Source organism: Pristiophorus japonicus, chromosome 5 (genome assembly GCF_044704955.1).
Source record: "Pristiophorus japonicus isolate sPriJap1 chromosome 5, sPriJap1.hap1, whole genome shotgun sequence".
NCBI lineage: Eukaryota > Metazoa > Chordata > Chondrichthyes > Pristiophoridae > Pristiophorus > Pristiophorus japonicus.
This window is the reverse complement of record NC_091981.1, coordinates 163,117,263-163,189,351: the sequence shown is the minus strand read 5'-3', so window position 1 is coordinate 163,189,351 and position 72,089 is coordinate 163,117,263.

Sequence of the window (72,089 nt, the reverse complement as noted above, 5' to 3'; positions counted from 1 at the left end):
CGCTGTACTGCAGCACTTTGCAATCTTTGTCCATTTAAATAATAACTTGCTCTTTGATTTTTTTCTGCCAAAATGCATGACCTCGCACTTTTCAACATTATACTCCATCTGACAAATTTTTGCTCACTCACTTAGCTTGCCTATGTCCTTTTGCAGATTTTTTGTGTCCTTCTCACACATTGCTTTTCCTCCCATTTTTGTATCGTCAGCAAACTTGGCTACATTACACTCAGTCCCTTCTTCCAAGTCGTTAATATAGATTATAATAATTGGGCTCCCAGCACTGATCCCTGCGGCATCCCTGCTGCCAACCAGAGAATGAACCATTTATCCCGACTCTGTTTTCTGTTAGCCAATCCTCTATCCATGCTAATATATTACTCCCAACCCCATGAACTTTTATCTTGTGCAGTAACCTTTTATGTGGCACCTTGTCATGACATGGACTGCTCCATTATCTGAGGAGTTGCGAATGGAATTGAACACTGTGCAATCATCAGCAAACATCCCCACTTCTGACCTTATGATGGAGGGAAGGTCATTGATGAAGCACCTGAAGATGGTTGGGCCTAGGGCACTGTGCTGAGGAACTCCTGCAGCAATATCCTGGGGCTGTGATGATTAACCTCCAAGCACCACAACCATCCTTTGTGTTAGGTATGACTCCAGCCAGTGGAGAGTTTTCCCTCTGGTTCCCATTGACTTCAATTTTACTAGGACTCCTTGATGCCATTGCTGAATAATTACTGCTTGATAGCACTCTTGACTTTGCTGATGCTTGAGAATAGAGTGACGGGGCGGTACTTGACCAGATTGGATTTATCCTGCTTTTTGTGAACAGGACATACCTGGGTAGCTTTCCACATATGCCGGGTAGATGCCAGTGTTGTAGCTGTACTGGAACAGCTTGGTGAGATCTATGATCTTAAAAATCAACAACTGACTTACTTGCAGTATAAATCAGATTTATTTCATTACATTAAGAAAAACATAGTACAATAATTGCTTTTAAACATTATAATAAAATATGGATTTATGAAGGTGTACCTGTTGTGTATCTGTAAAGCATGCACTCCCATGTTCCGCCACCAGGGAGCGCATTCCCTGAAGTCCCAAGGGATCCCAGCATTCCTTGGGAGCACTGTATTTAAGCCGGCCCCTAAGGCCTGTTACTCACTCTGGAATGCCTTATTAAAGACTGAAGTCATTGTTACTTTAACCTCCCTGTGTGCAGTCTCATCTGTGTTAGGAACACATTAACTGGCGACAAGTTTACGAATCCAACGCAAAGATGCAGCAAACTGTGGGCATCTTGGAGCAGTTCTCGGCGGGTGAGGACTGGGAAGCCTATGTCGAACGGTTAGACCAGTACTTTGTAGCCAACGAGCTGGATGGAGAAGGAAGCGCTGCAAAAAGGAGAGCGGTCCTCTTCACAGTCTGCGGGGTACCGACCTACAGCCTCATGAAGAATCTTCTGGCTCTGGTAAAACCCACAGATAAGTCATATGAGGAGCTGTGTACACTGGTTCGGGAGCATCTTAACCCGAGGGAGAGCGTGCTGATGGCGAGGTATCGGTTCTACACGTGCCAGCGATCTGAAGGTCAGGAAGTGCCTGATGTCGGTGAGCTCAGGCGACTTGCAGGACAATGTGAGTTTGATGGCTACCTGGAGCAAATGCTCAGAGACTTTATTATACTGGGCATTGGCCACGAGACCATCCTACGAAAACTTTTGATTGTAGAGACAACGACCCTCAGTAAGGCCATTGTGATAGCACAGGCGTTTATGTCCACCAGTGATAACACCAAACAAATCTCTTAGCACACAAGTGCTAGCAATGTTCATAAATTAACTGGAACTGTGTTTGCGAGCAGAAATGTACAAGGCAGAAACCACGAGTCTGCAACTGCCAGCAAGTCTCAGGTGACCCAGATGACTCAGAGTCCGCAACAAAGGATGAATGCAAGGCAATTCACACCTTGTTGGCGTTGTTGAGGCTTCCATTCAGCCTATTCATGCCGCTTCAAAGGGTATGTTTGCAAGAGCTGTGAAACAATGGGGCACCTCCAACGAGCTTGCAGACGAGCTGCAAGCTCTGCAAAACCTGCTAACCACCACGTGGCAGAGGAAGTTTGATCCATAATGGATCAAAGCAATTTCGAGCTTCATAGAGAGGAGGCAGATGCTTAAGTACACGGGGTGCACATATTTTCGACGAAATGTCAACCCATAATGCCAAACGTAAAATTGAATGGCTTACCCGTAGCCATGGAACTGGACAGTGGCGCTAGCCAATCCATCATGAGTAAAAAGATGTTTGAGAGACTGTGGTGCAACAAGGCACTCAGACCAGCCCTGAGCCCCATCCACACAAAACTAAGAACGTATACCAAAGAGCTTATCACTGTCCAGGGCAGCGCCATGGTCAAGGTCACCTACGAGGGCATGGTGCATGAACTGACACTCTGGATTGTCCCGGGCGATGGCTCCACACTGCTTGGAAGGAGCTGGCTGGGCAAAATCTGCTGGAACTGGGATGACATCCAAGAGCTATCACATGTCGATGAGGCCTCATGTACCCAATCCTTAAGAAATTTCCTTGCCTTTTTGAGCCAGACATTGGAAACTTTTCTGAGGTGAAGGTGCAGATCCACTTGGTCCCAGAGGCACGACCCATTTACCACAAGGCGCGAGCGATACCTCACATGAAGAGGGAGAGAGTGGAAATCGAGTTGGACAGGCTGCATTGCGAGGGCATCATCTCCCCAGTGAAGTTCAGCGAGGGGGCCAGCCCAATTGTTCCAGTACTCAAAAGTGATGGCATGGTCAGGATTTACGGCGATTTTAAAGTAACGATTAATCGGTTCTCACTACAGGACCAATACCCGCTACCTAAGGCAGACGACCTATTTGCGACGCTGGTAGAAGGCAAGACATTCGTCAAGCTCGACCTGAATTCGGCCTACATGACGCAGGAGCTGGAGGTGTCTTCGAAGGCCCTCACCTGCATCAACACACACAAGGGACTGTTCATCTACAACAGATGCCCGTTTAGAATTCGGTCGGCTGCAGCGATCTTCCAGAGAACCATGGAGAGCCTACTCAAGTCCGTACCACACGTGGTGGTTTTTTAGGACGACATATTGGTCACGGGTCGGGACACCGTCGAGCACCTACAAAACCTGGAGCTGAAGAGGTCGAAATGCGTCTTCATGGCAACAGAAATGGAGTTTTTGGGGAGAAAGATCGCGGCGGACTGCAGTCAGCCCACAGACGCCAAGACAGAGGCTATCAGGAACGCGCCCAGGCCACAGAACGTCACGGAACTGCGGTCGTTCCTGGGACTCCTCAACTATTTTGGTAACTTCCTACCGGGGTTAAGCACCCTATTAGAGCCCCTACAAGTGTTATTGCGTAAAGATGAGAATCGGGTATGGGGGAAAAAAACAAGTAATTGCTTTTGAGAAAGCCAGAAACATTTTATGCTCCAACAAGCTGCATGTGTTGTATAACCCGTGTAAAAGACTTGTGGTAGCATGTGATGTGATGTCGTACGGAGTCGGGTGTGTATTACAACAAGCTAACGTTGCGGGGAAGTTGCAACCTGTTGCCTATGCTTCCAGGAGCTTGTTTAAGGCCGCGAGGGCCTACAGCATGATTGAGAAAGGGGCATTAGCATGTGTGTTTGGGGTAAAGAAAATGCATCAGTACCCGTTTGGCATCAAATTTGAGCTAGAAACCGATCACAAGCCCTTCATATCCTTGTTCGCTGAAAAGGGGATAAATACTAATGCCTCAGCCCGCATACAAAGGTGGGCACTCACGCTATCAGCGTATAACTAACTATACCATCCGCCACAGGCCAGGCACCGAGAACTGTGCGGATGCTCTCAGTCGGCTACCATTTGCCCACCACGGGGGGTGGAAATGACGCAGCCTGCAAACTTGTTGATGGTGGTGCAGCCCACAGACTTGTTGATGGTCATGGAAGCGTTTGAAAATGATAAATCACATGTCCCAGCCCGCCAGATTAGGACTTGGACCAGCCAAGATCCTCTGCTATCTCTAGTAAAAAACTGTGTACTGCATGGGAGCTGGGCCAGCATCCCCGTTGAAATGCAAGAGCTAATCAAGCCGTTTCAGCGGCAAAAGGATGAGCTGTCCATTCAGGCAAACTGCCTGTTATGGGGTAACCGCGTAGTGCTATCCAAAAAGGGCAGAGAGACGTTCATCTCGGATCTCCACAGCACACACCCGGGTATAGTAATGATGAAAGCGATAGCCAGATCCGACGCGTGGTGGCCCGGTTTCGACTCTGACTTAGAGTCCTGTGTACGGCAATGAAGCTCAGTTGAGCAATGCGCCCAGAGAGGCACCACTAAGTTTGTGGTCCTGGTCCTCCAGACCATGGTCGAGGATCCATGTCGACTATGCGGGCCCGTTTCTCGGTAAAATGTTCCTGGTGGTGGTGGATGCTTTTTCAAAATGGATTGAATGTGAAATAATGTCAGAAAGCACCGCCACCATCACCATTGAAAGCCTGAGGGCCATGTTTGCCACCCACGGCCTGCCTGACATACTGGTCAGTGACAACAGGCCATGTTTCACCAGTGCCGAATTTAAAGAATTCATGACCAGCAATGGGATCAAACATGTCACCTCGGCCCCGTTTAAACCAATGGGCAGGCAGAGCGGGCAGTACAAACAATCAAACAGAGCCTTAAACGAGTCACAGAAAGCTCACTCCAAACCCGCCTGTCTCGAGTACTGCTCAGCTACCGTATGAGACCCCACTTGCTCACAGGGGTGCCCCTGGCTGAGCTACTCATGAAAAGGACACTTAAAACCAGACTCTTGCTGGTGCACCCCAACCTGCATGATCAGGTAGAGAGCAGGCAGCAGCAACAAAATGTAAACGATGGTCGCGCCACTGTGTCACAGGAAATTGATCTGAATGACCCTGTGTATGTGCTAAACTATGGACATGGTCCCAAGTGGATCGCGGGCACGGTGATAGCTAAAGAAGGGAGTAGGGTGTTTGTCGTCAAACTAGACAATGGACAAATTTGCAGAAAGCATCTGGACCAAACAAAGCTGCGGTTCACAGATTGCCCTGAACAACCCACAGCAGACACCACCTTTTTCGAGCCCACAACACACACCCAAAGGATCAATGACACCACGCCGGACCAGGAAATTGAACCCATCACGCCCAACAGCCCAGCAAGGCCAGGCTCAACCAGCAGCCCTGCAGGACCAACAACACGCCAGCCCAGCGAGGGCAGAGCCAACACACCAGAACAGACATTTGTACCGAGGCGGTCCACCAGGGAAAGAAAGGCTCCCGACCGCCTCACCTTGTAAAAAGTTTTCACTTTGACTTTGGGGGGGGGGGAAGTGATGTTGTGTATCTGTAAAGCATGCACTCCCATGTTCCGCCACCAGGGAGCGCATCCCCTGACGTCCCAAGGGATCCCAGCATCCCTTGGGAGCACTGTATATAAGCCAGCCCGTAAGGCCTGTTCCTCACTCTGGAGTGTCTTATTAAAGACTAAGGTCACTGTTACTTTAACCTCCCTGTGTGCAGTCTCATCTGTGTTAGGAACACAATATTAACCTAACATCAAATTACTACTGGACAGGTTACAACAGATCTCTTTTTCAATTTTCAGCCAGTTATTTAGTTTGCTCTAGCGAATCAGTGCATAATGTCATCCATCTTCTGTTGCAGTACTATTAGCAAACAGTTCTCTTTGGTCTTGCAGACATGTGCATGTCCTCTCGGATGAAAGGAAAATACTGTTAAAACATTGGAAGCAGGGTGGAAGAAATGAAAACTGCCCTGCTACTTGCTACTGTTACAGCTTGTATCAGTTTGTACAGTTCCCTCTAGCACAAGGCCAATAAACCGAGGTCCATGTGCTATTAACAGCTCATTCACATTAAGTTCCTTTAGGATTTACATGTGTGTAACATCAGTGAAATATTCCCATTATATTACTTGGATCAAAATTTAACAAAGCGCTATTTAGTCCAGTAAAATTTGATTAAATATTGGTTCATGCATCAGAGCTAATAACCTTCAACTGTATGGAAAGATTATAACTTTATGCTCCGGGAGAGACTTGGGCGGAAATGCTGTCAATTTTCTGTCATGGTTAACATGTGTGTCAGGGAAAATGGAAAAACAAGCCTCATGGCTGTGAATGTAATCAAATTTTACTTTGTTAAATTTTTGATCCAAGTAATATAATTAGAATATTTCACTGATGTTAAATTTGAACATTTTAATTAGGATTGATAATAATACAGAATGATACCAGTGCTTAGAGCATTAAATTATGAGGACAGGTTGCATAAACTTGGCTTGTAGTTCCTTGAGTTTAGAAGATTGAGGGTGACCTGATTGAAGTGTTTAAAATGTTAAAAGGATTCAATAGGGTAGATACAGAGAAATTATTTCCTCTGATGATTGAACTAAGAACGTGGGGACATAATCTTAAAATTAGAGCTCGGCCATTTAGGAGCAAAATCAGGAAGCACTTTTTCACACAACGGGTAGTAGAAATCCAGAATTCTCTGCCCCAAGAGGCTGCCAATGCTCGGACGATTGGAGCTTTCAAGACTGAGATCGATAGATTTTTGTTAGGTAAGGGGATCAAGTATTATGGAGCTAAGCAGGGGAAATGAATTTGATGTACAGATCAACCATGGTCTAATTGAGTAACAAGCTCGAGGGGCTGAATTAGCTACGACTATTCCTATGTTCCTAAAATGTAAATATTTCAAATGTATATTTTGGGGTTTACCTGTATGGAGTTAAAAATGAAAAATACATCGTTCTGGATATCAGATGGCTGAGAATATTTTATAACTCTCTTGAGGAGTTTGGATGACATCACACACTAAAAGGGAATAAGAAAAGTTCTGGCCATCTACAAAGATCATTGGGATGTTGAGGCCATGTGTTACCCATTCTGACCATTTTCTCACTATTTTTGTTTGTTAACATACCTGAAATCTTCATTTTTATTGCATTCATTAACTTTTCCATTCAAATTTATAGTTTTGATTATTGGGAAGAATGTTTTAGTTATGAGTACTAACCATCACCATTACAAGCAGCTAGTTTTGTTCGTTCTCTTCACATTAGATTACTGAAAAATAATATTTTTGTACTACAAAAACATGTAACATGAAATGAATGTTTGAAAAATAATACACTAATTTTACTGGGTTTTAATGGGCATATTGTAAATTGATTATTTTTGTGAGATTTTGCATTCTTTGTTTCTTGTTCTCTTTGACCTCGCAAACTTATTCATACCCATATGAAAAGAAATTAAAGTAAATAACATACATCATGTAAAGCCCATTTTTTGTAGTATTCAAGAGACATAGCTGCCCTGTAATGGGAACTGCTTGTAACTAAATGAACCAAAATTGCTTTGCTTAACAGAATGCTCTGGAAATTGCTGCCATAGCTTTATTCCAAAACTAGAACAGGATAAACCAAGTCTGAAAGCCTGTGAACAAATAATGGAAAAGTGCCAGCATAAATAAAATGTGGCTTATGAGTTGTGGTCAGAAATGTCTGTCTTAGTATGCAACATCAATTCTGCCAAACTACTACCAGAAGGGGTTGTAACCAGTTTCTCTTTTTCATTAGTCCCACTGATTGAAATGCTGCACTGCTGAATAGTGTATTGTCTGCAATGCACATTTCTGTTAAGGTACAAAACTTGTTTGAAGCCTCATTTTTTTTTTACTTGAAATTTTTAATATGCTTGTTCGGCTTCTGTGCATTTTGAATTCTTATAACTAAAATAAATTCCAGGCTATACAAAGTAACTTCAGTGTACCTTTTCCAAACGTCATTGTTAGAGCCAGCTTTAAACGAAGAGTGTGGGATGGGGTAGGGTAACAGCTAAATAGAAAACAGCAACTTAAGTTCTGGCATTTGGAACCGGAAGCATCTTGAATATTTTCTTAACTCTCCAAAAAATAAATAATATTTTTGACAAACTCGCTAAAGGACACTGAGAAGTTGAGAGATTAAAATAAAATTATGTTTGTGTTCAACTTTCTCTTTTTTTAGATTAAATTAAATAATTCATCATGCTCAGCATAAGATCCATGCTTTATAGACTATTACAAAATTATTACAAATGACTATGTCTATTTCAGAGGTGGTTACCATCTGTATCTATTTAAAAAGAAAATATCTGAAAATAGAAAAAGTGCAACACAGGGGTGGTGTAAAACTGATTTATATAACCAGTTACAGGGCATCTGGACATTGTCAGTCAATTGTAAAGCATGTTCAACAGTGACTGTGATATTTATAGTCACCATGAGTCTTTTAAACAAGAACAAAATTGTCTGGCATAGCCTTCACAACACTTCAACTAGCTTACACCTTCAGTAAAATCTAGAGTGCTGTTATACATTAGCACAATCAAGGCTTCTTAAACAAAGAGCATAGAAAACAAAAACATATTCCTAAATCTTATAATCCCATTAACAGTGTTTCATTTTTCAGTGCCACTCCTCTGACAGGCTTGGCAGACTTTCAGAGTGTGAGAACAGAAAGCCAATTGAAGCAGTGGTCAACAGCTGGAGAGGCAAACCATGCTCTGCCAGTGGCTACAATTGGCAGCTGCTAATGTCTATTGCAATGTTCCCTAAACATCAACGGCCTACCTATAGGATAATGTGTTTCACATGTCTGCTGAAATTCAGCAAAAGCTAAAACACAGAAAGAAGAAATTGTGTTTTCAATTCTAATAATCTAGCAATTAGATAATATATGTCCACACACATTACACTTTTTCTTAAATTAGTTCTTTTTCCAGCATAATGCTTCAGCAATCTTGTTGACATATTTATAGTTGCTAACTATTTTATTTTGAGAACCAGCATAATTTTACTTCCTACAAAATCTTTAAAGTAAATCCCTATCTTAAATTGCTACATTTTTGACCGCTGATACTTTGCATATTAATATTAAAATCTTCCAAAATTTTAATTCATAAATGTTGTGTGTTTACTACTACATACACAGGAGATAAAGGGATATGGAAACAGGGTGGCCACATGGGATTAGGAAGGAAAAATTAAACTCATGGCCTCCCATTTTTCCGGCATTAAATCGCCATTAAACATCCGAATTTCAGGTAGTGATCTGCCTCACCCGAACTGCACTGTGCACTATATTAACTCAGGCGACTATTAGTCATCCAGAACGTTGGCCTGAAACAAACATTAGTCTGCATAAATATGAAATTTGGGGTCCTATGCCAGTTGTAGGACCCCGAATGAGAAATTCAGGTAAAATGGGCGCATCTGCCTGGCAAGTGGATCTGTATGAAAAGTTGTTGTTGGTCACTGACCATCTGCACATAGGTGAAGTAGAACCTATTTCTGTTCAGCTGTACAATTTCATTGTACCTAGGGACTTCGACAGTCATATGGGTACCCTCAATAATCCCCTGTGCTTTGGGAAATCCAATAATGCAGTGAAATTAGACAGTCTTGTCATGCTGCTGTTGCTGTTTAAGGGGAAAGGAGACGAAAGTGTTGGCCCTTCTTGATAAAGCATCATTTGCCATTTTGATATTCCTAATGTTCCCTGTGCTAGCCTGAAAAGAATTGCAGACATAAATATTCAAGGCCACAGTCACAGTGACTGGCAGTGCAACATAAGAAGTAGGCCATACAGCCCCTCGAGCCTGCTCCGCCATTTAATACGAATATGGCTGATCCGATCATAGACTCAGGTCCACTTCCCTGCCCGCTCCCCATAACCCCTTATTCCCTTATTGGTTAATAAACTATCTATTAGTGCCTTAAATGTATTCAATGTCCCGGCTTCCACAGCTCTCTGAGGCAGCGAACTACACAGATTTACAACCCTCTGAGAGAAGAAATTCCTCCACATCTCAGTTTTAAATGGGCAGCCCCATATTCTAAGATTATGCCCCCTAGTTCTTGTCTCGTCTATCAGTGGAAACATCCTCTCTGCATCCACCTTGTCAAGCCCCCTCATAATGTTATATGTTTCGATAAGATCACTTCTCATTCTTCTGAATTCCAATGAGTAGAGGCCTAACCTCCTCAACCTTTCCTCATAGGTCAACTCCCTCAGCTCCAGAATCAACCTAGTGAATCTTCTCTGAACTGCCTCCAAAGCAAGTCTATCCCTTCGTAAATATGGAAACCAAAACTGTACACAGTATTCCAGGTGTGGCCTCACCAATACCCTGTATAACTGTAACAAGACTTCTCTGCTTTTATACTCCATGCCCTTTGCAATAAAGGCCAAGATTTCATTGGCCTTCCTGATCACTTTCTGTACCTGCAAACTAACCTTTCGTGTTTCATGCACAAGTACCCCCAGGTCCCGCTGTATTGCAGCACTTTGCAATCTTTCTCCATTTAAATAATAACTTGCTTTTTGATTTTTTTCTGCCAAAGTACATGACCTCACACTTTCCAACATTATACTCCATCTGCCAAATTTTTGCCCACTCACGTAGCTTGTCTACGTCCTTTTGCAGATTTTTTGTGTGCTCCTCACACATTGCTTTTCCTCCCATCTTTGTATCATCAGCAAACTTGGCTACTATACACTTGGTCCTTTCTTCCACGTCGTTAATATAGATTGTAAATAGTTGGGGTCCCATCACTGATCCCCGCGGCACCCTACTAGTTACTGATTGCCAACCCAAGAATGAACCATTTATCCCGACTCTCTGTTTTCTGTTAGTTAGCCAATCCTTGATCCATGCTAATCTATTACCCCCTAACCCCATGAACTTTTATCTCGTGCAGTAACCTTTTATGTGGCTCTGTGTCATATGCCTTCTAGAAGTCCAAATACACCACATCCACTGGTTCCCCTTTATCCACCCTGTTCGGTACATCCTCAAAGAATTCCAGCAAATTTGTCAAACATGACTTCCCCTTCATAAATGCATGCTGACTCTGCCTGGCTGAATTATGCTTTTCCAAATGTCCTGCTACTGCTTCTTTAATAATGGATTCCAACATTTTCCCAACCACAGATGTTAGGCTACATGGTCTATAGTTTCCTGCTTTTTTCTGCCTCCTTTTTTAAATAGGGGCATTACATTTGCAGTTTTCCAATCTGCTGGGACCTCCCCAGAATCCAGGGAATTTTAGTAAATTACAACCAATGCATCCACAATCCCTGCCGTTACTTCTCTTAAGACCCTAGGATACAAGCCATCAGGTCCAGGGGATTTATCTGCCTTTAGTCCCATTATCTTACTGAGTACCACCCTCTTAGTGATTGTGATTGTGTTAAGTTCCTCCCCCCCATAGCCCCTTGACTATCCACTGTTGGGATATTGTTTGTGTCCTCTACCGTAAAGACTGATACAAAATATTTGTTCAGAGTTTCTGCCATCTCCATGTTACCCATTACTAATTCCACGGTCTCGTCCTCTAAGGGACCAACATTTACTTTAGCCACTCTTTTCCTTTTTATATACGCATAGAAACTCTTGCTATTTGTTTTTATATTTTGTGCTAGTTTACTTTCATATCTTCCCTTTCTTAATCATTTTTTTAGTCATTCTTTGCTGGCTTTTAAAAGGTTCCCAATCTTCTGTCCTCCCACTAGTTTTGGCCACTTTCTATGCCCTTACTTTTAATTGAATACCATCCTTTATTTCTTTAGTTAGTCACGGATGACTGCCTTTTCTTTTATACCCTTTTCCCCTCACTGGAATATATTTTTCTTGAGAGTTGTGAAATATCTCCTTAAATATACGCCACTGTTCATCAACCGTCCAACACTTTAATCTATTTTCCCAGTCCACTTTAGACAACTCTGCCCTCATACTTTCATAGTCTCCTTTATTTAAGCTTAGTACGCTGGTTTGAGATCCAACTTTCTCACCCTCCATCTGAATTTGAAATTCAACCATGTTTTGATCACTCATTCCAAGGGGATCCTTTACTACAAGATTGTTTATTAATCCTGTCTCATTACACAGAACCAGATCTAAGATAGCCTGCCCCCTGGTTGGTTCCGTTACATACTGCTCAAGGCACCCACCCCTTTGCACTCTATGAACTCTTCCTCAAGTAGGGAAGTGCCTTCCCTACATTGGAGATTGGTTGCATATCCTTGAAACAGATGAGACAGCTCTGTAACACTCTTGCTGAATCATAACCTTTAGAGGCAAAGCTTCTCATTCATTGCTCGATAGCCGTGCCCAGGCCTGCTCGATGATATGTTACTGGATGGAAATAGACTGGGATGGATTTTCGTTACCGTCTCTTTTGCAGCATTATTCATGGCGGGGCGGTAAGTATTGCACCTGAGTCAGCAAAATTCATCAGCTGGGCCCTGAGTGTGGGGCGGAGCGCTAAGGGAGGCGTTACACACCTCTTTTAGGGTGCAAGGCCGGCTGAGCAACTGAAAATACGTTACTAAAGAGCTGGCCTCGAGTGCCCTAAGAGAGGCTTCCGTGGCAAAAAAAAATCACAACTAAAAACACAACAAACATTCCCAATACCTTAAACACCCCACAATAAACTACATCGCAAAAATAAAACTAAACAATACAATCAAACTTACCTCATTCATCAATTCCATCACTCACTGCCGCCGGGATAGCTCTGACCCACCACGGCGCGCTTCGGGGCGCTATAGGGTCAGAGCACAACAAATTTCAACGCACAGTCGAAACCGATGGTGTTGCACGCCGGCTTGACGCGTCCGGGTGGTGCTACTCTGCAAAACTGGCAACAAATTTGCCGGCGAGTCACTGGAAGCTGGCGGCCCGCCCAGAAAGCTTTTCCTCCGTCATTACTGCCCCTCCAGGGTGCGAACAGAGGCAGCAACATAACGAAAATCCAACCCCTTGTCTCTGAGCCATCTGACATTCATGCCATCCCTTTTTTCCTGTTTGTCCTCCTTCATTACATCAAGTTATAGGGGATCACAGAAAACAATCACCATATCCATCAAAAACAGCTGAACACTGCTACTATACAGGTTCAGTTTATGACATGCAAGAACTTGGTTAGCTTCTAATGCCCATTTTAAATAGACAAGAATAGTTCACATCTGAAGACAGCCTGATTATACACTCCCTCTTAAGTAATATTAATAAATGGATATGCTCAATGCATTTTCTGGGTGAGCAAAGGGTTCTGAAATCCTCCACCAGAGGAAATTGTTTCTCTGTATCTACTCTATCAAATCCCCTTATCATTTTAAAAGCCTCAATTAGATCACCCCTCAACCTTCTAAATTCAAGAGAATACAAAGCAATTTTATGGAACCTGGTGAATCTGCGCACCAAGGCCAATATATCTTACCTGAGGTTTAATGCCCTAAGCTGAATGTAATACTCAAGATGAGGTCTGAACAAGGCTCTGCACAACTAAAGCATTACTTGCTCACTTTTGAATTCTAGCCCTCTAGAGATAAAGGCCAACATTCCATTCGACTTTTGGGTTACTTTTGTACCAGTGTACAAGCTTTTAGTGATTTGTGCACATGGACACCCAAATCCCTTTGCACCTCCAGGTCTCTCACCGTTAAGAAAATATTTTGATTTGTCTTTCCAGATCCATAGTGACTGATCTCACATTCCCCCACATTGAATTACCCAGGCCATGGTTTTGCCCACTCACTCAGTTTATGCCTCTTTGTAAGTTCCCACTCCCATCTACACAATTTACTGTACCACCTAACTTCGTCATCTGCAAACTTGGATATACAACTCTCTATTCCTTCATGCAAGTCATTAATATATAAACAACAACAACAACTTGCAGAGTTATAGTGCCTTTAATGCAGTAAAACATCTCAAGGCACTTCACGGAAGTGTTGTCAAACAAAATTTAACACCAAGCCATATAAGGAGATATTAGGACAGGTAACCAAAAGCTTGGTCAAAGAGGTAGGTTTTAAGGAGCATCTTAAAGGAGGAGAGAGAGTTAGAGAGACAGAGAGGTTTAGGGAGGGAATTCGAGAGCTTTGAGCCTGGGCAGCTGAAGGCACGGCCATCAATGGTGGAGCGATTAAAATCGGGGATGCACAAGAAGCCAGAATTGGAAGTGAAAAACCCTGGCCCCAGTTCAGATTGCTGGGGAATACCACTTGTCATATCCCATCAATCAGAAAACATGCCTTACTCTGACTCCAATCCCAACCAATTATTGACACATGTCCCAAGTTTACCTTCAATTCTGTGCACTTTCATTTTTGCTAATAATTTTTTGTGCGGAACCTTATCAAATGCTTTCTGCAAATCAATATAGACAACGGGCCCAAAATTTAGTACTGCTGGAAAGCTGGTGCTCCCCCCAGCTTTTTATGGCCATTAGCACCAAAATGGTTTTGTGGTTGAGTCACCCTATATTTAGCTTCAAAAGTGAACAAATGGGTTCCAGCACTAATGAACCCTTCCAAAATTGATTCTTCAGAAGTGTGGTTGTCTTAATTGTGAGCGTTATCACCACTGAGAAATTCAGTATGCAGGTAAGGGTTGCTGACGAGCTAGCTGCTTCTGGCTTTTTAAAGGCCAGAGTTTGCAGCAAGGCCCTGAGGGGGGAAGGAGGTTGGAAGGATGGCTGGTGTAAGAGGTGCAAGGAGAGCCAACAGGTTCTCTGATATGGAGCTGAAGACACTGATGGATGGTGTGGAGGACAGAAGAAGAATACTGTTTCCTGACATGGAGAGACCTGGCAGACCGGCAATACATAATGCATGGAGTAGGATAGCAAGGGAGGTGTTAGGCACCTCCACATATGTGAGGATGCACCCTCCCAGAAGGGTGCTGGCCAGTCTGCACCCAGCCCTTCCAGGGTGGCGATGGGTCGACGCCTCCTAGCTCTGGGGCGACGGGGATCCTCCTCCTCCTGCACCTCTTCCTGCTCCTCCTGCGCCACTTCCTCCTCCTGCACCTCCTCCTCCTCAGGTGGTACTGCTGATGACCTCCAGCGGCTGTCCCCTCATGATGGCCAGGCTGTGCAGCATGCAGCAGACCACGACGATTATGGAGGCCTGTTGAGGAGAGTACTGCAAGGTACCATCAGAGTGGTCCAGGCACCAGAACCTCTGCTTGAGGATACCTATGCACTGCTCGACGATGCACCTGGTGGCACAATGAGCAGCATTGTATGCATGCTCTGGCACTGTCCTGGGGTTCCGCAGTGGAGTGAGCAGCCAAGTGGACAGAGGATATCCCTTGTCCCCAAGCAGCCAACCACAATCCTGATTCGGGCCGGTGAAGATGGTGGGCATACTGGTCTGGTGCAGAATGAACGAATCATGGCTGCTGCCTCCCTTACCCGCTGCCTGTCTGCACGGTGCTGACGGTGACACCTTCTCCTACGAGCCGCCCTGCTTCTGACCAGGTGTCGCCCTCCCAACACTCCTCCCATCCTCAGGGTGAACCCTGCCAAGCAAGTCACTCATAGGCGGTCCCTCGAACAAGGATGACTTGCTTCTACGAGAGTTCACAGATATTTCAATGAAGGACCCGATGTTCCAGTCCTGAACTCCAGTTGAGGGGTGAAAGATGCCTGTGCATGAATTTTTTTTAACGTGTGGTGACCGCTGCACATCAGCCACCACACGGACTTGACAGAGCTCAGCCTTTATCCAGTGACTAGGATTAACCAGGATGACTGGAGACCTGTTCTGCTGCACGGACCTAGTGCGCACACATATCGCAGTGTGGGCAGGTCTATTCTGCCCCTGGGCCTTCGGCTCTTCTGGGTCCTGTATCCTCATTCGCCGTACCTCTGCCACGATGTTCCAGGGCCCGGCGCTCCAGCTCTATTTATAGCCCCGACCTGTGGTGGTGTTCTCACACAGGTCGGGGTGGCCCACAATGTCACTGCAACTCACAGGACTCCACTAAAGAGTCAGACCTGAAAGTTGTACAAAAGTACAGTGGTATGTGCAAACCTCTGAGCAGCACTCAGCATGTTTAATGGAGCCAAAACAATTAATAAAATTATATGAAAAGGTAAATACTATGCATGCTGGAAAATGAAATAAAAACAATAATAATTAATAATACTATATGAAAAGATAAATACTGCGCATGCTGGAAAATGAAATAAAAACAATAATAATTAATAAAACTATATCAAAAGATAAATACTGCGCATGCATGCTGGAAAATGAAATAAAAACACTAAAGTAATAAAACTTTTTACCGACCAAAAGGCCCCAGCGGTGTCGCGTTCGAGCACCGCATTGAAAACCTCGCAGGAGCACTGCAGGGAAAAGTCTTACCTTTTCCTCGGTGAATTTCGCTGTGGTAGTCCCTTTCCAGCGATCCACACGCTGCTTCCCTTTCCACTGGGAACCTTCCTTTACAGCGGCTTCACCACGCCATTTCCAGGGGATGTTAACACCGCTGAATTCAGCAAACACTGCGGTACGGTGAATTTCGGGCCCAACATCTATAGACACTTCCGTAACTACCATGCTTGTGATCTACTCAAAATATTCAATTAGACTAATCAGATATGACACAAATTCATGCTGATTCTCTTTGATCAGCTGATACTTGTTCAAGTGCTCAGTCACTCTATTTCTGATGATAGATTCCAGTACCTTCCCCACAATTGATGTTACACTGACAGGCCTGTAGTTACCTGGTTTCTCCTTCCCTCCCTTCTTAAATAATAGTGATAGTTGCAATTTCCCAATCCAAAGGCACAATTTCTAAATCTAGAGTTTTAGAAAATGATGCCTAATGCATCTGCATCTTGCTGCTATTCTAAAAACAGCAGCACATTACAATGCGGGACGATCAATGACTTTTCATCAGCAATGAAGAAAACATCAGATCTTATGGCATGATCCTGCTCCCTATTCTGACCCCTCTCTATCTTTTGGTCTTGGCAAAAGATGGCACCCAAAGAAATTACAACTTGTATTAGAAAGTACAACTTGATATTTTCTATTCCCACTGCTCTAAAAGAAGGCAATCGTGTCAAACTAGCACATTCATGTTCGAACATGAATCCACACAAACACCAAGTGAGCAGAGGTCAAGTGCACCTGGTCAAATCCCAGGGACAAGATCACTTGCTTGGTCAGCGTGAGCCAGTGACACCTGCCCTGATCTACCCTGGTAAGGGAGAGCGGCCCACAAGGCAGTCTTCCCATGACCCACCTCCCAGAATTAAAAGGGCCGGTATAAATGGGACAGAATGCCCGTAACCAGAACGTAACCAACTTTGAGACTCCCCCAGGTGCAAATCAAGCTTTCTGTCCCAGAAATTTGGGGGCCACAATAATTGTTGTCAGGAATTGTTGTCACTAATGAAAACAACAGTAATCAGTAAGAGAAGAAAAAGAAAAATATAAAATACTACCCTGTACTAGAAAAAACATTTTTCATTTATATCCAGCGTTCTATAGAGGGCGAATGAAATGTTTTTAATGTTGGCATTGAATTGTGCCCTACAATTTCTAACTATCCAAGTGCTGTAAGTTTCAAAGAACTCCTTAACCCACGTTACAATTTTAGTATTTACATATATAATTTCCCCACAAGTCCTGCTTCCTCCCTCAAACTGGAAGTGAAGCTGTCCAGATAAAAGGCCCATGAACTGTGGTCAAGTCCACTCAGTTACTATCTACAGCAGACACGTATACAGAGGCTGAGATGAACGGGGGAGAAATTGGTCTTTGTCGTGCCTATTTTCTGGATGAACGATTAGCATGAGGGAGGGAAAATTTCAGGTCCTGATCTCTTGAGCCTGATATCCCCCAAAAGTCTGTCAGCTGCCAATTTGGAAGCCCAAATGTCCAGGCACCTGCCTGAAACAGGGAATATGGAAATCAAGATCCTAACGGCTGTTTTAGGGCACTGCTCAAAATTCATCATCAATGGGACAAAGCTTATGTCACACATGTTCCACCTCATTGTTCCAGGTATTCAATGGCTTAACCAGTGGTCCTTAAAGGGACCTCTGGAGACTGCCCACAAAAGTATATCTAACTTTTTTGCAGTTTTATTTCTGTGGAGTTGGCTGAATTTCCTCAGGCCTTGACCAGCAAGCTACATTGGGATGCCCGATTAGCATCAGCAGTTCATGGGTTTTATACAGATGAGGCCCAATTTCCAGCAAGTCTTCGGTGATGTCTTCAGGTGTGCATTCCAGGCACGATCTCTATTTTGTGCTTGTTTCAGGCACTATATGAATTTCTCCCTTGCAATGTCAGAATTTCTTTCCCTAGAAATCATTAACTCTGGTACTGCAATTACTTGAAGTGTTGATGAACAACTGGTCATATGTATTTGCAACACCAGAGATCTGAATGGTCCTCTTGGATGACAAGACCAGATTTCTGATTGGTCCCCTTGGAGAACAAGACACACCCAACAGTTTGTCTGGAATGTGTAATTAGACCCTGCCTGGCTGAGTAATCCAATATGTTATGTTTAGAATAACTCCACAAGACTGAGTAGTGTGAGCTTGAACTGATGTGACCTTAGTCTCTTTAATAAAACTCAAGAGTGCCAAAGCAGCATGACAGACAACCTTTTATACTCGCTTGCATGAGGTGTGCAGGTGACCCTTGGGTCTCCAACAGGTGCGCCCTCTGGTGGAAAGTCTTATACAGTTATAATATTTACATACATAACATCACTCCCCCCCCCCCCAAGGCCTTTGATACAAGTTGAGGCGGTCCGGGGCCCTTCGCTCCCTGGTTGAATGCCTGAGTTTGAACCCTGGTATGGGTGAGTTGGTCGGGCCAATGCTGTACTGCAGCACAGCTGGTCTGACTGGACTTTTGGGCATGGTGGGTTCATCCTCTTGATTGACGACAGGGTCGATTGCTGGTTGGGTGTGTGTTGGTGGATCGATGATGGTGATGTCCTCTTCAAGTTGTTCCTGGTTGTCAGTGAATCGCAGTTTGGTCTGATCCAAATGCTTTTTGCACGTTTGTCCATTACATAGTTTGACAACAAACACTCTATTCCCCTTCTTGGCCAAGACAGTGCCAGCAACCCATTTGGGACCATGACTGTAATTAAGGACAAACACAGGGTCGTTTACATCAATGCCACGCGATACAACCGCGCGATCGTGGTACATGTTTTGCCGGTGACACCGGGTTTCCACATGATCATTAAGATCCGGGTGGACTAAGGAGAGCCTGGTTTTGAGTGCTCTCTTCATTAACAATTCTGACGGGAAAACCCCAGTAAACAAGTGGGGTCGCATCTGGTAGCTGAGCAGAACCCGAGAAAAAGGGGTCTGCAGGGAGCCGTCCGTCACGCGGTTCAAGCTCTGCTTGATAGTTTGGACTGACCGTTCCACTTGATTGTTGAATGCGGGCTTAAACAGGACAGACCTGACAAGCTTAATGCCATTGTGGGTCATAAACTTGTTGAATTCCGAGCTGGTGAAACACGGTCCATTGTCACTGAAAAGGATGTCGGGCAAGCCGTGGGTGGCGAACATGGCCCGGAGGCTTTCAATGGTAGCTGTGGACGTGCAGGATGACTTGATTACACATTCAATCCATTTAGAGTAAACGTCCACTACTACTAAGAACATCTTTCCTAGAAAGGGGCCAGCAAAATCTACGTGGATCCTGGACCACGGTTTGGAGGGCCATGACCATCGACTCAGGGGAGCCATCCTTGGTGCATTGATCAACTGTGAGCAAGTATTACATTACTGTACGCATGACTCCAAATCCGAGTCAATGCCGGGCCACCAAACATGCGACATGGCGATAGCCTTCATCATGACTATGCCTGTATGGGTAGTGTGTAGGTCGCATATAAACGTTTCCCTGACTTTTTTTGGCAAAACCATGCGATTACCCCATAAGAGACAATCCAACTGGATGGAAATTCCATCTTTACGTCGGTGAAATGGTTTAATTTCATCTTGTATTTCCCCGGTAACAGCCGACCAACTCCCATTGAGGATGCAACTTTTTACTAGTGATAACACAGGGTCCTGTCTAGTCCAGGTCCTGATCTGGCGAGCTGTGACGGGTGACCCCTCGCTCTCAAAAGTCCATGACAAGAAGCAAGCCAGTGGTGGGCAATGTAGCAGACTGAGGGCGTCAGAGCAGTTCTCAGTGCCTGGTCTGTGATGGATTACATAGTCCGTACGCAGACAATGTTAGTGCCCATCTTTGGATGCGGGACGAAGCATTGGTGTTTATACCTTTGCTTTCTGAAAACAGCGAAATGAGCGGTTTGTGGTTGGTTTCAAGTTCGAACCGGAGCCCAAATAGGTATTGGTGCATTTCCTTAACCCCATATACGCATGCTAATGCCTCTTTCTCGACCATACTCTAGGCTCTTTCAGCCTTAGATAGACTTACATAGCAGGTTTCTGGCCTTCCCAAAGACTGTCTCTTGAGATTTACCCCAAACCCAGTTGTCACCCGTGTGCAATGTGCAATATCCCAGCAGATTGCTCAACCCGTGTAGAAAGTTACCAAAATAGATGAGGAGTCCCAGGAACGAACGCAGCTCCATCACATTCTGTGGTCTGGGAGCGTTCTTGATGGCCTCTGACTTTGAGTCCGTGGGTCTGATGCCGTCTGCCGCAATTTTTCTCCCCAAAAATTCGACCTCTGGTGCCAGGAAAACACACTTGGAGTGTTTCAGCCTGAGTCTAGTCGACTTAGAATTTCTTCCAGGTTGTGCAGATGTTCGATGGTGTCATGACCGGTGATCAGGATGTCGTCTTGAAACAAACGGTGCGCGGAACCGATTTCCGCAGACTCTCCATGTTCCTCTGGAAAATGGCAGCAGCCGAGTGAATCCCAAAAGGGCATCTGTGGTATATAAACAGTCCTTTGTACGTGTTGATGCACGTCAATCTTTTCGAAGATTCAGCCAGCTCCTGTGTCATGTAAGCGGAGGTTCGATCCAATTTGGTGAATGACTTCCCGCCTGCTAACGTTGTGAACAGGTAGTGGATACTGGTCTTGTAACGAAACTCGGTTGAACATTACCTTGTAGTCTCCGCAGATTCTGACAGTGCCATCCCTTTTCAGCACTGCAACACTCGTTAAACTCAACTGGTGATATGATTCCCTCTCGTTGAAGTCTGTCCAGTTCGATTTCAACTTTCTCCTTCATCATATATGGAACCGCTCGAGCCTTGTGATGAACAGGCCTTGCGTCAGGGACTAGATGGATCTGCACCTTGGCGCCTGTGAAGTTGCCGATGCCTGGTTCAAATAGCGACGGAAATTTGCTCAACACTTGAGCACATGAGGCGTCATCCACCGAAGATAGTGCTTTGATGTTATCCCAGTTCCATCGAATCTTTCCTAGCCAGCTTCTGCCGAACAGCGTTGGGCCATCGCCTAGTATAATCCACAGTGAAAAGTCATGCACAGCTCCATTGTACGATACCTTCACTGCCGCACTGCCAATGACTGGTATGAGCTCTTTGGTGTAAGTGTGCAGCTTTGTATAAATCGGGCTCAGTTTGGGCCTTTGTGCCTTGTTGCCCCAGTTTCTCAAAAGTCTTCTGGCTCATAATTGACTGACTCGCCCCGTGTCCAATTCCATGGAAACTGGAATGCCATTTAATTTGACATTCAGCATTATAGGAGGGCTCTTGGTGGTGAAGATGTGTACCCCATACACTTCTTCCTCGGCCTCGGGTTGAGTTGCCTCTCTTACTTGTTCTGCGTGATCCACTTCGGATCGACCATCTTCTGCCGACTCTGCATGTGGTGAGTCACAGCACCTTTGCACATGCGCTGGAGGTGCTCCATTGTTTCGCAGCCTTTGCACACGTAGTGCTTGAATCGACATTAATGGGCTCTATCAGTAAGTAACCTTTTAACATTGTTGTTGCCAATTTAAGTGTATCTAAGGGTTAAGTCATGGCAGGGGAGCTCGGGAACGTGTTATGATCCTCCTGTACTATGTGGGAAGTCAGGGACGCCTCCGGTGTCCCTGACGACTACGTGTGCGGGAAGTGTATCCACCTCCAGCTCCTGACGGACCGCGTTGCGGAACTGCAGCTGTGGGTGGATTCACTCTGGAGCATGCACGATGCTGAGAATGATGTGAGTAGCACATTTAGTGAGTTGGTCTTACCGCAGGTAAAGGGTCCACAGCCAGATAGGGAATGGAAGACCAACAGGAAGAGTAGTGCAAGGAAGCTAGTGCAGGGATCCCCTGCCGTCATCCCCCTGTAAAACAGATACACCACTTTGAGTACTGTTAAGGGGGATGAGGGCAGCGGCAGCCAAGTTCATGGCACCGTGGGTGGCTCTGCTGCACAGGAGGGCAAGAAAAAGAGTGGGAGAGCGATAGTGATAGGGGATTCAATTGTAAGGAGAATAGATAGGCATTTCTGCGGCCGCAACCGAGACTCCAGGATGGTATGTTGCCTCCCTGGTGCAAGAGACAAGGATGTCTCGGAGCGGGTGCAGGACATTCTGAAAAGGGAGGGTGAACAGCCAGTTGTCGTGGGGCATATAGGTACCAACGATATAGGTAAAAAACGGGATGAGGTCCTGCGACACGAACTTAGGGAGCTAGGAGATAAATTAAAAAGTAGGACCTCAAAAGTAGTAATCTCGGGATTGCTACCAGTGCCATGTGCTAGTCAGAGTAGGAATCGCAGGATAGCTCAGATGTATACGTGGCTTGAGCAGTGGTGCAGCAGGGAGGGATTCAAATTCCTGGGACATTGGAACCGGTTCTGGGGGAGGTGGGACCAATACAAACTGGACGGTCTGCACCTGGGCAGGACCAGAACCAATGTCCTGGGGGGAGTGTTTGCTAGTGCTGTTGGGGAAGAGTTAAACTAATGTGGCAGGGGGATGTGAACCTATGCAGGGAGACAGAGGGAAATGAAATGGAGTCAGAAGCAAAAGATAGAAAGGAGAATAGTAAAAGTGGAGGGCAGAGAAACCCAAGACAAAAACCAAAAAGGGCCACATTACAGCAAAATTCTAAAGGGGCAAAGTGTGTTAAAAAGACAAGCCTGAAGGCTCTGTGCCTCAATGCGAGGACTATTCGGAATAAGGTGGACGAATTAACTGCGCAGATAGCAGTTAACGGGTATGATGTAATTGGCATCACGGAGACATGGCTCCAGGGTGACCAAGACTGGGAACTCAACATCCAAGGGTATTCAGCATTTAGGAAGGATAGACAGAAAGGGAAAGGAGGTGGGGTGGCGTTGCTGGTTAAAGAGGAAATTAATGCAATAGTAAAGAGGGACATTAGCCTGGATGATGTGGAATCGGTATGGGTGGAGCTGCGGAATTCCAAAGGGCAGAAAACGCTAGTGGGAGTTGTGTACAGACCACCAAACAGTAGTAGTGAGGTTGGGGACAGCATCAAACAAGAAATAAGGGATGTGTGCAATAAAGGTACAGCAGTTATCATGGGCGACTTTAATCTACATATTGATTGGGCTAACCAAACTGGTAGCAATGCAGTGGAGGAGGATTTCCTGGAGTGTATTAGGGATGGTTTTCTCGACCAATATGTCGAAGAACGAACTAGAGAGCTGGCTATCCTAGAGTGGGTGATGTGTAATGAGAAGGGACTAATTAGCAATCTAGTTGTGCGAGGCCCCTTGGGCAAGAGTGACCATAATATGGTAGAATTCTTTATTAAGATGGAGAGTGACACAGTTAATTCGGAAACTAGGGTCCTGAACTTAAGGAAAGGTAACTTTGACAGTATGAGGCGTGAATTGGCTAGAATAGACTGGCAAAAGATATTTAAAGGGTTGACGGTGGATAAGCAATGGCAAACATTTGAAGATCACATGGATGAACTTCAGCAATTGTACATCCCTGTCTGGAGTAAAAATAAAACGGGGAAGGTGACTCAACCATGGATAACAAGGGAAATTAAGGATAGTGTTAAAGCCAAGGAAGAGGCATATAATTTGGCTAGAAAAAGCAACAAACCTGAGGACTGGGAGAAATTTAGAATTCAACAAAGGAAGACTAAGGGTTTAATTAAGAGGGGGAAAATAGAGTACGAGAAGAAGCTTGCCGGGAACATAAAAACTGACTGCAAAAGCTTCAATAAATATGTGAAGAGAAAAAGATTAGTGAAGACAAATGTAGGTCCCTTGCAGTTGGATTCAGGTGAATTTATAATGGGGAACAAATAAATGGCAGACCAATTGAATAAATACTTTGGTTCTGTCTTCACGAAGGAAGACACAAATAACCTTCCGAATGTACTAGGGGACAGTAGTTCTAGTGAGAAGGAGGAACTGAAGGATATTCTTATCAGGCAGGAAATTGTGTTAGGGAAATTGATGGGATTGAAGGCCGATAAATCCCCAGGGCCTGATAGTCTGCATCCAAGAGTACTTAAGGAAGTGGCCCTAGAAATAGTGGATGCATTGGAGATCATTTTCCAACAGTCTATTGACTCCGGATCAGTTCCTATGGACTGGAGGCTGGCTAATGTAACATCACTTTTTTAAAAATGAGGGAGAGAGAAAAGGGCCAATTATAGACCAGTTAGCCTGACATCAGTAGTGGGGAAAATGTTGGAATCAATCATTAAGGATGAAATAGCAGCGCATTTGGAAAGCAGTGACAGGATTGGACCAAGTCAGCATGGATTTATGAAAGGGAAATCATGCTTTACGAATCTTCTGGAATTTTTTGAGGATGTAACTGGTAGAGTGGACAAGGGAGAACCAGTGGGTGTGGTGTATTTGGACTTTCAAAAGGCTTTTGACAAGGTCCCGCACAAGAGATTGCCGTGCAAAATTAAAGCACATGGTATTGGGGGTAATGTACTGACATGGATAGAGAACTGGTTGGCAGACAGGAAGCAGAGAGTCGGGATAAACGGGTCCTTTTCAGAATGGCAGGCAGTGACTAGTGGAGTGCTGCAGGGCTCAGTGCTGGGACCCCAGCTCTTTACAATATACATTAACAATTTAGATGAAGGAATTGAGTGTAATATCTCCAAGTTTGCAGGTGACACTAATCTAGGTGGCGATGTGAACTGTGAGGAGGATGCTAAGAGGCTGCAGGGTGACTTGGATAGGTTAGGTGAGAGGGCAAATGCATGGCAGATGCAGTATAATGTGGATAAATGTGAGGTTCTCCATTTTTGGGGCAAAAACACGAAGGCAGAATATTATCTGAATGACGGCAGATTAGGAAAAGGGGAGGTGCAACGAGACCTGGGTGTCATGGTTCATCAGTCATTGAAAGTTGGCATGCAGGTACAGCAGGCGGTGAAGAAGGCCTTCCTAGCAAGGGGATTTGAGTATAGGAGCAGAGAGGTCTTACTGCAGTTGTACAGGGCCTTAGTGAGGCCTCACCTGGAATATTGTGCACAGTTTTGGTCTCCTAATCTGAGGAAGGACATTCTTGCTATTGAAGGAGTGCAGTGAAGATTCACCAGACTGATTCCAGGGATGGCTGGGCTGTCATATGAGGAGAGACTGGATCAACTGGGCTTTTATTCACTGGAGTTTAGAAGGATGAGAGAGGATCTCATAGAAACGTATAAGATTCTGACGGAACTGGACAGGTTAGATGTGGGAAGAATGTTCCCGATGTTGGGGCAGTCCAGAACCAGGGGACATGGTCTTAGGATAAGGGGTAGGCCTTTTAGGACTGAGATAGGGAGAAACTTCTTCACTCAGAGAGTTGTTAACCTATGGAATTCCCTGCTGCAGAGAGTTGTTGATGCCAGTTCATTGGATATATTCAAGAGGGAGTTAAATATGGCCCTTACGGCTAAGGGGGTCAAGGGGTATGGAGAGAAAGCAGGAAAGGGGTACTGAGGGAATGATCAGCCATGATCTTATTGAATGGCGGTGCAGGCTCGAAGTGCCGAATGGCCTACTCCTGCACCTATTTTCTATGTTTCTATGTTTCTATGATTACCCCCGCAGCGCCAACATGATGTTAATGGATTCGCATTCACGCCCCACGGCGGACTCTGAGTCATCCTAGGTCTTGCAGCTGCAGACGCGTAATTGCCCTGCCATGTGCAGTTAGTTCTGCCTGCTCATGGCATTATGTTATGCACAGTACTTGCCGGTGAGCTTCGATGCTGGGAAGATATCAGTTTAGTATTATCGTTCGTGGACATGAAAGCCTGGGCTATCGTAATGGCCTTGTTCAGGTCTGGGGATTCAGCAGACAGCAGCTTGCAAAGAATGACCTCGTGGCTGATTCCAAGCATGAAAAAGTCCCTCAGCATTTCCCCCAAATACCTAGCAAAATCACAAGGTCCCACAAGGCGTCTTAGGTCGGCGACGTAACTCGTCACGTCCTGGCCCTCGGAGCGATGGTGCGTATAGAAGCGATACCTGGCCATTAAGATGCTCTCCTTCAGCTTGAGATGTTCTCGAGTCAGCATACACAACTCTGCATATGTCTTTTCCATTGGTTTCGTCAGTGCTAGCGCATGTTTGATGAGGCCGTATGTTGTAGACCCACAAACAGTGAGGAAAATCACCCTGCGCTTGATCGCTTTATCGTCCGCATCCAGCTTGTTGGCCATGACGTACTAGTCAAAATGTTCAACGAAGGCTTCCCAATCATCACCCTCTACAAATCGCTCAAGAATACCAACGGCAGCCATAACCATGTGAAAGTTCGTGATCTGTTGCTCGTCGCCAATTGTTATGTTTAGAATAACTCAACAAGACTGAGTACTGTGAGCTTAAACTGATGTGACCTTAGTCTCTTTAATAAAACTCCAGAGTGCCAAAGCAACATGGCAGACAACCTTTTATACTCGCTTGCATGAGGTGTGCAGGTGACCCTTGGGTCTCCACAGGTGTGCCCTCTGGTGGCAAGTCTTACATAGTTAGAATGTTTACATACATAACACAATACTCTGCAATGTGTAATTTGAGCCATTCATTCTGACTGCCTGGCTCCAGCCATAGCTCACCGTACTGCTTTCAGAGAACGGACAGGGTCAATCTCCGGGTTAGGACCTTCTTCCCACCTCCCCGCAAACCAAGTTCCTGAGCTCCCCAGCAACTACCTGACCATTCCCACCCTGAGTTCCTGATCTTCTCCCCCCCCCCTCCAACAAGTTCCGTACCTTCTCCCCCCCACCCCCCACCCCCGACCTTGGATGGGGCATTGTATGTGGGTCACGAATTGTTGGGTATGAAGTGAATAGTGAAAGTGTCATCACTTCTGGATTTCATCCAGTCCAATGATGTCACTTGTCGCACAGGCAGAAATCAACCAGGCCTAAGGGGGAGGGGAGGGAGAATGTGGTGAGGGTGGAGTTAGAAGAACGTGATCCACGTCTAATAGAGGCGAGAGAATCTGATCCCTCTTCCCATCCGGATCACATTCTCTCATTGATCCCTCCCCCTTTCTACCCGGATCACATTCTTCCTCCATCCCACTATGCTGTTTGTGCTCTCTCCACCCCCACTCCCAGGTTCCTGACCTCTCCCCCAGAGCTCCTGACCTCCTCTCCCCCCATTGATATCCTCTCCTCCCTCATCTCCTTTGATCCTCCCTCTCCCCCTCAACCTTCTCCCTCTCTCTCCTCGTCAACCCTCTCTCTCCCCCTCAATCCTCCCCTCGCCCTCGACTCTCTCTCTCCCCCCTTGACCCTCTCTCTCCCTCTCTACCCTCTCTCTCTGCCCCTCGACCCTCTCTCCTCCCCTCGACCCTCTCGCTTCCCCTTCAACCCTCTCACTCTCCCTCTCAACCCTCTCTCCCCACCTTGACCCTATCTCTATCGCCCCCTTCAACCCTCTCTCTCCCCCTTGACCCTCTCTGCCCCCCTCGACCCTCTCTCTCTCCCTCTTGACCCTCTCACTCCCCCTCTCTCTCTTTCTCCCCCTTCAATCCTCTTATACAATTAGTGGAAAATGTAAAACTTAATTTTTGAGGAAATAAGAGAGACTAGGTCCAGAATTTTCTGGGGACCGTGCGGGTGTGATTGGAGGCGGTCGGGAGGGAAATTTGAAAAACCTTAGAGCAGGTCAGGAAGCCGCCTTCATCCTGCCTCCACGCACCTTTCCCTCCGGCGCCTTTCCCAGCGCATCAGCGACCCGATCGACAGAGGCGGCTGAGGTAATTGAAATCATTATGAGCTACTTGTCAGACTCTTAAGCATCTTTTTAACCCTACCCTTCAAATTTCCCTGGATCATCACAGGAATCACGCAGCTTGAGAACCATGTCTGAGAACCTGAGGTGGAAGTTGAGTGGCCATTGATCCAGCTCATTTTGCACAACATGAAAAGTACAATAAAAACTTCCACCTAACAGCTGGTCACTTTCCTAAAGCAGATGCTGTTGCTGACTGCATTCCCAGCACATACTTAGCAAGTGTTTCCAACAAAGTTGGGATCCAATGTCACCTCATTGATGAAACCTATCACACCATCGACAGATTGCTTCTGTCATCTCTATTTGATCTGTCATCTAGTACATCAGAATGGGTGCCATTAATACTGTCTCATCTTAGTCCTCAGATTCGGACCACGATAAGCCCCAAGACCAGCAGTACCAGGCACACCAGCAGCACCACCAACGTTCTCCTCAACCACCTGATACTGCACAGGACAGAGGGCAGTGCTACACCGTGCCGGAGGCAAGACCCCCATCACAGGGTATACAGGCAGAGGATGAACTTCCTCAACATGACGGAGCAACAGTGCCAAAGGAGGCTCAGGCTATTGCACCAGGTCATCGCAGACATTTGTAGTTTGCTGGAGCAAGACCTGCAACCCAGAGGAACGGGTGGATAAGCCTTACAAGTGGCTGTCAAAGTCACCAATGCCCTCAACTTCTTCGCATCATGCTGCTTCCAGGGATCTGCAGCAGACATTTGCTGCAGCTCGCAGTTGGCCATTCATAACTGCATCACACAGGTCACTGATGTGCTCCTTGAGAAGTCAGCCAATCATATCAACTTTGCCATTGATGAAGCCAGTGTTATTGAGCGGGAGCTCGACTTTCTCCCTCGAGGGGGGGAGAGAGGGTCGAGGGGGGAGAGAGGGTCGAGCAGGAGTGAGAGAGTCAAAGGGGGAGACGGAGCGAGGGTCGAGGTGGAGCGAGAGAGAGTGAGTCGAGGTGGAGAGAGAGGGTCAAGGTGGAGAGAGAGAGGGTCAAGGGGGAGTGAGAGAGTGGGTCGAGGTAGAGAGAGAGGGTCAAAGGGGGAGAAAGAGGGTCGAGGGGGACAGAGATGATCGAAGGGGGAGAAGGAGAAAGAGAGGGCTGGCGTATCATGGGTGTAGTACATCATTGACTACACACATGTGGCCATTAGGGCATCCCATCATCACCCAGCAGTCTTTATCTACCACAAGAGCTTCCACTCCCTCAATGTGCACCAAGTTCCCTGGCAGCTGTCCATCCTCCCTCAGCTCTTCGCTCCTCCAAACAGACTTTCCAGCTGGCTGTTTGGAGACAAAGGTTATCCACTAAAGACGTGGCTCATGACACCCTTGACGAGGCCAAGTACTGAGGTCGAAGAGAGATATAATGAAAGCCACATGTCCACCAAATGTATCATAGAGCAGACAACAGGCATGCTGAAAATGCGCTTCTGATGCCTTGGTAGATCTGGATGAGCCCTTGAGTACACACCAGCTGGGGTCGCCAGAATTGTTGTGATCTGCAGCGCCCTGCACAACATAGCACAGCAGCAAGGATTAGCACTGCAAAAGGAGCAAATCTCTGAGCGCACAATCTCTTAAGAAGAGGAGGTGTAGGAGGAACGTGCGCTCCAGATCCCACCAGTACCCGAGCACATTGCTGCCTGGGAAGCCAGGGATGGCTTCATCATGGCCAGATTTACTTAACTTCAGACATTGCACCCATATGGCTGCCACATGTTGTGCCAGGTTCACATCGCCCACAGCAACACCATAAAGCATCCCCTACAATGACCACACCGTTCTGTTCATACTGACCTTCATTGCTGGAGGTAACATTGTGTCTAACCATTCACTTCAACTCACTAAGTCACATCCAAAGTTGCATACAAATTTGTCCATGACCGGAAAATGGTGAAAATAAATCGTTTTATCTGTGACATTGCAGTAATGGAAACTTTACAGAAACATTTATCAAAACACCCAAGTGGCAACCCTTGTGCATCTATTTGTGTTTCATCTTTCTCTTATGTATGCTTCTCAAGGTGCTACCCCTGTGGCTTCAGCAGAAGTAGAGGCAGCCTGCTTTTGGCAGAGGTCCTCTGTGTTTTGGAGCCTGTGAGGGCCCCGCCAAAGTCTGCTCCTCCTGCTCCTGTACAAGGGCAGACTTGGCCATCCTGATCTGAGGAGCCATCTGGGGCTCTGGCTGAGAGGATGCGCTTTGAGAGGAGCCCCCACTTCCATGACCCCTCTAACCATCATCCCTCTCATGGGCCACCCACACTTCCCTGCGAGCAAGGAGCTGGAGAGCCCCTTGTTGCACAGAAGTGGGGCCATGTGGACCCACCTCTACATTGACATCCCTCCTCGAGAGGAGGTCTATGAGCATCTGCCATCTATTCTCCATAGAGACCATGTGCTCCTGTGAGTTGCACATTAGCTGCTCCTTGCAGGTGGCCATCCTATCCATGTCAAAGCCTACTGTTGTTATTGCCTGCGACAAGGTGGTGCTCATGTTGGAGATGGACTCCTCCATTCTCTGCACATTTGCAGACAGCGTGGACACAAAACCTGTCAAAACGTCCTGCACTTCTTGCTGCACCTCCAGGATTACCCTCTTTCTGGATGGCCCCCGAGGCTCAGTGTCTGCATGCAGCTGAGCAGAGATGGGAGCTGGGAGCATCCATCGCCCTCCAGCGAGGAGTCTCCACTACTGTCCCGGTTTCCACCAGCTGCTCTTGCTCACTTGTGAGTTGTGAGACACCAGATGACAACACTACTCAATCTCACATACCCACCGATGTGTGCGTATCTGCACTGGTGCTGGGAGTGCTTATATCTGGTTCTCCTCTGAGGAGTTGTCTTGCTCTTCCTCCTGTACAGTGGCAGGGGTTGCTCTTGATGGACCTGTGGAAGAGTAAAGAGATAAGTTTGATATGTCATATCAAGAATGGGTACAGATACCATTATGCACATGATGAACATTCACGGGTTGCTGATATCAATACCCATATGAGTGACGGATGTATGTCATGTGACTGTATGAGATATAATTCTGTGACCAGGTTGCTGAGATGTCTCCCTCTCTCGCCATCTCCCACATCGAGCTGCTCCTTGATTCCAGACACTTCCAGGGCAATCTCCTCTGCTGCTAAGGTGGCCAAAAATGGCGTTCCACCTCGGGTTTTCACCCTCTCTTTTCCTGCAAGGAGAAAAAGAAGAGGTTGAGTGAGAATGATGGTATGAGTGTAAAAAATGGATGGGTTACATCTTTAGAAGGTGACTGTGATGGAATGGGGTGGCAATGCCAAGTGGCCTTGTGTGTTGTTAGTTGATATGATTGCAATAGGACAAGGGTGAGAGTGAGGGGTGATTAATCAAATGGGGATGTGATAATGTAGATAGAGAGGGATGGGTGGACGTGCAAGGTATGTAGGTGTGAGTAAGGATATGCAGGAGTAGGGTTAGGAAGGCAGAGTGATGGGTATGTGTTGAGAGGCACAGCAAGATGAAGTTCAGTGTGGCTTTACAATGTGGCCATGGCTCTTTTAAATATCCTGGCTGAAAACGCATCAACAATGACGCTATCAGACACATACCATTTAATAGGACCGGGTAACGCGCAGGGTTGCCTTAATAGGCACCATTAATTGAAAGTTGATCTCAGGAGCGGAATGGAATCAGGAACGGGTTTGCGACCTGCCCACACCCGACCCGTCCAGGTACAGAAAATTCTGGCCGAGGTGAACTTACGTAGAAAAGTAAAATAAATTAAAGTTAAGAGATAAAAGCATGACACAGAGAGCAGGAAACTAGAAGTTGAGCGAACTTGCATTTATATGGTGCCTTTCGCATCCTCAGGATATCCCAAAGTGCTTCCTAGCCATAAATTCCTTTTGGAGTGTAGTCTGTTGTTATGTAGCGAAAAGAAAGAATAGGAAGGGGGAAAGGATAACAGGATGGGAACAGAGAAACATTTCAATATTTTATGTGAAATTACGTTTTATGTTCTATTTTGGTAATTTAGGGTTAATATTACAGTAACAGTTTCTTAATCTTTGTGTAGCTTTATTATTGTAATATTGGGGCAGAAATTCCAGCCTCCCGGGTCTGTATTGAGTGTCTACCGACCCGGGAAGGTGTCGCAAAAGCTGGTTTTCAGCGCACAATGCGCATACGCTGAAAAGCGGCTTTTCCAATCTGCCACGCTGGAGCTTGACAGATCTTCCATATCTCAGGAGCGAGGACATTTGCAAGGGCAAGATTGCGGTATTTACCCATATCTTGCCCAGCAAATTTCCTCAAAACTCTAGCGCCTGATAAAAGCAGGCGCATAGCCTACTTTTACAGATGTATGAGTTTTAAAATAGACAAAAACATTTAAAAATAAAATTATAAAAACACATTTTATAGTTAAAAACCCTCCCCACTATGGTAAGTTTATTTGAAACCATAATTTTAAAAACTTTTTTAAAAATTGGAAAAAAAAAATATTTTTTAAATACACAAATAACTTTAATTTAAATTAATAAAAATATGTTGTGTATTTTTTCTATTTTTTATTAATGTTTTGGGTGTTTGGGGGCTGTTTCTCTTTCATAATAATAGGAACTCCAACTTACGGAGTTCCCATTATTATGAATGAGAACATACTATACCTGATTGGCTGCCCAGAGCCATGTGACTCCAGCTCCAAGCCTACGCACGTCCCGACGTGCATTCGCTGTGATGCACAGTCAGAGGAAGCCTCAGGACTGGGAACTCACATGGGTGCAGCAGGATAAGGTAAGTGCGCAATTTTTACAGTTTTCCACCCAATCACCCGCGGGAAGCAGCCAACCGGAATTTCTGGGCCATTAGCTTTATTTTCAGCATCGCAGTGATAGGAGATAGGAATTTCTCTGAACCTGCCAGCAGTCTATGGGTTAAACATTTTATGTTAAGAAATATTGTTGTAAAAACTAAATAACATTAAAAGTAAAAAGAATAAGGTATGTGTGAATCTTGAGACACATATCTCAAGGGCATTGAATGCATACGCCACGGGGAAGTGAAAAGGTGACATTACTTTCTATTGTAGTTTGCACTATTATGGCATGCTGTGAGAAATGGATTGACTCAATGTAACACCCTACTGTGGGAAACTTCTTTACATTTTATAAAATTATCCATGTGTATTTGCAGGAAATGGATTTCTCACAGATCCACAGTAAGATAACCTTGCAAACGAAGATGAAATGAAATGCAAGTTAGATAAAATTCAAATTGTACTCCAGGAGAGAGTGTTTATTTATATACTGTGACAGAAATGAACCATTTGTGGGAAAATTACTTTACAATTGCAATTTTGTGACAATATGCAGTTTTGACCTTTTTGAACATACACATAATCAAAATCAAGGTAAAGCAGAAGGTATTATTTTTCACTGTTCTGTCTTCCTATCATATGATACTTGTTTAAGGCAGGTCCAACACTTGGAAAGTCATAGGCTGCAGAAGGATATCAATCTACTGGTCATGTGGGCAGAGCAGTGGCAAATAGAATTTAATTCAGAGAAGTGTGAGGTGATGCACTTTGGGAGGGCTAATAAGGAAAGGGTATACACATTAAGCGGTAGGCCACTTAATAATGTAGATGAACAAAGGGACCTTGGAGTGCTTGTCCACAGTTCCCTGAAAGTAGCAGGCCAGGTGGATAAGGTGGTTAAGAAGGCATACAGAATGCTTAACTTTATTGGCCAGGGCATAGAATATAAGAGCAGGAAGGTTATGCTTAAATTGTATAATACTTTGGTTGGGCCACACTGGAGTACTGTGTGCAGTTCTGGTCGCCGTATTACAGGAAGGACGTGATTGCACTAAAGAGGATGCAGAGATTTACTAGGATGCTGCCTGGAATAGAGAATCTTAGTTATGAGGACAGATTGGATAGGCTGGGTTTGTTCTCATTGGAACAGAGGAGGTTGAGAGGAGACCTCATTGAGGTGTACAAAATATTGAGGGACCTGGACATAGTGGATAGTAAGTATCTATTTCCATTGGTGGAGGGATCTATTATGAGGGGGCATAGTTTTAAGGTGGTTGGTGGAAGGTTTAGAGGGGATTTGAGGGGGGGCTTCTTTACGCAGAGGATTGTGGGGATCTGGAACTCGCTGCCTGGAAGAGTGGTGGATGCAGAAACCCTCACCACTTTCAAGAGATGGTTGGATGGGCACTTAAAGTGCAGGGTTACGGACCTGGAGCTGGTAATTGGGATTAGACTGGATGACCTTTTGTTGGACGGCGCAGATATAATGGTAAGTACTGCAGGGAATAGAATACAGCCAGGGTGATTTCCAGGGCTAGTTTCGATCACCTGGATGGGCCGGAGAGAATTTTCCCAGATTTTTTCTCCCTAAATTGGCCTGGGTTTTTATCTGGTTTTTGCTTCTCCCAGGAGATCACATGACTCCAGTTGGGGTGGAGTGTAGAATGTTTCAGTGTAAAGGGTGTCGCAGCTGTGTGGGGCGGACTGGTTGGGCTGGGTGCTCTTTGCCTTTCCGTCAATGTTCATAGGTTTATATGTAAGCTTTAGGGCTGCTGACCGATGGCCGTGCAGCTCTTTGTCGGCCGGCGCAGACACGATGGGCCGAAATGGCCTCCTTCTGCGCTGTAAATTTCTATGTTTCTATGTTTCTAACACAGTAACTGCTATAAACACCTCTTGTTCTATAATACGAGTGCTATATCCCCAGGGCATCCCATTGCCCTTTCTGTCATGTGATCTCACTGTAACTGTTACCAACCTCAGGGACTCACAGTGAGCAGATCAGATTGGAATTTACATTTTCACATGCATTGCATATATTTCAAACAATGAGTTGATTTCTTGTAATGTTTTAAACAGACAAAATAAATGAAACAATTGTCTATCTACTTGTAACTCTTGCTAGGCTTGCCTCCCAATCTCCGTTTCTTTCTGTCTCTTTCACCAATGTCATGCTTCTAATGGGGAGCCACACTCAAACGGGAGTGCAAGTCAAAGATAAGGCTGCAACACTGTCAGCTCCAATTCTCCAAATTTTCTTCCCTTTGAGTCTTACTCCGCACTGAACTTGGTGAATTTCCGTTATGTGTCAGTTGATCCCCTAGAGCACAGCCTTTTTACTCATTCCGAAGTATGCAATATTCTATCGCATTGTGAGTACAAGCAAAATTGATGAGAGGTTGGGGTGGTCTTGGACCTGGCCTGGAGACGGCATAGGTTGAACAGCTTCCCACTGGTTCTGTAGTTTAGTTCCATTCCAGCGGGGAGCTTGTCAACTGTGAGGTGGAGCATGACAGCGAGGAAGATTGAGAAGAGGGTTGGGGCGCTGACGCAGCCCTATTTGACCCCGGTCCGGACGTGGATTGGGTCTGTAATGGATCTGTTGATAAGGTCTACAGGGCTGTAGTAATACCCGCCCTCCTGTATGGCTCAGAAACATGGACCTTGTACAGAAGACACCTCAAGTCACTGGAGAAATACCACCAACGATGTGTCCGCAAGATCCTACAAATCCCCTGGGAGGACAGATGCATCAACATTAGTGTCCTCGACCAGGCCAACATCCCCAGCATCCCCAACATGACCACACTTGATCAGCTCCGCTGGGCAGGCCACATAGTCCGCATGCCAGACACGAGATTCCCAAAGCAAACGCTCTACTCGGAACTCCTTCATGGCAAATGAGCCAAAGGTGGGCAGTAGAAACGTTACAAGAACACCTTCAAAGCCTCCCTGATAAAGTGCAACATCCCCACTGGCACCTGGGAGACCCTGGTCAAAGACCGCCCTAAGTGGAGGAAGTGCATCCGGAAGGGCACTGAGCACCTCGAGTTTCGTCGCCGAGAGCATGCAGAAATCAAGCGTAGGCAGCGGAAAGAGCATGCGGCAAACCAGTCCCACCCACCCCTTCCCTCAACGACTATCTGCCCCACCTGTGACAGAGACTGTGGTTCTCGTATTAGACTGTATAGCACCTAAGAACTCATGTTAAGACTGGAAGCAAGTCTTCCTCGATTCCGAGGGACTGCCTATGATGATGACAAGCAAAATATCAACATTTTTGTTCCCTGTTTAATTGGGAGCTGTTATGTATCTGGACTTGTATATATTCTGTACAGCCACCAGAGGGCTCATTCCCCGGAGTCCCAAGGGATCTCATAATTTAAGGTATTTAAGAGTGCTTCACAGGTTGGAGAGGCACTCTGGAGACCTGCAATCAAAGACTAAGGTCACACTTTACTTTGAGCTCACAATGTTCAGTCTGACTCTTTCGCCATACACAACAGTAGTGAAGGAATATTAACCCTGTATATTCTTGCTTAGATTTTTTTTAAATTACGCTGACATTTTCAAGGCAGGTTATATTTCTATTTTATTGATTTTTGATATTTTGGTTGACTGAAAAATTAGTTTGTTTTCTTGGGTTATACTATTTTACAGACTGATTGACAAACCCACACTAAGTGCCTAATATAGAGAGCCATAAGGAGCAATTCCCCTGCATCTGGAGTTGTTGTCAGTAATGATGCTGATAAGACAAATAATTGGTGGCCACAGGTATAACCCAGATATGGCCCAAGCCCTCCACTGGCAATAACTTAACTTTCCGGGTGCTCAGGTTAGCTGCAACAAACATCAATCAATGTGTAGGTTGTCAGGCATTTATTACGTTATGTTAACAACCCTAGTAATTATGATTAAATTGGCTGTGGTTGCTGAACAAGCTATGGAGAGGGGAGTACCAGGAGAGACAATGGGAGCTACACGTACAACAAAAGTTCATGGTCTGATCTGTATCTGTGCTAATGCATGAATGGCTGGTTGGCTCATTAGCGGCAAATAATCAGATCAGTGGCTCACACAACAACCAAAGCCCATTAACATTGTGCATGGGAAGAGATAATGCAGCTGATTTTGGGGGGGGGTAAGGTGGGTATTTCCAATCAGAAAATGTGGTAGAGATCTGTCACATCATCCTAAAGCAGGTGGAAGCTTAGTTCTAACATTGAAATGACGGGATAAATCGTGTGAGGTTCCATGCCAACGGATATGGTTCCAGGGACATCCAGGGCTCCTGTAACCAGAGGGTGAGTCATGACCATCCGTGGAGGCTTGCAGCAGACCAGCTCTTCCTGCTACTTCAGTTGCTTTTCCCGTTGGGGCATCACTTCAACACATCTTAAAGATTGATCAAGCACACTTTACAAAGCCACCAAGGGGAAGCACAGATGTAGGAACTAGATATGTTCAGTTTTGTATAAGTAGTCAATAATTTGTGAAGCTTTATTTCCCATTTGTTTGATGCTTTACTGACATTTGAGGGAGGGAATTTTATGTGTAGGCTACAGAGGGCAATCTGCCAGGGTAGCCTGATGGAGAATGTATTCATTGTTAGATGGTCGGTGTGAGTAGCTCATGGAAGTAGCCTGAAAATTATGACCCTCCATCTTTGCCTGGTCCCCTTCCTCTCTTCACGTGGTTCTATTGGCTCTGACTGGATGCTCAGCCCTCTTTTATTTCAAAATTGTGCAGCATGCAGCAAACAATAATGATTTTGTGACTTAGATGTATGTACAGCAGCAGCCCACATGATCAATCTATCAACAGATTCATTATTTCAGTAGTGACTTTACTGAGGGCACAGACTTCTTTGCATCTGTACTCTGCTTTGGGGGCTTCTAATTGAGACCATAAAAAGTGCAAACAAAGTACTAGGGTTTATTTCTAGAGGAACAGAATACAATAGCAAGGAGGGTAATGTTAACTTTGTAGAGAATGTTGGTTACAACACACTTGGAATACTGTGTGCACTTTTGGTCTCCATGCTACAAAAATGATAATAAAGCACTGGAGAAAGTACAGATTCAGATTTGCAGGATGTTACCAGAATTGAGAGGATGCAACTATCAGGAACGATTGAGCAGGCTGGGGCTCCTTTCTCTGTGAAAGGGAAGACTAGGAGGAGACTTGATCAAGGTGATTAAAATTATGAAGGGTTTTGATGGAGAAATGTGGAGAAATTAATTCCACTTGTGAGTGAGTCCAGAACAAGGGGCATAAATATAAGATAGCAAACAGATTACATAAAGACAAAAGCAAAATATTGTAGATGCTGGAATCTGAAATAAAAACAGAAATTGCTGGAAATCTCAACAGCTCAGGCAGCAGCTGTGGCGAGAAACAGACGCATGCGCAGAAAAGGGTTAGTGGGAATTGCGCTGGGGGGGCGGAGTCAGTGACTATTTGTTGTAATTTTCACTTCTGCGCATGCGTCAATGTATGCGCAGAAGAGAGAGTTAGGACAAATAGTCACTCCGTTAATGTTTCGGGTCTGTGACACTTCGTCAGAACTGGAAAAGTTCGAGAAGTAACGGATTCTTAAGGAAGTGAAAGGGGGAGGAGTGGAATAAACAAAAGGGAAGGTCTGTGATAGGGTGTAACGGGAGAGGATTAATTAACAATCTGGTCGTGCGGGGCCCCTTGGGGAAGAGTGACCATAATATGGTAGAATTCTTCAATAAGATGGAAAGTGACACAGTAAATTCAGAGACTAGGGTCCTGAACTTAAAGAAAGGAAACTTTGACGGTTTGAGATGTGAATTGGCTAGGATAGACTGGAGAATGATACTTATAGGATTGACGGTGGATAGGCAATGGCAGACATTTAAATATCACATGAATAAACTCCATCAATTATACATCCCTGTGTGGCATAAGAATAAAAAAGAGAAGGTGGCTCAACCGTGGCTAACAAGGGAATTAGGGAAAGTGTTAAATCCAAGGAAGAGGCATATAAATTGGCCAGAAAAAGCAGCAAACCTGAGGACTGGGAGAAATTTAGAATTCAGCAGAGGAGGACAAAGGGTTTAATTAGGAGGGGGAAAATAGAGTATGAGAGTAAGTTTGCAGGGAATAGAAAAACTGACTGCAAAAGATTCTAGAGATATGTGAAGAGAAAAAGATTAGTGAAGACTAATGTAGGTTCCTTGCTGTCAGAATCAGGTGAATTTATAATGGGAACAAGGAAATGGCAGACCAATTGAACAAATACTTTGGTTCTGTCTTCACTAAGGAAGACACGAATAACCTCTCGAAAATACTAGGGGATCGAGGGTCCAGCGAGAAGGAGGAACTGAGGGAAATTCTTATTTGTCAGGAAATGGTGTTAGAGAAATTGAAGGGACTGAAGGCCGATAAATCCCCAGGGCCTGATAGTCTGCATCCCAGAGTACTTAAGGAAGTGGCCCTAGAAATAGTAGATGCATTGGTGGTCATTTTCCAACATTCCATGGACTCTGGTTCAGTTCCTATGGAGTGGAAGGTAGCTAATGTAACCCCACTTTTTAAAGAAGGAGGGAGAGCGAAAACAGGGAAATATAAACTGGTTAGCCTGACATCGGTGGTGGGGAAAATGCTGGAATCAATTATTAAAGATGGAATAGCAGTGCATTTGAAAAGCAGTGACAGGATCGGTCCAAGTCAGCATGGATTTATGAAAGGGAAATCATGCTTGACAAATCTTCTAGATATTTTTGAGGATGTAACTAGTAGAGTGGACAAGGGAGAACCAGTGGATGTGGTGTATTTGGACTTTCAAAAGGCTTTGACACAAGAGATTAGTGTGTAAAATTAAGGCACATGGTATTGGGGGTAATGTATTGAAGTGGATAGAGAACTGGTTGGCAGAAAGGAAGCAAAGAGTGGAATAAACGGGTCCTTTTCAGAATGGCAGGCAGTGACTAGTGGGGTGCCGCAGGTTTCAGTGCTGGGACCCCAGCTATTTACAATATGCATTAATGATTTAGATGAAGGAATTAAATGCAATATCTCCAAGTTTGCAGAGGACACTAAGCTGGGTGGCAGTGCGAGCTGTGAGGAGGATGCTAGGAGGCTGCAGGGGGACTTGGACAGGTTAGTTGAATGGGCAAATGCATGGCAGATGGAGTATAATGTGGATAAGTGTGAGGTTATCCACTTTGGTGGCAAAAACAGGAAGGCAGATTATTATCTGAATGGTGACATATTAGTAAAAGAGGAGGTGCAACGAAACCTGGGTGTCATGGTACATCAGTCATTGAAGGTAGGCATGCAGGTACAGCAGGCAGTAAAGAAAGATAATGGCATGCTGTTCTTCATAGCGAGGGGATTTGCGTATAGGAGCAGGGAGGTCTTACTTCAGCTGTACAGGGCCTTGGTGAGACCACACCTTGAGTATTATGTGCTGTTTTGGTCTCTTAACCTGAGGAAGGACATTCTTGCTATTGAGGGAGTGCAGCGAAGGTTCATCAGACTGATTCCCAGGATGGCAGGACTGACATATGAAGAAAGATTGGATCGACTAGGCTTACATTCACTGAAATTTAGAAGAATGAGAGGGGATCTCATAGAAACATATAAAATTCTGACGGGATTGGACAGGTTAGATGCAGGAAGAATGTTCCTGATGTTGGGGAAGTCCAGAGCCAGGGGTCACAGTCTAAGGATAAGGGGTAAGCCATTTAGGACCGAGATGAGGAGAAACTGCTTCACTCAGAGAATTGTGAACCTGTGGAATTCTCTACCACAGAAAGTTGTTGAGGCCAGTTTGTTAGGTATATTCAAAAGGGAGTTAGATGTGGCCCTTATGGCTAAAGGGATCAAGGGTTATGGAGAGAAAGCAAGAATGGGGTACAGAAGTTGCAGGATCAGCCATGATCATATTGAATGGTGGTGCAGGCTCAAATGGGCGAATGGCCTACTCCTGCACCTATTTTCTCTGTTTCTATGTTTCTGAGAGACAAAAGAGATGATGGGCAAATATGAGATGGTAATGGCACAAGTTAGGAAACAAAAGATAACTCTAGATGGGGTGTGAATGGCAGAATGATCACCAGCTGCCATGGAAAAGAGAAAAAAGAATGTGTGTGGGGCAGAGTTTAAAAAAGGACGCGTTTTTATACTGCAAAAATGGCCACCATACTCCACCCTATGTCTATGACTGGTCCCCTTGGAAGATAAGCAACACCCTGAAGTTCACAGGACTGTGTAACTGGAACTGCCCAAATCAAGGTCTCACTGACTTTGCAAATTGTAACTCGATCCACTTTGACTTCCTGAAGGGACAGAGGACAGAGTTCCCCAGAAGACAGCAAGGGCTAGCCAAAGTGCCTTACCCCAGCGCAAGCGCATCCACCCATCCCCCACCCCACCATAGATGGGGCATTGTGTACGGATTGCTAACAGGTTTATTGGGCATGAAGTGAATAGTGACAGTTCTGGATATCATCCACTCCAACGATGTCCCTTGTAAGGGTTGGAAGATCGTGATCCGTCTTCCGAGTTCCTCCTCGCCCCTCCGATCACCCCCCGCAACCCGTGTCTCTCCCCCTCCCCACCCATGTCTCTTCCCCACCCCCCACTCTCTCTCTCTGTCTCTGTCTCCCAGACTATCTCTCTCCCTCTGCCCCAGTCTCTCTCTGTCCCAGTCTTTCTCTCTCCCTCCAGTCTCTCGGTCTCTCTCTTAAGAACATAACATAAGAACATAAGAAATAGGAGCAGGAGTCGGCCCCTGGTCCCTCGAGCCTGCTCCGCCATTTAATAAGATCATGCTGATCTGATCATGGACTCAGCTCCACTTCCCTGCCCGCTCCCCATAACCTTTGATTCCCTTATCACTCAAAAATCTGTCTATCTCCGCCTTAAATATATTCAATAACCCAGCCTCCACAGCTATCTGGGGCAGAGAATTCCATAGATTTACAACCCGCTGAGAGGAGAAATTCCTCAGTTTTAAATGGGCGGCCCCTTATTTTAAGACTATGTCCCTCAGTTTTAGTTTCCCCTATGAGTAGAAATATCCTCTCTGCATCCACCTTGTCGAGCCCCCTCATTATGTTATATGTTTTGATAAGATTACCTCTCATTCTTCTGAACTCCAATGTATATAGACCCAACCTACTCAACCTATCTTCATAAGTCAACCCCCTCATCCCCAGAATCAACCAAGTGAACCTTCTCTGAACAGCCTCCAATGCAAGTATATCCTTCCTTAAATATGGAGACCAAAACTGTATGCAGTACTCTAGGTGTGGCCTCACCAATACCCTGTACAGTTGTAGCAGGACTTCTCTGCTTTTATACTCTATCCCCCTTGCAATGAAGGCCAACATTCCATTTGCCTTCCTGATTATTTGCTGTACCTGCATATTCACATTTTGTGTTTCATGCACAAGGACCCCCAGGTCCTCTGTACTGCAGCACTTTGCAATTTTTCCCCATTTAAATTATAATTTCCTTTTCTATTTTTTCTGCCAAAGTGGATAACCTCACATTTTCCCACATTATACTCCATCTGCCAATTTTTTGCCCACTCACCTAGCCTGTCTATATCCCTTTGCAGATTTTTTTGTGTCCTCCTCACAATTTTCTTTCCCACCCATCTTTGTATCTTCAGCAAACTTGGCTACATTACACTCGGTCCCTTCATCCAAGTCATTAATACAGATTGTAAATAGTTGGGGCCCCAGCACTGATCCCTGCAGCACCCCACTAGTTACTGTTTGACGATTGGAAAATGACCCATTTATCCTGACTCTCTGTTTTCTGTTAGTTAGCCAATCCTCTATCCATGCTAATATATTACCCCAACCCCTTGAACTTTTATCTTGTGCAGTAACCTTTTATGTGGCACCTTATCAAATGCCTTCTGGAAATCCAAATACACCACATCCACTGGTTCCCCCTTATCCATTCTGCTTGTTATCTCCTCAAAGAACTCCAGCAAATTTTTCAAACACGATTTCCCTTTCATAAAACCATGCTGACTGTGCTTGATTGAACTATGTTTTTCCAAATGTCGTGCTACAGCTTCCTTAATAATGGACACCAGCATTTTCCCAACGACAGATGTTAGGCTAACTGGTCTATAGTTTCCTATTTTTTGTCTGCCTCCTTTTTTAAATAGGGACGTTACATTTGCGGTTTTCCAATCTGCTGGCACCATCCCAGGGAATTTTGATAGATTACAACCAATATCCTTGCAGCTGCTTCTTTTAAGACCCTAGGATGAAAGCCATCAGGTCAGGGGACTTATCCGCCTTTATTTTACTGAGTACTACTTCTTTAGTGATAGTGATTGTATTAAGTTCCTCCCTCCCTATAGCCCCTTGATTATCCACTATTGGGATGTTTTTAGTGTCTTCTACCGTGAAGACCGATATAAAATACTTGTTCAACGTTTCTGCCAGTTCCCTGTTCATCCTCTAGGGGACCAACATTTACTTTGGCCACTCTTTTCCTTTTTATGTACCTGTAGAAACTCTTACTATCTGTTTTTATATTCTGTGCTAGTTTACTTTCATAATCTATCTTCCCTCTCTTTGGGCTGAATTTTGGCCATGACTTGCTCCAATTTCTTTGGAGTAAGTTGTTTTTTCTAGCGTCTTAAAGTAAGTCACTTTCCCCAATCAACTTGCTCCAGAGTAACTCAGTTAGGTACGATTTTTTTTAGTTGAGTTTTTTTTCAACAGGAAGCGTTTACAGCCACTTACGCCAGTTTTGGCCATTTATGCTACCTTGGCCAGCGAAAACTTACTCCAAATCGACTTAGGTCAGCATATGTGGCCAGCTCTGAAAAACCTTGCGGGCAGTTAAGAAATCAGCATAGGTTAGTACATTTAAAGCACCAAGACTTACAAAGCACTAAACAAAGCACAAAAAGTAATAAGCAATCAATCAATAACAAATAAAAAATAGAAGTCCTACCTTTATGCCAGAAACAAGTATTTTTTTAAGTTCCAACCACTTGGGTTTTATTCAAAATAAACAATTTGGAATACAATATATCACAGGGCTGCCATTCTCAAGGACAGTAGATGTTAGTTCATCAAGACGGTTGTTCCTTTTTATTTTTTGCCTTCAACCTTCCCCATTCCTTCCTTGTTGTGCTTCTTAGCAAATCGCATGTTCCTCAGAAACTTGGGATCAACTCCTTTTAGGGGCTCAAATCGGCAGAAACAAGTTGCTCGCCAGCCCGTGCGGGAGACCATTCGGCCAGGGATAGGGGCGACGTGCATCGGGTCCTGCTGACAGCTTGCAGGACACGCTGGGAGGGCGAGCAGCATGCGCGCAGACTCCACTGCGCCTGCAGACAGCTGCCGGCAGTGTTTTCGGCACAGGGCTGTAGCTCCGCCCCCCCCACTTCACCATGGACACCGTGTCAGGACCCGGGACACTCAGTAGAGGGGCCAGGATCTTAGTAAGTTTTTTGGCGCCGTTTTGAGCGCACAAAGTCGGCGCATTGCGGCTGAGTGCGCCGAAAAAAGGGGTTGGGGAAAATCTAGCCCTTTATCATTTTTTTAGTCATTCTTTGCTGGCTTTTAAAAATTTCCCAATCCTCTGGCCTCCCACTAGTCTTGGCCAAATTGTATGCCCTTGTTTTCAATTTGATACCATCCCTTATTTCCTTAGTTAGGCATGGATGGTTATCCCTTCTCTTACAGTCTTTCCTTCTCATTGGGATATATTTTTGTTGCGAGTTATGAAATATCTCCTTAAATGTCTGCCACTGCTCATCAACCGTTCCATACTCTATTTTCCCAGTCCACTTTAGCCAACTCTGCCTTCATACCTTTGTAGTCTCCTTTATTTAAGCTTAGGACACTGGTTTGAGATCCAACTTTCTCACCCTCCAACTAAATTTGAAATTCAACCATGTTATGGTCACTCATTCCTAGAGGATCCTTTACGATGAGATCATTTATTAATCCTGTTTCATTACACAGTACCAGATCTAAGATAGCCTGCTCCCTGGTTGGTTCTGCAACATACTGTTCAAGGAAACCATCCCAGATACACTCTATGAACTCTTCCTCAAGGCTACCCTGGCCAATTTGCTTTGTCCAATCAATATGAAGGTTAAAATCACCCATGATTATTGCCGTTACTTTTTTACAAGCCTCCATTATTTCTTGATTTATACTCTGTCCAACAGTGTAGTTAAATGTTAGGGGGCCTATAGACTACACCCACCAGCGACTTTTTCCCCTTATTATTCCTTATCTCCACCCAAACTTATTCAACATCTTGGGCTCGACTTGCCACTTTTTTTGCATCGATACCACCCACTTAACGTCCATTTTAACGCTGCGATGAGGTAGAATGTTCAGATATTGCCCATTTAGGCACAAAATTGAAACTAATGCCCACTTATTGCTCACTTATCGGCCAGCATTACTTTTAGTATGTACTTAACAGCGAGAAATATTTTTTGGCGTAAAGATCAGAATGGGCGAAACCAACTCCTATTATATCGCTGGGTGTTACTTTCAGCATATAATTAACGGCGAGATTTAAAAATACCGCCCGCCTACTTTTTTCTGTCGTAAAGATCAGAATGGCCGAAACTAACATAATAAGGCCAAGCATTACTTTCGGCACCTCGCCCACATATCGGCGAAAATATCGCTCGCCGAAAAAGCCGCTGAGAAAAAGTTGCTCTCACCTGACCTAAACCCAGGGGTATGGACACCATTTTGTAAATCGGAGGTCAGTTCATATAAAAGGCTGCTTCACCTTCTGGGGAGTTTTGATGTACTCTGGATGATTTTTAAAGTGATTTGAACAGCTGAACAAACATCTTATCATATTGTGGACGATTTGAATTCATTTTAGGTGTCTTAGTAGGTAAATTTATTGTTTGTAAACAATAGGTATAATACTGATAGTTATTTTAATGGGGCCTGTAATTTCTCAGCCTGTCTTGATGACTACGCACATGCTGCAGACTCGAGATGGCAGAATGTATGTTCAACAGCATTAGGTGCCTAATCAAAGACGTGCCAGTCTGCTGAGGAGGACGAGACCTTACACACCACTCACTTACAGGGAGAAGCGGTCTTACTTGAACTTGTCCGATAACACGTGCCTTAGGAGACTGCACTTCCGGAAAGAGGTTATCAGTGAGATATGCCAGCTCACCAGGGAAGATGTGCAGCCTGCCAGCACCATCAGGACCGCACTGTCCGTCAAGGTAAAGGTCACTGCGACACATGCCTTCGACGCATCGCGTTCCTTTCAGGCCTCAGCTGGCAACATTTGGCTATATCTCAGCATGCCACACATTGCTGCATGCGACAGGTCACAGAAGCCCTTTACACACATAAGATGGACTTTATCAACTTCCCAGGGAGGCACAGACTGAGAGGGCTCTCAGCCTCACCAGAAGTTCAAACTTCCCCAAGGTGCAGGGAGCAATAGAATGTATGCACATCGCCATGCGGGCACCTTTTCAGGATGCAGAGGTTTTTTGGAACCGCAAGGGATTCCACTCCCTGAACGTGCAACTCGTTGTCGACCACCAGCAAATTATAATGGCAGTGAATGCAACATTTCTGGGCAGCATCCAGGACGCTCACATCCTGCGTGAGAGCGATGTATCTGACATGTTTACCAGTCAGCCACAAGGTCAATGCTGGATGCTTGGTGACAAAGGATATGGCCTCGCCACCTGGCTGCTGATCCCTTCCTGCGTAACACCCAGACAGAAGCCGAGAAGCGATACAACGACAACCATAGTGCCACACGCAATATAATCGAGAATACCATTGGAGTGGTTAAGCAGCGCTTTAGATGCCTGGACCACTCAGGAGGCGAGCTCCAATACCACCCTGAGCAGGTAGTTCAATTCATGGTAGTAAGCTGCATGCTGCACAACTTGGCTATAAGGAGGGGACGAGAATTGCCAGAAGGGACTGCCAATCCACCTCAGGAGAGAGAGGAAGAGGAGGATGAGGAGGTGGACGCTGACCTCGGGCCAGACGATCAGGCTGACAATGAAATCATGCCCCCGCCCCCCTCTAGACCGCAGGAAGGGGCCCGTGGTGGTTACATAACTGCAAGACTCTTACGTCAGCAGCACATAAATGAGCGCTTTCCTTGAAATAACGTTGGTCGTATTTACAAAGTTGCAAGACTGCTGTGTCTGCAGCTCATACATGAAAGGTGTGCATTACCTTGGTGGCAGTTAAAGTTTAAGTTGATTCAAGTTACATTGAATTATCCACTTTCATGTTAAGGAATCACAAGTGTGTAACGGTGCAGCTATCTCAAACAATGCACAACAATGTTATGTAAAATAAAAAAACATTTAATGAGAACATTTGTATAAAATCATAATTATAACTGTAAAAAACACCCCACCCCACCCCACAACAAATTTATAACATTTAAATAAGTCATTCAATGTTTAACATTTCCAACAACACTTCATTAACATAGAACACAAATGCAAAAAACAAGGTGTCCCCCTTCACCCTTCCCCCAAACCTCCCAACAAAATAGCAGCAACTACATAAAAATACTGTGATCAAGAAAACACCTGCGGCCATGCACCTCACTGTCCTTCCGCCCGCCCCTCCCCCCCCACCCCCTCTGCCCCCGCTTCTCCTCACCACCTCTACCCCTTCCCCTTTCCCTTCTGACTCCAAACCACCTGGCCGAGGAGCTCTTCAGGTGTTGCTTCATTGGGTGGGATGACGGGATGACGGCAGAACCACTGCTTGGACGGATACAGGAGAGGACAGTCCCGAGGAGGGAACGTCCTCCGAGCCAGAAGCACGATCTTCCTCCTGGCTCTTATGTGTCGTTGGCAATGGGGTTGCGGTACATTGGGGACCAGTGCGACGCTCCGGGACCACTTGGATTCATCTGCCACCAGTGTTCCTCACTATCACTTCCAGGACCTCCGCCATCCTATGAAGAAATGTGTACGCTGGTCCGGGAGCACCTAAATCCTAAGGAAAGCATTTTGATGGCGAGGTATCAGTTCTACATGTCAACGGTCGGAGGGTCAGGAAGTGGCGAGCTCTTCGCTGAACTAAGGCGCCTTGCAGAACATTGCGAATTTGATGGATTCCTTGAACAAATGCTGAGAGACATTTTTGTGCTTGGCACTGGCCATGAAGTAATCCTTCGAAAACTACTGACTGTTGAAACACCGGATCTGAGCAGAGCCATAAAGATAGCCCAGGCATTTATGTCTGCCAGCGATAACACCAAACAAATTTCGCAGCATAAAGAGGTTTTGGCCAGTACGGTGCACAAAGTAACATTGTTTTCGAGCAGGAATATACATGGCAGAATGTACAGGCCAGCTGCTGCACAACCTCAGATGACCCAGAGTCCGCCATCAATCGTTAATGTGAGGCAGTTAACATCTTGTTAGCATTGTGGAGGTGATCATTGGGCTCATCAATGCTGCTTCAAACACTATGCTTGCAAAGGCTGCAGAACAATGGGATATCTCCAGCGAATGTGCAGGCGAGCTGCAAACCACCACGTTGCAGAGGAAGATCGATCCACAGTGGATCAGGCTGAACTAGAGACTCAAAATGAGGAGGCAGAATTGTATGGGGTATAAACCTTCACCACGAAATGTCCACCAATAATGTTAAAAGTTGAAATGAACGGAATTCCAGTATCCATGGAACTGGACACGGGTGCGAGTCAGTCCATAATAAGCAAAAAGGCTCACAGGCCTTAGCTCAGCCCCATTCATACCAAGCTAAGAACTTACACCAAAGAACTGATCCCTGTAATTGGCAGTGCAGAAGTCAAAGTCTCCTCTGATGGAGCAGTGCACGAACTCCCACTGTGGATCGTGCCGGGGATGGCCCCATACTGTTCGGCAGAAGCTGGCTGGGCAAAATCTGCTGGAACTGGGACAACATCCGAGTGCTTTCGTCCGTCGACAATGCCTCATGTGCCCAAGTTCTGAGCAGATTTCCATCGTTGTTCGAGCCAGGCATTGGAAGTTTCTCGGGGGCGAAAGTGCAGATCCATTTGGTTCCCGGTACACGACCCATCCACCACAAGGCACAGGTGGTATCGTATATGATGCGAGAGAAAGTGGAAATTGAGCTGGATAGGCTGCAGCGAGAAGGCATCATCGCGCCGGTGGAATTCAATGAGTGGGCCAGTCCATTTGTCCCGGTACTCAAAGGTGACGGCACTCAGAATTTGTGGGGACTATAAAGTAACGGTTAACTATTTTTCGCTACAGGACCAGTACCCGCTACCCAAGGCAGACAACCTATTTGCAACCCTGGCTGGAGGAAAGACATTCACCAAGTTGGACCTGACCTCGGCCTACATGACGCTGGAGCCCAAAGGAATTTTCGAAAGGCCTCACCTGCATCAACACGCACAAAGGTCAATTCATCTATAACAGATGCCCGTTCGGGATTCGGTCGGCCGCGGACATTTTTCAATGGAACATGGAGAGCCTGCAAAAGTCAGTTCCACGCACCGTGGTTTTCCAGGACAACATACTGGTCACAGGTTGGGACACCATCGAACACTTGAAGAGTCTGGAAGAGGTTCTAAGTCGGCTAGATCACGTGGGACTCAGGTTGAAATGTTCGAAGTGTGTTTTCCTGGCGCCAGAGGTTGAGTTCTTGGGAAGAAGAATCGCAGCAGACGGCATCAGACCCACCGACGCCAAGACTGAGGCCATCTAGAACACGCCGAGACCACAGAATGTGACGGAGCTACGGTCGTTCCTGGGACTCAACTATTTCGGTAATTTCCTACCCGGGTTAAGCACCTTGCTAGAATCCCTACATGTGCTACTGTGCAAGGGAGGCGACTGGGTATGGGGGAATTCACAAGAGGCTGCCTTTGAGAAAGCCAGAAATCCGTTATGTTCAAACAAACTGCTTGTTCTGTATAACCCATGTAAACGATTAGTGCTAGCTTGCGATGCGTCATCATACGGGGTCGGGTGTGTTTACAACTAACGAATGGAGGATTTTTCAACTGGTCGCTTATGTGTCCAGGAGTCTGTCCAAGGCCGAAAGGGTCTACAACATGATTAAAAAAGAAGCTCTGATGTGCGTTTACGAGGTGAAAAAAATGCACCAGTATTTGTTTGGTCTCAAGTTTGAGCTTGAAACTGAGCATAAGCCGCTCATATCACTATTCACAGAGAGCAAAGGGATTAACACCAATGCCTCTGCCCACATCCGAAGATGGGCACTCACACTGTTGGCATATAACTATGGAATCCGCCACAGACCGGGCACAGAGAACTGAGCTGATGCTCTCAGTTGGCTACCATGGCCCGCCACCGGGGTGGAAATGGCACAGCCTGCAGACTTGCTCATGGTGATGGATGCATTCGAAAATGAAAAGTCACCCATTATGTCCCGCCAGATCAGGACCTGGACCAGCTAGGATCCTTTACTGTCCCTGATAAAAAAAACTGTGTCCTCCATGGGAGCTGGTCCAGCATCCCAGTGGAGATGCAGGAAGATATTAAGCTGTTCCATAGGCGCAAAGACGAAATGTCCTTACAGGCGGACTGTCTTTTGTGGGATAATCGCATGGTCTGCTCAAGAAAGGCAGAGAAACGTTCATATGTGACCTACACAGCACCCACCCAGGCATTGTAATGATGAAAGCCATAGTCAGAGTCATGCGTGCGCCAGTGCAACACTTGCTCTCAACTGAGCAATGCACCCAAAGAGGCACCGCTAAGTCTGTGGTCGTGGCCTTCCAAACCGTGGTCTAGCATCCATGTTGACAATGCTTGCCCATTTCTATACAAAATGTTCTTGGTTGTTGTGGATGCTTATTCAAAATGGATTGAATGTGTAATAATGTCTGTAAGCACATACACCGTCACCATCAAAAGCCTACGAGCCATGTTTGCCGCACACGGCCTGCCTGATGTCCTAGTCAGCGACAATGGGCCGTGTTTCACAAGTGTTGAATTCAAGGAATTCATGACCCGCAATGGGATCAAGCACGTCACATCTGCCCTGTTCAAGCCCGCATCCAACAGCCAGGCAGAACAGGCAGTTCAGACCATCAAGCAAAGCTTGAAATGCGTGTCGGAAGGCTCCCTGCAGACCCGACTGTCCCGAGTTCTGCTCAGCTACCACACCAGACCCCACTCGCTCATCGGGGTTCCCCCAGCTGAGCTGCTCATGAAAAGGCCATTCAAAACAAGGCTCTCTCTTGTCCATCCTGACCTCCTTGATCACATCGAGGGCAGGTGGCAACAACAAAGCATGTACCATGATCGCGCAAACTTATCACGCAACATTGAGGTCAATGATCCTGTGTTTGCACTCAATTATGGACATGTTCCCAAATGGCTCGATGGCACGGTCATAGCCAAAGAAGGGAGTCGGGTGTTTCAGGTCAAATTGGCCAATGGACTAATGTGCAGAAAGCATTTGGACCAAATCAAATTGCGGTTCACCAACAGCTACGAACAACCCGAAGAGGACACCACCAACTTTGACCCTCCAACACACACACAAGTGGCAACCGACATCATGGTTGAACTCAAAGCCGAACTCATCATCCCCAGCAGCCCGGCAAAGCCAGCTGCCCAGCAGCCCAGTGAAGAACTGACCAACTCACCCACACCCGCATTTGTACCGAGACGATCAACAAGGGAGCGAAAAGCCCCAGATCGTCTCACCTTGTAAATAAGTGTACTATTGACTTTACGAGGGAGTGATGTTATGTATTTAACCCTTGGCAACCTGTATCACACCACCACCAGAGGGCCTACCTGTTGGTTCCCAAGGGATCCCAGCATCCCTTGGGAGCACTGCATATAAGCAGGCCACCCACGCGGTACCTGCACTCTGGAGTCGAATTAAAGGAGTTAAGGTCACACTTACTCATTGCTTACAGTACTCAGTTTCATCCTTTATTGTGAGCATAACAGAACCAACCTCCGCGTGGTCGGTGCCGTCCTGGAGACACCTCAGGTGGCCTGCGGCAAGGTGCTTGGGCCCGCTACCTCCATGGTGGAGGAGGGAATGGCCGCAGGAGCACTAGATATCATGGATGTCGACTGCATTATGGAGCTTGGCGATGCAGGCTCCTCGAAGTCTGCACTCTCATCTGTGGAGAAGGCACCCAGCAGTTCCATGGGCGAGAATCGGGGTTCCTCAGCACCAGATGGACGATCGTCCGGCGACTCCAGCCCCGCACCCCCAGCTTCTGGGCTCGGTGGTGTTGCATGGGGCTGCGCTGCTGGCTGAGCAACAAAATATAAATGAGGTTATTAGAGAAGGGGGTGCTCGGGTCACAAGGTGATTCCAACGCTACACACAGCATATGCACGACAAGAGCACCACCGCTATCAAGAGCATCACAGACAGCACATTTCATGACCATCAGCACATGGTGCATTGCAATGATTTTCATTCGGCCAGCATTATTTCTAGGACAATTTTAGAAATCATCTATCATATATGATTGTTCGGATATGAGTAGGTGTGGCATCTATTGACTTTACATCACGCAATGGTGTATACTTTAATCATGTGGCATCACATCAGGGTCTGCAGCTGCTTGCGTGGCCGACCAGGGGTGGGTCCCCACTAGTGCCAGTACCTGCTCCTCAATGTCGGTGAGCTCGATGATGACTGGTGGCCCTTCACCTGTTCACCTCTGCTCGGCCCTATTTCTCGAAAGCTTCTTCTATAAAAGGTAACACCAGCACGACATGGCATGAGATCATTGCGTAAGATCATTGCTAGGTTCTGTCACAGAGACTGATACAACACATAACCGACAGATGTAATCATGATTATTATGATAATTATCATTCTTTACCTAAAGACGTACACTGTAAATGCAGGGTTTGAGTAAAACATTCCCACTATAAGTGCAAGACATCGCTTCTGATTTTAATCAATCATTACACTTATAAATTAAATTAGAAAATATATAAGTACATGTAAATAAATGTAATACTTACTCTGACGGATCTGACAAGGCCGTTCCAGTGCTTGCGGCACTGGTTGCCCTCACGTACCTCATTGGTCGCCGATGGGACCACCTCGGTTATGTCGGCCCACCTTTGGGGTGGGCTTCCAATGCCCACCCTGGGTCAACTGACCCCAGCGTGACTCCATCTCCTGCAGGAGGGAGGCATTTGCCTCGTCGGAGAATCTCCTCACTCGTTTGCGTCCTCCCAATAGTTCCTCTCCCACCTCACTGCTTTCGCCAGCGTCCTCAGTCTCCATAGTGTGCTGTGTCGCCTCCTCCATCCCTTCCATTTTAAATATTATTTTTTCGACAAAAACTCGGTGGCAACAACGTTCTTTGTGCTCAGCAGTCTTTTTGCTGCTGGTAAATCTCCCTCCTGCCTCCCACAATAGCCAAACAAGCACACAACACACCCAAACATGCTTTCAGTTCCTCTCTGCTCCCTCCCACTCTCTCTCTTCTGCACATGTAATGATGACCCCTGACCTTCTGAAATGCAGGAAATGACCATTGCCATGCCGTTGCTATGGACGCCAACACTTTACGGCAGAAGATCAAAAAAATTTAAGACTATTGCCCATTTCAGATCGCTCGCGGTAATGCCCATTTTATAAAATGGAAAGTTGGGGTTTTGAAAATGGGCAATAATCTGGCGATCTCAAAATCCATATTTACCACCAACGCTGGAAATAACGCCCATTTTTGGGCAATCTGCACAAAAATGGAAAGTCTAGCCCCTTGATCTTCTGAGCCAATATCGTTTCTCACTAAGGCATTGATCTCATCCTTTATTAACAATGCTACCCCACCACCTTTTCTTTTTTGTCTGTCCTTCCGAACTGTCAAATACCCCAGAATATTCAGTTCCCAGCCTTGGTCACCTTGCAACCATGCCTCTGTAATGGCTATCAGATCATACACATATCTATTTGTGCCGTCAACTCATCTATTTTGTTACGAATGCTACATGCATTCAGATAAAGAACTTTTAAACTTGTTTTTTTACAATTTTTTCCTGCTTTGACTCCACTTTCTGATTCACCTTTATGTTTTTACATTCTGTCCCTTCCTGGCATGCTCTGGTTTTCATTTCCCCCAGTGCTACCCTGTTGTATTGCCTTCTCCTTATTCTTTGACTTTTTAACTTTTCGCTCACCTGAATCCTCCCTCCCCCCACTAATTAGTTTAAAGCCCTCTCTTATGCCCTAGTTATTTGATTCGCCAGGACCCTAGTCCCAGCACGCTCTAAATGGAGTCCGTCCCAAAGGAACGGCTCCCTCTTCCCCCAGTATTGGTGAAAGTGTCCCACGAACCAAAACCCATTTCTCTTACACCAGTCCCAGCCGCGTGTTTAAGTCTCTGATCTTATTTATCCTATGCAAATTTGCTTATGGCTCAGGTTCTACTTTTTAATTTGGCCTCTAGCTGCTCATACTCCCTCAGCAGAACCTCTTTCTTTGTTCTATCTATGTGGTTAGTGCCCACGTGGACCACGCCAACTGGATCTTCCCCCTCTCATTCCAAGTTCCTCTCTACCCTGCCCTCGGCCCCCCGCCGCCGGCCCTCTTGGCCGCCCACTGCCAATCCCGGCTGCCCATGGGCCCTCTCAGCCACCCGCCGAGATCAGGTCAGCCGTCTCGGGCCTCAGGTCCTACTTCTCAGCATCATGTTGAGGGAATGATTCAGGGCCAGGACAGGGCGGTGTGGGGGGGGCGCGAAGCTTGACAGATGCGGCATGGGGGGGGCGGGGCTTGACATATGCATGTCTGCCAAAAAAAGTGCAGCACAAATAGTGATATAGTAAAAAAAGTGAGGAAAGTGAAAATAAATGTGGGCAGAGGTTATGGTCTGAAATTGTTGCACTCCATGTTGAGTCTAGAAGGCTGTAAAGTGGCTAAACAAAAGGGTAGAGATCGAGCTAGACCAGCTGCAACGAGAGGGCATCATTTCACTGATCGAGTTCAGCGAGTGGGCCAGCCCAATCGTTCCTGTCCTCAAGGGAGATGGCACCGTCAGAATCTGTGGCGATTACAAAGTAACTATCAATTATTTCTCCCTGCAGGACCAAAACCCACTATCAAAAGCCAACGACCTCTTTGTAACATTGGCGGGAGGAAAGACATTCACGAAGCTGGATCTGACTTCAGCCTACATGAAGCAGGAACTGGAGGAATCATCGAAGGCCCTCACCTGCATCAACACACACAAATCTCTTTTAGTTTATAACAGGTGCCTGTTTGGGATCCGATCAGCGGCGGCGATATTCCAGAGGAACATGGAAAGTTTACTGAAGTCGGTCCCACACACGATGGTCTTCCAGGACGACATCTTGTTCACATGTCGGAACACAGTCGAGCACCTGCAGAACCTGGAGGAGGTTCTTAATCGACTCAACCGAGTGGGGCTCAAGTTAAAACGCTCGAAGTGCATTTTCCTGGCACCTGAAGTGAAGGTCTTGGAAAGGAGGATTGCGGCGGACAGCATCAGTCCCACCAACACGAAGACGGAGGCAATTGAGAACACACTGAGGCCACAGAACGTGACTGGTCTGCGGTCGTTTCTGGGACTCTTGAACTACTTTAGTAACTTCTTACCGGGTCTCAGCACCCTGCTAGAACCACTACATGTCTTACTATGAAAAGGGGGCGAATAGGTTTGGGGCAAAAGCCAAGAAAATGCCTTTTCTTGTTATGCTCAAGCAAATTGCTTGTGTTGTCTGATCCATGTAAGCATTTGGTACTAGCATGTGATGCATTGTCATATGGCGTCGGGTGTGTATTGCAACAAGCTAATGATTTTGGGAAACTGCAACCGGTTGCTTATGCATCTTGGAGTCTGTCTAAGGCCAAGAGAGCATACAGCATGATTGAAAAAGAAGCATTAGCGTGTGTCTTTGAGGTAAAGAAAATGCTTCAATACCTGTTTGGGCTAAAATTCGAATTGGAAACTAACCATAAGCCACTTATATCCCTGTTTTCCGAGAGTAAAGGGATAAATACCAATGCATCGGCTCGTATCCAGAGATGGCCGCTCACGTTGTCTGCATACAATTACGCCATCTGCCACAGGCCAGGCACAGAAAACTGCGCCGATGCTCTCTGTAGGCTGCCATTGCCAACCACGGGGGTGGAAATGGCGCAGCCTGCAGATCTTGCCATGGTTATGGAAACATTTGAGAGTGAGCAATCACCCATCACTGCCCGGCAGATCAAAATCTGGACAAGCCAGAACCCCTTATTATCTCTAGTCAAAAGCTGTGTCCTTCATGGGAGCTGGTCCAGTGTCCCAGTGGAAATGCAGGAAGAGATAAAGCCATTCCAGTGGTGCAAAGATGAAATGTCCATACAAGCAGACTGCCTTCTGTGGGGCAATCGAGTAGTGGTCCCCAAAAAGGACAGAGACACCTTCATCAATGACCTCCACAGTACCCACCCAGGCATCATAATGATGAAAGCGATAGCCAGATCCCATGTATGGTGGCCCAGTTTCGATGTGGACTTAGAGTCCTGCATTCACGGATGTAATACATGCTCGCAGTTAAGCAATGTACCCAGGGAGGCACCGCTAAGTTTATGGTCTTGGCCCTCCAAACCGTGGTCTAGGGTACACGTCGACTTGGGTAAAATGTTCCTTGTGGTTGTAGATGCGTAGTCCAAGTGGATTGAATGTGAGATAATGTCGGCTAGCACATCCGCTGCCACCACTGAAAGCCTGCGGGCCATGTTTGCCACACACAGCTTAGCCGATGTGCTGGTAGGCGACAACGGGCCATGTTTTATCAGTGCTCAGTTCAAAGAATTCATGACCTGTAACGGGATCAAACATGTCACATCTACCCCATTTAAACCAGCATCCAATGGTCAGGCAGAGAGAGCAGTGCAAACTATCAAGCAAGACTTGAAGAGGGTAATTGAAGGCTCACTGCAGACTCGCCTATCCCGAGTCCTGCTTAGCTACCGCACGAAACCACGCTAACTCACTGGGATCCCACCTGCTGAACTGCTCATGAAAAGAGCACTTAAGACAAGGCTCTCGTTAGTTCACCCTGATCTACATGAACAAAGTGCATACCATGATAGCGCAAATGTGTCACATGAGATTGAAGTCACTGATCCTGTATTTGTATTAAGTTATGGACAAGGTGCCAAGTGGCTTCCCGGCACAGTCGTGGCCAAAGAGGGGAGCAGGGTGTTTCGGGACAAACTTTCAAATGGATTCATTCATTGGAAACGCTTGGACCAAATCAAACTCAGATTTATGGACTACCCTGAGCAACCTACCTTGGACCCTACCTTTTTTGATCCCCCAACATACACACCAGTGGCAACCGACACCATGGTTGACCACGAAGCAGAACCCATCATCCACAGCAGCCCAGCAGGACCCAACACACCAGGCAGCCCAGCAAGGCCAGCTACACAGCAGCCCAGTGAGAGCCCAACAAATGATTCAACAACACCAGCTTTCACACCGAGACGATCAACCAGGGCAAGAAGGGTCCCAGATCGACTCACATTGTAAATAGTTACACTATTGACTTTGGGGGGGAATGTTGTTATATATGTGGACTTGTATTTACTCTGTACAGCCATCTGAGGGCTCATCCCCTGGAGTCCCAAGGGATCCCATAGTCCCTTGGGAGCACAGATATTTAAGGAGGCTTCACAGGTTGGAGAGGCACTCTGGAGACCGGCAATAAAAGACTAAGGTCACATTTTACTTTGAGCTCACAGTGTTCAGTCTGACCCTTTCTCCATACATATACAACATCTTCCTTTTTCCTCAACCAAGGATTCCCCTCCACCATGGTTAACATGGCCCTCGACCATGTCCATTCTATTTTTTGTTCTCACCCCTTCCCCTCCCTCCCAGAACCACGACAGAGTTCCCCTTGTCCTCACCATTCACCCAACAGCCTCCACGTTCAATGGATCATCCTCCGCCATTTCCGCCCCCTCCTGCATGATCCCACCACCAATCACATCTTCCCCTCCCCTCCCAGCATTCTGAAGGGACCACTCCATCCGAGACATCCTGGTCCACTCCGCAATCACTTCCAGCTCCCACTCCCCTTCCCACGACATCTTTCCATGCAAGCGCACTAGATGCAACACCTGCCCTTTTACCTCCTCCTTTCCCACTGTCCAGGGCCCCAGCACTCCTTCCAGGTGAAACAACGATTTACTTGAACTTCTTTCAATTTAGTATACTGGAGTTGCTGCTCACGCTGTGGTCTCCTCTATATGCATATTGGGTAACCACTTTGCAGAACACCTTCTTTCAGTCTGTAAGCATGACCCCAAGCTTCCAGTCACCTGTCACTTTAATTCTCTGTTCCACTCCCACTCTGACCTCTCCGTCCTCGGTCTCCTATACTGTTCCAATGAAGCTCAACGCAAGCTCGAGGAACAGCACCTCATCTTTCGTTCAGGCACTTTACATTAAGTTCAACAAATTCAGAGCGTAACATCTGCCCATAGTTTTTCTCCCTTTCCTCTCTTTTTTTTTTAACCCCCCCTGCTCCCAACTTTTTTCTTCTCATTCCCATGGCAGCTGGTGATCATTCTGCTATTCCCATCCCATCTAGACACATCTTTTGTTTCCTAACTTGTGCCATTACCAGCTCATTTTTGTCAATCATCCCTTTTGTCTCTAAAATCACTCCTGCCTTCCACCTTATCACAGACCTCACCTTCTGTTCTTTCCTCCCCTCCCCCTTTCACTGCCCCTGCACTTCCTTAAGAATCTATTACATTTCAAACTATTCCAGTTCTGACGAAGGGTTACAGACCCGAAACGTTAACTCTTTTTCTCTCCACAGATGTTGTCTGACCTGCTGAGATTTCCAGATTGCATAGAGTTTTGGAGGAATTTCTTTACACAAACAGTGGTGACAATGTAGAATTCACCTTCACATGAGTGGCTGAAGTAGATAGCATTGATGCATATAGGGGAGGCTTGATTCATCTATGAAGGAGAATGGAATAGAGTAATACAGGGACAGGGAGGAATGTGGTAATTCGAGTGGGAGGAGGATCATGTGGAGTATAAACACCAGCAGAGACCACGTAGGCCAAATGGCCTGTTTCTGTGCTGTAGATTCAAGGCCATAACTCTTGGGTGCAAGGTGTAGCCCTGGTTTCCCAAGAGCTGCCTGGTCATTTTGTCAGTACTATCAAACAGTGGAGCTATCTGTGGAGTATGGTAGAATGAATTGATCATGGATGTTCCCTGTATATCCGGCATTAACTAATAGGATAATATTTGTGGTTGCACATTAATGGAATAGTATCCTTTTCTGTTCATGTATGCATTGGGGTTGTAATGACATCCTGGCCTGTTAGGTGGTCAAAGTTGGGCTCTCTTTTATGCTAAGAAAGTGATAAAGGTATTTCCACTGACCTGTTCAAACAAATCTCTTAAAGCCAGATGGAGATTTCTGTTCAGAAAGGAAGACTTGTATTTATATAGCTCCAAGAGATTTTTGTGCCCAAGTCTCTGGAGTGGGACTTGAACCCAGTCGAGTTTTTTTTGTTTGTTTTCATTTCCCTCTTGCTGAATTTGTTCTGTGCATTATTTAGATTCGCTGGGTAATCCTCCATTTTCGTGTTTTCTTTTCCCCGCCAATACCTTTCTTCATTAATCATGGTTGCTGTTGGCATTCAAAACGCAACAACACAGCTTCTGGAAAAGAAGGTTGTGTCTTACTAATTTGATCAAATATTTTAAGATGTCACCAGGTAAATAGATGAGGGTAGCCCGGTAGACATCGTCTATGTAGATTTTCAGAAAACATTTCATAAGGTAATTCACAATCGGTTATTACACAAGATAGAAATTAGTGGGATAGTTGTTATCAACTGCTTTGGATCTGCTTGGGGACTGGCTACTGTAATATATGCTAACAGGTTGGCAGAACTGTTGCATTGTGAGTGGCCCACTGATGTGATGTGACGTGATGTTCACAAGACTCAAGAGGCCCAAGTTTCAGTTGAGGATTAGAACGGCGCACCTCTGAGAGATCCGTCGATTTCCTGGAATAAAAAGCGCGACTGTTTCCTACCTTGCTATTCTCGACTTCCATGAGGCCTCCTGTGGCCTTGGCGCAGCGTAGCAACAACAGCGGAGGGCGGAGCTACAGCCCTGCGCCTAAAAGACTGCCAGCAGCTGCGCGCATGCGCAGTGGAGTCTGCGCACAAGCGCAGTAGCTCCTGGCCCCCAGATTCTGTGTGCGTGTGCTGCAGGCTGTGTGGGAGGGGCCCGAAACACACCGCCCCTAGCCCTGGCCGAATGGACTCATGGAGCGGGTGACCAACTATACGGAACAGAAGGAGATCCTTAGCTCGGACCTGGAGATGGCAAACAAGAAAGGGAGAAGGAGCTGGCAAAAGTGACCATCAAGAAGGAAGATGTCGCTTGCTCTCACTGACTGAGGCCATCGAGCGTTCCTTGGGACTGTCTTGGAACTGTTCGGAAGGGCAGAGGTAACAGGAAAGCAAAGAGATTGGGGCAAGACATGAGAAGGATGGGACCTGGGCAGGCTCGTCTGTTTAACATTGCCCCCTCTCCGCCTCCCCTCTCCCCTTCCCCTCCCCCCCACCCCTCCTCCTCCCCTCCCGGCTGCATTCATGACTCCTATCCCTGGCCGAGTGGCCTGTCGCTGCTTGCTGCCTGCGTGTATGAGCTGAATGTGCTTGTTGCTGTGTGCACTGCTGGAGGGCTCCCGGTGCTCCTGAATGGGTAGGTGAGATAGGAACTTTTAATTTCTTATTTATTGATTTTTTTAATTTTTAATTTTTAATGTTTAAATTTATTGATTTATTAATTTATTGATTAATTGATTAATGATGGTTCTTTATTTTTAAAAGTGAAGGTGTTTAGTGCTCTCTCTTCCCTCCCCCCATCCCCCCACCCCCCATCTCTGGCTAGCTGCACTGATTTCTTAACTCGAACAAGGTTTTTCCTGGCCTACAAAAGTGGACATTTACTCCGTTCTAATTTAGCTTGGAGTAACTTTTCGCAGTTCAAACTTGTAAAACAAGCGTAAAGTGGCTGGAGAAAGCCCCCTTTTGAAAAAAAAACGGAACTAAAACGAAACTAAACTAACTCGCTAGAACTGGAGCAAACTAAATGTGGAGAATTGCAATTTGTAGGATACTCCAAAAAAAAAGTCGCTCCAAAAAAATAGGACCAAATCCAGTTGAAACCTGGGCCCATATAAAACTCCAGTCAGTTGAGTCTCGGTCATCCACGATGAGGTATGCAATTATGAGCCTGGTGGATGAACCGGTAATGTGTAGCGTGATTGTTAAACCGTTGTTAATAAACCAACTAGTTTTTAATAGCAATGTGTTTCTATGAATTCTTAAGCAAACAACCCATAAAACAAATACATTACAGTTACCAGTGAAAAGAAAAAAGACTTGCATTTATATAGCACCTTTCACTACCTCAGGATGTCCCAAAGCGCTTTACAGCAAATGAAGTACTTTTGAAGTGCAGTCACTGTTGTAATATAGCAATGTGGTAGCCAGTTTGAGCACAGCAAGGTCCCACAAATAGCAATGTGATAATGACCAGGTGATCTGCTGTTAGTAGTTAGTTGAGGGATAAATATTGACCAAAACACCGGAGAAACCTCCTCTGCTCCTCTTTGAAAGAGTGCCATGTATCTTGTATGTTGACATGAGAGGCCTGATAGGGCCTTGATTTAACATCTCAACTGAGTTGTGTCCCACAGGGATTGTTGCTAAGACCTTTGCTCTTTATTATCTACATTAGAAACATAGAAACATAGACATAGAAACATAGAAAATAGGTGCAGGAGTAGACCATTCGGCCCTTCGAGCCTGCACCACCATTCAATAAGATCATGGCTGATCATTCACCTCAGTACCCCTTTCCTGCTTTCTCTCCATACCCCCTGATCTCTTTAGCCATCAGGACCATATCTAACTCCCTCTTGAATATATCTAATGAACTGGCATCAACAACTCTCTGCAGTAGAGAGTTCCACAGGTTAACAACTCTCTGAGTGAAGAAGTTTCTCCTCATCTCAGTCCTAAATGGCTTACCCCTTATCCTTAGACTGTGACCCCTGGTTCTGGACTTCCTCAACATCGAGAACATTCTTCCTGCATCTAACCTGTCTAGTCCCGTCAGAATTTTATATGTTTCTATGAGATCCCCTCTCATACTTCTAAACTCCAGTGAATACAGGCCCAGTCAATCCAGTCTCTCCTCATATGTCAGTCCTGCCATCCCGGGAATCAGTCTGGTGAACCTTCGCTGCACTCCCTCAATAGCAAGAACGTCCTTCCTCAGATTAGGAGACCAAAACTGAACACAATATTCCAGGTGAGGTCTCACCAAGGCCCTGTACAACTGCATTAAGATCTCCCTGCTCCTATACTCAAATCCCCTAACTATGAAGGCCAACATGCCATTTGCCTTCTTCACCGCCTGTTGTACCTGCATGCCAACTTTAAATGACTAATGTACCATGACACCCAGGTCTCGTTGCACCTCCCCTTTTCCTAATCTGCCGCCATTCAGATAATATTCTGCCTTCATGTTTTTGCCCCCAAAGTGGATAACCTCACATTTATCCACATTATACTGCATCTGCCATGCATTTGCCCACTCACCTAATCTGTCCTAGTCACCCTGCAACCTCATACCATCTTCCTCAGAGCTCACACTGCCACCCAACTTAGTGTCATCTGCAAACTTGGAGATATTACATTCAATTCCTTCATCTAAATCATTGATGCATATTGTAAAGAGCTGGGGTCCCAGCACTGAGCCCTGCGGCACTCCACTAGTCACTGCCTGCCATTCTGAGAAGGACCCGTTTATCCCTACTCTCTGCTTACTGTCTGCCAACCAGATCTCTATCCACGTCAGTACATTACCCCCAATACCATGTGCTTTAATTTTGCACACCAATCTCTTGTGCGGGACCTTGTCAAAAGCCTTTTGAAAGTCCAAATACACCACATCCACTGGTTCTCCCTTGTCCACTCTATTAGTTACATCCTCAAAAAAATTCTAGAAGATTTGTCAAGCATCATTCCTCTTTCATAAATCTATGCTGACTTGGACCAATCCTGTTACTGCTTTCCAAATGCGCTGCTATTTCATCCTTAATAATTGGTTCCAACATTTTCCACTGCTGATGTCAGGCTAACCGATCTATAATTCCCCGTTTTCTCTCTCCCTCCTTTCTTAAAAAGTGGTGTTACGTTAGCTACCCTCCATAGGAACGGAGCCGGAGTCGATAGACTGTTGGAAAATGATCACCAATGCATTCACTATTTCGAGGGCCACTTCCTTAAGTACTCTGGGATGCAGACTATCAGGCCTGGGGATTTATCGGCCTTCAATCCCATCAATTTCCCCAACACAATTTCCTGACTAATAAGGATTTCCTCCAGTTCCTCCTTCTCGCTTGACCCTCGGTATTTCCTGAAGGTTATTTGTGCCTTCCTTCGTGAAGACAGAACCAAAGTATTTGTTCAATTGGTCTGCCATTTCTTTGTTCCCCATTATAAATTCACCTCATTCTGACTGCAAGGGACCTACATTTGTCTTCACTAATCTTTTTCTCTTTGCATATCTATAGAAGTTTTGCAGTCAGTTTTTATGTTCCCTGCAAGCCTCCTCTCATACTCTATTTTCCCCCTCCTAATTAAACCCTTTATCCTCCTCTGCTGAATTCTAAATTTCTCCCAGTCCTCAGGTTTGCTGCTTTTTCTGGCCAACGTATATGCCTCTTCCTTGGATTTAACACTATCCCTAATTTCCCTTGTTAGCCACGGTTGATCCACCTTCCCCGTTTTATTTTTACTCCAGACAGGATGTACAATTGTTGCAGTTCATCCATGTGATCTTTAAATGTTTGCCATTGCCTATCCACCGTCAACCCTTTAAGTATCATTAGCCAGTCTATTCTAGCCAATTCACATCTCATACCATCGAAGTTACCTTTCCTTAAGCTTAGGACCCTAGTCTCTGAATTAACTGTGTCACTCTCCATCTTAATAAAGAATTCTACCATATTATGGTCACTCTTCCCCAAGGGGCCTCACACAACAAGATTGCTAATTAGTCCTTTCTCATTACACATCACCCAGTCTGGGATGGCCAGCCCTCTAGTTGGTTCCTCGACATATTGGTCTCGAAAACCATGCCTAATACACGCCAGGAAATCCCCCTGCACCGTATTGCTACCAGTTTAGTTAGCCCAATCTATCTGTAGATTAAAGTCACCCATGATAACTGCTGTACCTTTATTGCACGCATCCCTAATTTCTTGTTTGATGCTGTCCCCAACCTCACTACTACTGTTTGGTGGTCTGTACACAACTCCCACTAGCGTTTTCTGCCCTTTGGTATTCCGCAGCTCTACCCATACAGATTCCACATCATCCACGCGAATGTCCTTCCTTACTGCTGCGTTAATTTGCTCTTTAACCAGCAACGCTACCCCACCTCCTTTTCCTTTCTGTCTAGCCTTCCTGAATGTTGAATACCTCTGGATTTTGAGTTCCCAGCCTTGGTCACCCTGGAGCCATGTCTCCGTAATGCCAATTATATCATATTCATTAATAGCTGCCTGCGCAGTTAATTCATCCACCTTATTATGAATACTCCTCGCATTGAGGCACAGAGCCTTCAGGCTTGTCTTTCTAACACACTTTGCTCCTTTAGAATTTTGTTGTAATGTGGCCCTTTTCGATTTTTGCCTTGGGTTTCTCTGCCCTCCACTTTTACTCTTCTTCTTTCTATCTTTTGCTTCTGCCCCCATTTTACTTCCCTCTGCTTCCCTGCATAGGTTCCCATCCCCTGCCATATTAATTTAACCCCTCCCCAATAGCACTAGCAAACATTCCCCCAGGACATTGGTTCCGGTCCTGCCCAGGTGCAGACTGTCCGTTTTGTACTGGTACCACCTTCCCCAGAACTGGTTCCAATGTCTAAGGAATTTGAATCCCTCCCTCCTGCACCACTCCTCAAGCCACGTATTCATCTTAGCTATCCTGTGATTCCTGCTCTGACTAGCACGTGGTACTGGTAGCAATCCTGAGATTACTACCTTTGAGGTCCTACTTTTTAATTTAACTCCTAGCTCCCTAAACTCAGCTTGTAGGACCTCACCCCATTTTTTACCTATATCGTTGATACCTATATGTACCACGACAGCTAGCTGTTCACCCACCCCCTCCAGAATGCGCTGCAGCCACTATGAGACATCCTTGACCCTTGCATCAAGGAGGCAACATATCATCCTGGCATCTCATTTGTGGCCACAGCAACACCTATCTATTCCCCTTACAATAGAATCCCCTATCACTATAGCTCTCCCACTCTTTTTCCTGCCCTCCTGTGCAGCAGAGCCACCCTGGTGCCATGGACTTGGCTGCTGCTGCCTTCCCCTGATGAGTCATCTCCCCCAACAGTACCCAGGTGGTGTATCTGTTTTGAAGGGAGATGCCCGCAGGGGACCCCTGCACTACCTTCCTTCCAGTGCTCTCCCTGATGGTCACCATTCCTTATCTGCCTGTGTAACCTTTACCTGCGGTGTGACCAACTCACTAACTATGCTATTCACGACATCCTCAGCATCGCGGATGCTCCAGAGTGAATCCATGCGCAGCTCCAGTGCTGCAATGCGGTCTGTCAGGAGCTGCAGCTGGATACACTTCCTGCACATGTAGTCATCAGGGACACTAGAAGCGTCCCTGACTTCCCACATAGCACAGGAGGAGCATGACACTAATAACCAAAATGAAGGTTTTGGAGGATTGATCTACAAATTTACTGATGATACAAAGATATGTGCAAATGTTAAGACTGTGGAGGAGACCAAACAACTGCTAGTGTTAGGGAAATGAACCTGCACTTGGCAAATTATGTTTACCTTAGAGAAGTGCAGTGCTAGGCATGTGGATAGGACTAATGCGAAGCATACTTACACCGCCATGGGCTCGGTGGGCCGAATGGCCTTCTTCCGTGCTATAATAATTCTATGATTCTGTGGGGGTGAAGCTGCCCCTTTTTTAGAGGTGCGTTACCTCTGGGAGGCGCTATGGGTAACACCACTGACCACCGCCCTGGTCAACCTGTCGTCGCTGCATGCCGACCCTTTTCTGCCCCACAGGGGAGATTGCCTCATGGCCCGCGAGGCTGGTGCAAGCGGATGTCAACAGCAGCTTCACGGGGGAAGAAGCTGGCCGACATCCGCTCACAGGGTGGAAGTTGAAGGGGAGATTGTCAGCGCCCCGCGCCGCCATCTTAAGTGTTTTGACGACTCTTGGGTCGGCTCCCGCAATGGTTCCCCAGCGTGGTCCAGGCCACCATCGTTCAGCTCAGCATTCCGTTTTCAGTGCCGGGCTGTAGGCCTGATCCTAAACTGCCCTCGTGGCCTAGTGGAGGCCTTGCAGAGTGTGCAACAGCCCTCCCTTTTAGCAAAGGGGAGAGGCATTGAAGCACGTCATCCCAGTAGTGCCCCGGGATCTGCCCCTAAAGGAAGTGGAACGCGCGAGATTGCACTCCACTTCCTTTGAGGGGCAGTAAGCCCAATTCAGCGGCGGGGGCAGGACTTCTGCACCGGGCACAGGACATCCCGGCCCAACAGGTTACCACCTCCAATTGGGTCGCAGGGGAATTTTAGTCCTTCTAGGTAGTAGAGGTGTGGCGAAGAAGGTGTTGCTGCAATGCATCTTGTAGATGGTACACACTGCAGCCATGGTACATTGGTGATGGAGGGAGTGAATGTTTAAAGTGGTGGATGAGGTGCCAATCAAGCAGACTGCTTTGTCTTAGATGGTGTCGAGCTTCTTGAGTGTGTTGGAGCTGCACTCATCCAAGCTAAGTGGAGAGTATTCCATCACATTCCTGACTTGTGTCTAGTAGATGGTGGAAAGGCTTTGGAGAGTCAGGAGGTGAGACACTCATTGCAGAACACGCAGCCTCTGACCTGCTCTTGTTACCACACTATTTATGTGTCTGGTCCAGTTAAGTTTCTGGTCAATGGTAACCCCCCAGGATGTTGATGGTGGGGGATTCGGCGATGGTAATGCTGTTGAATGTCAAGAGGCGTTGGTTTGACTCTCGCTTGTTGGAGAAAGGTCATTGCCTGGCTCTTGTGTAGCGCGAATGTTACTTGCAACTTATCAGCCCAAGCCTGAATATCATCCAGGTCTTGTTGCATATGAGCATGGACTGCTCCATTATCTGAGGAGTTGCGAATGGCACTGAACACTGCAGTAATCAGCGAACATCCCCACTTCTGGCCCTATGATGGAGGGAAGGTCATTGATGAAGCAGCTGAAGATGATTGGGCCTATGACACTGCCCTGAGGAACTCCTGCAGCAATCTTCTGGGTCTGTGATGATTGACCTCCAACCACCACAACCATCTTCCTTTGTGTTAGGTATGACTCCAGCCAGTAGAGAGTTTTCCCTCTGATTCCCACTACCTTCAGTTTTACTAAGGCCCCTTGATGCCACACTCGGTCAAATGTTGCCTTGATGTCAAGGGCAGTCACTTTCTTGTTACCTCTGAAATTTAGCTCTTTAGTCCATGTTTGGACCAAGGCTGTAATGAGGTCTGGAGCCAAGTGGTTCTTGCAGAACCGAAACTGGGCATCGGTGAAGTAGATTATTCGTAAATGCCACTTGATAGCACTGTTGACGACACCTTCCATCACTTTGCTGATGATTGAGAGTAGACTGATGGGGTGGTAGTTGGCCAGATTAGATTTGTTTGCTTTTTGTGGACAGAACATACCTGGGCAGTTTTCCACATTGTCGTATAGATGCCAGTGTTGTAGCTGTAGTGGAACAGCTTGGCTAAAGGCGCGGCGAGTTCTAGAGCACAAGTCTTCAGCACAACAGCCGGGACGTTGTCGGGGCCCATAGCCTTTACTGTATCCCGTGCACTCAGCCTTTTCTTGATATCACGTGGAGTGAATCAAATTGGCTGGAGGCTGGTTTCTGTGATGGTGGGGACCTCAGGAGGAGCCCGATATGGTTCATTCACTCAGCACTTCTGGCTGAAGATGGTTGCAAACGCTTCAGCCTTGTCTTTTGCACTCATGTGCTGGACTCCGCCATCATTGAGATGGGGATATTTTGGCGCCTCCTCCTCCCATTAGTTGTTTAATTGTCCACCACCATTCTGGATGTGGCAGGACTACAGAGCTTTAATCTGATCCGTTGGTTGCAGGATCGCTTAACCTTGTCTATAGTCTGCTGCTTCCGCTGTTTAGCATGCATGTAGTTCTGTGCTGCAGCTTCGCAAGGTTGGCACCTCATTTTTGGGTACACCTGGTGCTGCTCCTGGCATGCTCTTCTTCATTGAACCAGGATTGGTCCCCTGCCTTGATGATAATGGTAGAGTGAGGGATATGCTGGGCCATGAGGTTACAGATTGTGGTGAAGTACAATTCTGCTGCTGCTGATGACCCACAGTGCCTCCTGGATGCCCAGTTTTGAGCTTCTCGATCTGTTCTAAATCTATCCCATTTAATACAATGGAGGGTGTTCTCAGTGTGAAGATGGGATTTCGTCTCCACAATGACTGTGCGGTGGTCACTGCTCCCAATGCTGTCATGGATAGATGCACCTGCGACAGGTAGATTGGTGAGGACGAGGTCAAGTAGGTTTTTCCCTTGTGTTGGTTCTCTCATCACCTGTCGCAGGCCCAGTTACTGTTCTTACGTAAGGAATGGTGGCAGCCAATTTGCACATAGCAAGATCCAACAAAGCGCAATGAAATTAATGACCAGAATGTTTTGGTAATGTTGGTTGAGAAATAAATGTTGGCCACGGCATCAGGAGAATTCTTCTTCAAGTAATACTATGGGAACTTTTACATATACTTCAGCAGGCAGGATCTAGTTTAACATCTCAACCAAAAACTATTGAGGCGATTTTCAATTTGGCTTGGTGTTGCCTCATTGTGGCCATCTAAGGTTTCCCCCTGCCCTAGCCCTGAAGTTGCATCTTTCTCCAGTATCTCTCCTATCTCCCCTCATGCCCTCTCCGAGCTCATCTAGACCATTAGATCCACGTTCAGCTCTCTCGACCCTATTCCCACTAAACGGTTGACCACCCAACTTCCTTTTCTGGCTCCCATACTAGCTGTCATTGTTAACAGTTCTCTCTCCTCAGGTACTGTCCTCTTCTCCTACAAATCTGCCGTCATCGCCCCCTCCTCAAAAAAACGTCGACCGCTCCTCCCTTTCAAACTTACTGGAATTCTTTGAGGATATAACGAGCATGGTGGATAGAGGTGTACCGATGCATGTGATGTATTTAGATTTCCAAAAGGCATTCGCTAAGGTGCCACACAAAAGGTTACTGCAGAAGATAAAGGTACGCGGAGTCAGAGGAAATGTATTAGCATGGATCGAGAATTGGCTGGCTAGCAGAAAGCAGAGAGTCGGGATAAATGGGTCCTTTTCGGGTTGGAAATCGGTGGTTAGTGGTGTGCCACAGAGATCAGTGCTGGGACCACAACTGTTTACAATATACATAGATGACCTGGAAGAGGGGACAGAGTGTAGTGTAACAAAATTTGCAGATGACACAAAGATTAATGGGAAATTGGGTTGTGTAGAGGACACAGAGAGGCTGCAAAGAGATTTAGATAGGTTAAGCGAATGGGCTAAGGTTTGGCAGATGGAATACAATGTCGGAAAGTGTGAGGTCATCACCTTGGGAAAAAAAACAGTAAAAGGGAATATTATTTGAATGGGGAGAAATTACAACATGCTGCGGTGCAGAGGGACCTGGGGGCCCTTGTGCATGAAACTCTTTTGAGTTTACCTGCGAAAACATAAAACATTAAAGAGTGCCACCCGACCTGGGTGACACTCCAGACATTTACAAGGCCCTTTTTTTCCCCCCTTTTTTTTTTTTTTGTGTTTTTCTTTTTTTGGTTTTTTTTTGGGCACTAAAATCACAATTTTTCCCCAGTGCCCCCTATAAAAGGGAAGGGGACACTAAAAGCACCAGCAATTAAAACAAATTAACTTTAAAACGTAAAATCAAATTAAAATTTGGTTGCCGGGCGTGATGATGCACTCCAGTCCCTCCGGTGCCCACCTCTCGCGGAAGGCCGCGAGCGTACCGGTGGACACCGCGTGCTCCATCTCCAAGGACACCCTGGACCGGATGTAAGAGCGGAAGAGAGGCAGGCAGTCAGGTTGAACGACCCCCTCGACCGCCCGCTGCCTGGACCGGCTGATGGCACCCTTGGCCGTGCCCAGGAGCAGTCCTACGAGGAGGCCTTCGGACCTACCCGCTCCCCTCCGCACAGGGTGCCCAAAGATCAGGAGAGTGGGACTGAAGTGCAGCCAGAATTTCAGGAGCAGCCCCTTCAAATAGTGGAACAGGGGCTGCAACCTCGTGCATTCAATAAAAACATGGAACACGGACTCCTCCAGACCGCAGAAATTGCAGGCGGCCTGGGAGTCCGTGAACCGGCTTAAAAATTTGTTGCACGGCACTGCTCCGTGCACCACCCTCCAGGCCAAGTCCCCGATGAATAGTGGGAGGACCCCTGCGTAGAGTGCCCTCCATCGGGGACCCCCGCCTCCTCCGGACGGCAAGATGGTACGCCATGGCGTGTCCGGACGGCCGGCGAGGATGGCAAAGTTGAGGGTGTGCAGGAGCAGCCCGTACAGGAAACCCCTCCGCGCGGAACTGAAAGGCACGGAGGGGATTTCCCGGAGGCGGCTCAAGTTGTGAGGCGCCGGCCCCCGAGGGAGGTTCCGGGGTTTGGCGCCGATGAGGAATTCCGTCCGGACGGGGGTCAGTTCGGACGGGATCTCCCCACGTGCTTGAGCCTCCTCGATGCACCTAACGGAGTCAGGGCCCAGAGCTGTTTTTAGCGACTCGATGGCATCGGCCGCGTGGCGGACGTTGGCAGAATTTAGGCGCCGCGCCAGCGTGTCTGGCGCCATCCAGCCCGCTCCTCCGCCATCGAGCAGGTCCCTGACCCTGGTCACCTCACCAGCCACAGCCCTCTCTTCCGACCGCCACATAAAGCCTCGGCCGTGGAGGTACGGATTCCCGAGCAGCGGTTCCTGCAGGACGGCCGCCACTCCAGCCGGCGGAGAGCTGCGCTTGGTGGAGACTTTGTTCCAGACCCTGATGAGTTCCCGGTAAAAGACAGGCAGCTCCCGGAGGGCGGTCCTGGCACCCCCCAAGTTCACAAACAGGAGCTGCGTGTCATAATTGAGGTCGAGCTGCTGGCGGAAGAAATACCTCGCCAGAGCACACCACCTAGGAGGGGGCTCGACGTAAAGGTATCTCTGCAGGGTCTGAAGACGGAAAGTCGCGAGCTGGGCGCTGATGCACACCAACGACTGACCGCCCTCCTCAAGCGGGAGACTCAAGACCGCGGCAGAGACCCAGTGCTTCCTGTTGTTCCAGAAGAAGTCCACCAGCTTCTTCTGTATCTTGGCGACAAACGCAGGGGGAGGGGTCAAAGTGACCAGCCGGTACCACAGCATTGCGGCTACCAGCTGGTTTATGACTAGCGCTCGACCCCTGTAGGACAGCACTCGGAGCAGTCCTGTCCAGCGCCCTAGGCGAGCGGCGACCTTGGCCTCCAGCTCCTGCCAGTTCGCCGGCCAGGCTCCCTCGTCGGGGCTAAGGTAGACTCCCAGATAGAGGAGATGGGTCGTGCTCCAGGCAAAAGGCCTGAGCTCCTCCGGCAGGGAGTCCACCCGCCACTGACCCACCAGGAGTCCGGAACATTTCTCCCAGTTGATCCTGGCGGAGGACGCGGCCGAGTAAATCTCCTGGCACTCACGCATCCTCCGCAGGTCAGCGGGATCCTCTATCGCGAGGAGCACGTCATCGGCGTAAGCCGAGAGGACGACCTCCACGCCCGGCCCTTGCAGAGCCAGTCCCGTCAACCTCGTCCGCAAGAGGCGCAGGAAAGGCTCCACGCAAACGGCGTATAACTGGCCGGACATGGGGCATCCCTGGCGCACCCCTCTCCTAAAGCGAAGGGGCGCCGTCAAGGACCCGTTAACCTTAATCAGACACTCCGCGGCGGCGTACAAAAGTCGGATCCGGGCGACGAAATGCGTCCCGAACCCGAAAGCGCGCAGAGTTCCGAGCAGATAGTCGTGATCCACCCTGTCGAACGCCTTCTCTTGGTCGAGGGATAGGAAGG